This window comes from Dasypus novemcinctus, chromosome 3 (assembly GCF_030445035.2).
Source record: "Dasypus novemcinctus isolate mDasNov1 chromosome 3, mDasNov1.1.hap2, whole genome shotgun sequence".
Classification (NCBI taxonomy): Eukaryota; Metazoa; Chordata; class Mammalia; order Cingulata; family Dasypodidae; genus Dasypus; species Dasypus novemcinctus.
Genome location: NC_080675.1, coordinates 91189811 through 91261477, shown reverse-complemented (window position 1 = coordinate 91261477; position 71667 = coordinate 91189811). Strand labels below are relative to the sequence as shown.

At 43.0% G+C, this 71667-nt stretch overlaps 2 protein-coding genes and 1 pseudogene across 2 annotated transcripts; all 3 read right to left on the bottom strand.

Moving 5' to 3' along the window:
• Positions 1 to 20661: 20661 nt before the first annotated feature.
• Positions 20662 to 25680, bottom strand: LOC131277959 (granzyme B-like). The gene is made up of 5 exons (XM_058293646.2): positions 25611 to 25680; positions 22586 to 22733; positions 21971 to 22106; positions 21516 to 21773; positions 20662 to 20891 (listed from the first exon to the last, which is right to left on the bottom strand). The coding sequence occupies exons 1-5, from the start codon at positions 25663 to 25665 to the stop codon at positions 20748 to 20750; spliced, it is 741 nt and encodes a 246-aa protein (XP_058149629.1). The 5' UTR covers positions 25666 to 25680; the 3' UTR covers positions 20662 to 20747.
• Positions 25681 to 37718: 12038 nt separating this feature from the next.
• On the bottom strand, positions 37719 to 42876 carry LOC101419645 (granzyme H-like). The gene is made up of 5 exons (XM_004477469.4): positions 42641 to 42876; positions 39666 to 39813; positions 39049 to 39184; positions 38597 to 38854; positions 37719 to 37968 (listed from the first exon to the last, which is right to left on the bottom strand). Exons 1-5 carry the CDS (start codon positions 42693 to 42695, stop codon positions 37825 to 37827), a joined length of 741 nt encoding a protein of 246 aa, XP_004477526.1. The 5' UTR covers positions 42696 to 42876; the 3' UTR covers positions 37719 to 37824.
• A 5846-nt stretch (positions 42877 to 48722) lies between these two features.
• Positions 48723 to 53603, bottom strand: LOC101419211 (granzyme H-like; annotated as a pseudogene).
• Between the last annotated feature and the right edge of the window lie 18064 nt (positions 53604 to 71667).

Sequence of the window (71667 nt, the reverse complement as noted above, 5' to 3'; positions counted from 1 at the left end):
TGCAGAAATGAGTTTCACTTTGTTAAAGTCCCATTTGTCTACATTTTTTTGTTGTTGCCATATTTTTGGTGTAAGGTCTAAGAAACCATTGCCTAACATAAGGTCTTCAATTTGCTTTCCAAAAATTTTTCTAGTATTATAGTTTTGGTTTTGATATATAGGTTTGATCCATTTTGAGTTAATATTTATATATGATGTGAGGTAGGGGTCTGCCTCCATTGTCTTGCATATGGATTTCCAGTTTCCCAGCACCATTTGTTGAAGGGACTATTTTTTGTCCATTGAGTGGACTTCGTGTTCTTGTCAAGAGTCACTTGGCCATAGATGCAAGGGTTTATTTCTAAATTGTTAATTCTATTCCATTGGCCTGTCTGTCTTTGTACCAGTACCATGCTTTTTTTTTTGTCTTATTCATTTTTAAAATATTACATTAAAAAAAATGAGGTCCCCATATACCTCCCACCCCCTCACCCCACTACTCCCCCATAGCAACATTCTCCTCCATCATCATGACACATTCATTGCATTTGGTGAATACATCTGAGCATTGATGCACCTCATGGTCAATGGTCCACATCATAGCCCACACTCTCCCACGTTCCATCCAGTGGGCCATGGGAGGACCTACAATCCAGGAATTGTCCCTGCAGCACCACCCAGGACAACTTCAAGTCCCGAAAACGCCTCCACATCTCATCTCTTCCTCCCATTCACCGCACCCAGCAGTCACCATGGCCACTTTCTCCACACCAATGCCATGTTTTCTTCTATTACTAATCACAAAAGTTCATGAATAGAATATCAGTAAGTCCACTCTAATCCATATTCTACTCCTCCATCCTGTGGACCTTGGATTGGTTGTGTCCATTCCACATCTATGTCAAGAGGGGGCTTAGATTCCACATGAATGTTGGATGCAATCCTCCTGCTTTCAGGTGTAGGCACTCTTGGCTCCCTGGTGTGGTGGTTGACCTTCTTCAACTCCATGTTAGCTGAATGGGGTAAGTCCAATAAACCAGAGTATAGGAGCTGAACCTGTTGAGGCTCAGGGCCTGGCTATCATATGGTCAGTCCAGAGATTCAGATCCCCTGGGTATATATTAAACCCCAGCACCAACTACAATTCTCGTAAAGTAACAGGAAAGGCTTGTGAAAAGAGATCACATCTGAGTCCAGCTCCATCACACAGAAACACCAACTCCAAAGAAGGGCCAACTGACATGGCAGTGAACTCCATCTGCCATGACCATGGAACCTGTGGGTCTCTGTAGCCCTCAGAAGAACCAATACCTGGGGTTGTATCTACTTTATCTGTCTCTGGGACTCTGCTCAGGTGTGCATAAGGGCAACCCCTCTGATAACCTCCCAGCTCTTTTTTAGAGACTCATAGCCATATAAACTCATTTGTCCTTTCCATTTCCCCCTTGATTTAGGTCAAAAAGAACTTTTAACTCCTGTTATTATATGTAGACAGAGATATTCTGCTGGTTCGAGTTGACCCTTTTATTCAAGGTCATTTTCTAGTTACATCATCAGCTGGTACTTGGTAGTAATCCCTCAGTGCCAGGGAGGCTCATCCCCGGGAGTCATGTCCCATGCTGGGGGGAAAGTAACAAATTTACATGCTGAGTTTGGCTTCGAGACTGGCCATATTTGAGCAACACGGTGGCTCTCAGGAGGTAACTCTTAGGCACACTGCTGCTCTAGGCCTTGTTCTTATTTCAGGTGCACAGGCTCACAAGCATAGTCTTTAGTATCAGGGGCTCATTGTTGGACCTTCATTCTTTTTTGGTCTTTGCCGTTGCACTTGGGGGATTGTTGCTGTTCCTTTAGGGACTGTGATAGAGCTCCCCTGGCTAGGAACTCAGCACTCCCTCAGTTGTTGTTTTTAATTGTTTCCACTATGAAAATATCCAAACATTTTTATGTACCCTGGATATATGCCCTGTAGAACTCCCTGCCAACCATGTGTCCCCTGTCAATAAGATCCCACACCAGTATTCCTCCGCTGCCATTGTTGAACCTCTCTGTGATCCAAAACTTCCTGAAAAGTGAAGCCCAATATATTGCCAGGTTCCCTTAATAATAAAATGGAATATAGCAATGAGTTTAAAGGTTAGATATAGAATACATATAATTTGGAAAAATTCTACATCCTATCTTTTTCTTTTCTTTTTTCTAATTATTAAGCTTATCTTCACAAGAGTTTTAGATCACAGTAATTCATACATACAATATACAGTACTCCCACATATCCAACATAAAACCTTTTCCCTTCCACAGCAATAGTCTTTTAACATATTCATACCATATTTACTGAAACTGATGTACAGATATTGAGACAATAACTTTCAAACAAGGTAACATTTGTGTTTACATTGTGGTTTATATTTTAGACTATACAATTTTCTAAATTTTTAGTTATCTTATGTTTTACATTATGATTTACATTTTAACCTATCAGCCCCTATATATTTTTGTGTAATTTTACATGTCTTATATCCATCCTTGCATACTCTTGTGAAACACTTCTATTGCCCACACAGTTACATTGGTTCCATCTATTCAATACCTATTTCCCCCTTCCCTTAGGGCCCACAGTGACAGTCAAACTTCATTTCTTGAAGAGCCATGTTCAGAGGTACTTGCAACAGTGTTGAGGGCTTGACATGCTCAATTGCCCTAATGCCCTGGGAGCCACCATTTCTCTTGAGGGATACAGTTCCCTCTATTTGATGGCATCAGTCCTCCCCAGGATGTGGGTGTACCTTCACTCTCATTATATGGGTCTCTACCCAATGATATATCCCACTCTGGCAAAATGAGCACTCACATATTCCCTAGGAGTCTGTCCTGCATCAGATTATCCCCTTTAAGTATCTTAAACAGGTAACTTTCCTTATTATATTTTTGAAAAGGTTTTCTCAGCATTATACTCTCAACGAACACCTGACAATCTCCTATATTCATATGTTTCCCCACCCTCCCCCCAATTTCTTGGTCAATATTACCCATCTTCCCATCCCTAGCCCCCCTCAAGCTCGCAATGTTCCACCCAAAGGTAACCCTATGCCCCCATTTTATCCCTTCCTTGTACACATACTTACCTCCAGCTTATCATAGATTTCACCCATGTAGATGTCAGCTTACATCCTTCCTCTACCCCCCGATTTCCTGTAAGCCTATCATCCAGTCTCCAGCTCTCTGAGGCAGCTTGGTTTACTTATTTCATATCATTGAGGTCATGTAGTATTTGTCCTTCAATGCCTGGGTTGCTTCACTCAACATAAGGTTCTCAAGATTCATCCATGTTATCACATGTGTTTGTAGTTGTTCTTAAAGCCAAGTAGTATTCCATTGTATGTATATACCACATTTTATTTATCAATTCATCTGTTGATGGGCATTTGGGTTGATTCCAACTTTTGGCGATAGTGAACAATGCTGCTATGAACACTGGTGTGCATATATCGGTTTGTGTCCTTGTTTTCAGTGCTGCTGGGTATATACCCAGCAGTGGTATTGCTGGGCCACATGGCAAATCTATGGTTAGTTTTTTGAGAAACCGCCAAACTGTCCTCCAGAATGGTTGGATCCTTCTGTGTTCCCACCAGAAGTGGATGAGTGTTCCCTTTCCTCCACATCCTCTCCAGCATTTGTAGTCTTCTGTTTTTTTCATAGCTGCCAATCTTATGGGAATAAGATGGTATCTCATTGTAGTTTTGATTTGCATTTCCCTGATAGCTAGAGATTTTTGGAGCATTTTTTCATGTGCTTTTTAGCCATTTGTATTTCTTCTTTGGAGAAGTGTCTGTTTAAATCTTTTTCCCATTTTTTTAAATGGGTTATCTTTTTATTTTCAAGATATAGGAGTTCTTTATATATGCAAGATGTAAGTCTCCTATCCGATATATGGTTACCAAATATTTTCTCCCATTGTGTAGGCTCTCTTTTCACTTTCTTGATAAACTCCTTTGAGGTGCAGAAGGCTTTAATTTTGAGGAGATCCCGTTTATCTATTTGTTCTTTTGCTGCTCATGCTTTTGGTGTGAAGTTCATGAAGCCATTTCCTATTACAATGTCTTGTATATGCGTCCCCACACTGCTTTCCAAAGTCTTTATGGTCTTGGCTCTTATATTTAGGTCTTTGATCCATTTTGAGTTGATTTTTGTATAAGGTGTGAGATGGTAATCCTCTTTCATTCTTTTACATATGGCTATCCAGTTCTCCAGGCACCATTTGTTGAATAGGCCATTCTCTCCCAGTTGAGAGGGTTTGGTGGCTTTATCAAATATTATATGGCTATATATATGAGGATCTATATCAGAACTCTCAATTCGATTCCATTGGTCTTATGCCAATACCATGCTGTCTTTACTACTGTAGCTTTGTGGTATGTTTTGAAGTCAGGTTGTGTGATTCCTCCAATTTCATTTTTCTTTTTCAATATATCTTTGGCTATTCGGGTCCTCTTTCCTTTCCAAATAAATTTCATAGTTAGTTTTTCTAGTTCCTTAAAGAATGCTGTGGTTGATTTTTATTGGGATTGCATTGAATGTGTAGATCAGTTTTGGTAGGATAGACATCTTAATAATATTTAGTCTTCCTATCCATGAACAGGGAATATTCTTCCATTTATTTAGGTCTTCTTTGATTTCCTTGAACAGTCTTGTGTAGTTCTCTGTGTATAAGTTTTTTACACCTTTAGTTAAATTTATTCCTAGGTATTTGATTTTTTAATTTACTATTGTAAATGGTATGTGTTTCTTGATTTCCCCCGAGCTTGCTCATTATTGGTGTACAGAAATGCTACTGATTTTTGCGCATTGATCTTATAACCTGCAACTTTACTAAACTCATTTATGAGTTCTAGAAGCTTTGTTGTAGACCTCTCAGGGTTTTCTATGTATAGGATCATGTCATCTGCAAATAATGAAATTTTGACTTCTTCCTTTTCAATTTGAATGCCTTTTATATCTGGTTCTTGCCTCAGTGCTCAAGCAAGTACTTCCAAGACAATGTTAAATAGAAGGGGAGAGAGTGGGCATCTTTGTCTTGTTCCTGATCTTAGAGGGAAGGATTTTAGGATTTCACCATTGTAAATGATGTTGGCTGTGGGTTTTTCATGTATACTCTTCATCATGTTCAGAAAATTGCCTTGTATTCCAATCTTTTGGAGTGTTATTATCAAGAAAGGGTGCTGTATTTTGTCAAATGCTTTTTCTGCGTCTATAGATATGATCATGTGATTTTTTTCCTTCAATCTGTTTATATGGTGTATTACATTGATCGATTTTCTTATGTTGAATCATCCTTGCATACCCGGAATGAATCCCACTTGGTCATGGTGTATAATTCATTTAATGTGTTGTTGAATACAGTTAGCAAGTATTTTGTTGAGGGTTTTTGTGTCTAGGTTCATTAGAGAAATTGGTCTGTAATTTTCCTTTCTTGTGGTGTCTTTGTTTGGCTTTGGTACTAGGGTAATGTTGGCATCACAGAATGAGTTCAGTAATGTTCCTTCTGTTTCAATTTTTTGGAAGATTTCAGCAGGATTGGTGTTAGTTCTTTCCGGAATGTTTTGTAGGATTCACCTGTGAAGCCGTCTGGCCCTGGGCTCTTCTTAGTTGGGAGGTTTTTAATGACTGATTCTATCTCTTTACTTGTGATTGGTTTGTTGAGATCATCAATTTCTTCTTTCATAAATATAGGCTGCTTATGTGTTTCTAGGAATTTGTCCATTTCTTCTGAATTGTCATATTTGTTGGAATATAGTTTTTCAAAGTATCCTCTTATGATAGTCTTTATTTCTGTGGGGTCAGTGGTGATAGTTCCTTTTTCATTTCTTATTTTGTGTATTTGCATCTTCTCTCTTTTTTTCTTTGTTAGTCTCACTAAGGGTTTGTCAATTTTATTAATCTTCTCAAAGAACCAGCTCTTGGTCTTGTTTATCTTTTCAAGGGCTTTCTTATTTTCTATTTAATTTAGTTCTGATCTTATCTTTGTTCTTTCTTTCTTTCTTCTTCCTGTGGGGTTACTTTGTTGTTTTTTTACAAATTCCTCCAAATGTGCAGTTAGTTCTTCAATTTTGGCTCTTTCTTCTTTTTGGATGTATGAATTTATGGCTATAAATTTCCCTCTCAGTACTGCTTTTGCTGCATCCCATAAGTTTTGGTATGTTGTGTTATCATTATCATTAGTTTCAAGGTAGTTATTAATTTCTTTTGAGATTTCCTCTTTGACCCACTGTTTTTCTAAGAGTGTGCTGTTTAATTTCCATATCTTGGTGTGAAATCTGGGCCTCTTGCCCTTGCAGATTTCCAGCTTCACTCCACTGTGGTCAGAGATATTATTTTGTATGATTTTGATCTTTCTGAATTCATTGAACCTTTCTTGTGGCCTAGCATATGGTCTATCTTGGAGAATGATCCATGTACACTTGAGAAAAATGTATATCCTCTGTATTCGGGTGTAATAATCTGTATATGTCTATTAGATCCAGCTCCTCTAATATACTGTTCAAAGTTTTTGTTTCTTTAGTGATTCTCTTTTGAGATGTTCTGTCCAAAGTTGATTGTGGTGTATTAAAAACTCCCACTACAATTGTAGAGGCATCTATTCTCTCACTTAGTTTTTCCAGTGTTTGCCTCACGTATTTGGAGGCACCCTTGTTAGGTGCATAAATATTTATGTTTGTTCATTCTTCTTGAGAGATTGTCCCTTTCACTAATATGTAGTATCCTTCTTTGTCTCTCACAATTGTTTCACATTTAAAGTCTATTTTGTCTGATATTAATATAGCTACACCTGCTTTTTTTTGGTTATTGTTTGCTTGCAAGATTGTTTTCCAATCATTCACTTTCAGCCCCCATGAATCCCTGGGTCTAAGATGTGTTTCTTGTAGACAGCATATAGATGGGTCAAATTTCCTTATCCAATGTCCCAGTCTGAATTTTTTGATAGGTGAGTTTAATCCATTGACATTCAGTGTTATTACTTTCAAGGAATTATTGATGTTAGCCATATTTTCTTTGGATTTGTGTTTGTCATATTTTGTTTGTTTTTTTCTTCTCTTTTTGTCTTTTTTGTTGCTCTTACATTCTCCTTCAGCTCTGCCTCTTCTGTTTTTTCCTTTCTTCCTGAACTCCCTTTAGTATTTCTTGAAGGGGAGGTTTCTTGTTCACATACTCTTTAAATTTCTGTTTATCTGTGAATATTTTGAACTCTCCATCATTTTTGAATGCTAGTTTAGCTGGGTAGAGTATTCTTGGTTGGAAATTTTTTTCTTTTAGTTACTTGACTATATCACACCACTGCCTTCTTGCCTCCATGGTTTCAGATGAGAAATCAGCACTTAATCTTATGGAGCCTCCTTTGTATGTGATGGTTTTCTTTTCTCTTGCTGCTTTTAGAATTTTCTCTTTGTCTTGAGCATTGGATAATTTGACAAGTATATGTCTTGGGGTGGGCCTGTTGGGGTTTATGATGTTTGGGGTGCGTTGTGCTTCCTGGACATGTACATCCATCTCTCTCAGTAGATTTGGGAAGTTTTCAGCCATTATTTCTTGTAACACCTCTTCTGCCACCTTTCCCTTCTCTTCTCCTTCTGGGATGCCTATAATACATATGTTTGTGCGTTTTGAATTGTCATTCAGGTCCCTAAACCCTAGCTGGATTTTTTTCTATCTTTTTATTGATCAATTCTACTATGTTTGATTTCAGATGTACTGTCTTCCATGTCACTAATTCTCTCCTCTGCCTCTTTTAATCTGGTGCTATTTGCTGAGAGTGTATTTTTGATTTCTTGAACTGTGGTGTCATTCCCATCATATCTGTTATCTTTTTGCACATGTCTGCAATTTCCTCTCCAAGTGTTTTCTTCATATTGTTAAACTCTTCATTAAGTTGGTCTCTAATATATGTTTTGTGATCTTTCATTACTTGTCCGATGCTCTGCTCCCCTTCCTGGTTTTTAGTCTGTTCATTGGATTCAGCCATGTTTTCCTGATTATTGGTTTGGTTTGTAGGTTTTTGTTGCTGTCTGGTCATCATTTTATCTTGACGGGTTTAATCAGTTTCTTAGCTTCTTTGTCTAGTCTTGGGGATTGATTGGTTGTTGTTCTTGCGTAAGTGTTATGTCTTCTTTTTGTCACTTTGTTCTTCTTACTCTAATTTCTTGTTGCTGGCTACGTTCACTTTGAAGGAAAATATTAGGGCTAGGGAAAGGAAATTGTGTGAGAAAAGAAAATGTATAGAGTAGTATTGGTAATAAATATTAACAGAGCAACAATGTGAGATCTAGGAGAATGGATATTAGACTCATGTAAGTTGTGTAGAGTTATAGCAGTAAGTAGAGTACTTATAATGAGATAGTCAACTGAATATGGGGAGGAATATAGTATGAATTAAAAAGCCAGTGTTTTCATGAGAGAGGGAAAGAGAAAAGAAAGACAATAATATCAAGAGTGAATAAAAGAAAGAAAACAGAAAAACGTATTAGAAATTAAAAGTTAGACAATTTGGGGGCCAAAAAAAGGGAGGTGGAATGTAAGAGAGACAGTAGATGATGGAGGATAGCAAGATGTGGGGAAAGGGGATAGTGTAGGTGGCCAAAATCAATTCACACAGAAACGAGGAAATGGAGGATGAGGAAACACAGCAAATGTTAGCCGCTCCCTGCAGCACCTATTGTACAAATAAAATAAAATAAGAAGAAAAAGAGAGAAAAGAAAAAAACAGAAGAAAAAATGGGGGTGGGCAAAGAAAAGGGAGGGAAACAAACAAGAAAAGGAAACGAAGAAAAAAAAAAACCTAAGTAAATGAAAAAGGACCTTGGGGGATACAATGGGAGAAAAGACCAGGAGATAAGGCAATATTAGCAACCAAGGCAATTAAAAAAAAAGAGAGAGAGAAAAAGAAAAAAAAAACCCACAAACACCGAGGGCTAGATCAATCAAGGACCTCAGATGGACCTCAGGGCATGGTGGATCCAGGGATGGGAAGTCTGTGATATTGCAGACTCAAGAGGTGTGAGTCTCTGGAGTGTGGGCCACCAGGGTTTAGGGGACACAGACCTGGGGACCACACATCTGGTTAACAGGGAGCCTGGGAGCACCACAGCACAACACAGCCTTCAGGGATCCCCGCAGCTGGGTGCCAGCCCTAGGGGGAGGGGTCATGCCCACAAACTCTGACCTCTGTGTCAGAAACCCAAAATTCCACATCTTGCAAGAATCTCCTCCATCACTGTCTCACCAAATCGACTTCCAGACACCTCCCACCCTGCCAGCCCTCGAAAAGACCGCTCAGGGCTTGGGAACTCCCCAGCACAGCAAAGTCTTCAGGAATTGCCACCTCCAGGCCGCCAGCCCAAGGGGGAAGCATCCCACGTGCAGCCCCGATCTCCGTGAAAGAGACCCAAAATTCTACCTTTTACAAGAATCTTCTCTGTCACCATCCCACTAGATCGACATCCAGACACCTCCTGCCCTGCAAACACCTGAAACAGCCCGGTCCAGTAGGATTCCAACCCTACTCAGCTGCTTCTTTGCAGGAGAGATTATAAGGTGTTCTCACTCAGACGCCATCTTGCCTCTCCTCCCCATGCTGTTTTGATTACGGTATCTTTGTAAGAACTTTTAAAACCAGGAAGCATGATTCTTCCAAATTAATTATTCCTTTGCTTCTTTTTCAGGATGGCTTAACCTATTTGGGACCCCATATAAATTTGAATATAGGCTTTTCCAGTTATGCAAAGAAGGCTGTTGGAATTTTAATGGGATTGTTGAACTCTTTAAATCACTTTAGGTGGAATTGAAATCTTAACAATATTTAATCTTCCATTACATGAACACAGAATATCCTTTCCTTTATTTTACATCTTCTTTGAGTTCTTTTGGCAATATTTTGTAGTTTTTTTCATAGATGTCCTTTACATTCTTGAATAAATTTATTTCTGATACTTTATTATTTTCGATGCTACTGTAAATGTCATTTTGTCTTAATTTCCTTTTCAGGTTGTTAAATGATGGATCATAGAGCTAACTGTCCATGTGTGTTTCTATTTTTACCTTGCATTTTTGCTAATTTCATTTATTAGTTCTAATAGATTTTCTGTGGATTCTTTGAAATATTCTCCGCATAGGTATGTGATCTTTTATAAACAAAAAATAAAGTAGCAAATGTTAAATAATATGTCATACAGTTCGGGTGATTGGAAGCCAGCAGTGTATACCCCTACCAAAATGCAAACTCTCTGTTCTACTACTCTTGGAAATGATGGAAGACATAAGTAGGTAGTTCTCAGCTCAGTTATCATATCTTGGCTTTCCCATGAGCTAAGATCTCTCCCTCTCAGGAAGTATTTGAAGAAAGTTTGGTGGGCTCCTTGTCAAAGAAAGTTGGGAAGTCTTTATTAGGGAAAACATTATATGATCTCTGAGAAGCTATACAGAAGACTACTAGCATTCCCTTGGTTGGATTCTTTACCAGTCACTTAAAAATTTATTTTTGAAGGGTCATTGAGGCCCTACCTTTATTGGGTTTTAGTAAGCCTCTTTTGACCTTCACTAATAGACATGAAAATACAAAGAGGTAAGTCAGTGACTCCCACTATCCCTTGGTATCAAGCATCAGTCACCTAACTAGTATTGTATTAATAACACAATTACCTGCCTGTAGATTCCTTTCCAAGGAGTGAAGACCACCAGATGAACAGAGTCCAAGATTTTGGAGACATAAGCAAAAACTCTGACTGTGGGTTATTGGGTATAATAATGGGCATGGGCATTCCTGTTCACATGCCTTTATTTCTGGGATTCTGTCTTCTGTATATAGGAAAAACAAAGCCATATATTCATTGATGCTTTAAAGCATTTACTACATTCTGTTCGATACCATCCAGACTTCAGAGATTGTTATTTTGAGTCTGCAATAGGCCAGCTGCTTCTGAGTGATGTGGTATGTAAACCCATTTTTGTCAAAGCAAAGTAGGAAATATAATTACTCTGATGTCTACAAAGAGTCATGCTGAGAGAAGTATGGTAGTGAGTGAGAAAGGCAGATTGATATCAGTTCATGTTCCCTGAAATGAATCAACAAGATCTTGCCATTCTTTATGATCCATCCCATCAAAAAGCTAACTTGGCAGTTCTCACTCTGGCTGTGTTGGGACCTGACTCTTCCTGTTGGTCTGGAGGAAATGAGAGGTGATGGAGTGAGTATTGGTGACACAGGCAATTTTTTCTTATACTCAGTGAGGTCATCACAATATTTTATGCAAGGGAAAGATTGTTTCCTCAAACAGTGGAGGGAGAGTATTGCCACCAACAAGAAGATGTGAAGGAAGCAGCATGGTTCTGGTAGTTACCTGCTTTTGATTGCACTGCAATGTTCTTAGGAGAAGATTTCAGCTCACCAAAGAAAGGTGTTTTGAGCACTTGTTAAGAATGGCTGAAAGAGGAGCCCAGAGACTTTCTTACCGGTGAAGTCTGAGCAGAAGTTGTTCTCCTGTGCAGTGATGCCAGGAAGTCGTTACAGGGTGGTTACTCCCTTGGAGACCTGGTGAACAGGAGGTCTGGGCTCTGGTTGGGCTCTTCCTACCTCTGTGGTACCTTTAGCCAGTCACTATCTCTTCATGTTACTTCATGTTATCTCTGACAGGAGGATGTGAGCTTACAACAGTGACTTTCAAGCTTGGTTTAAACCACAGAACCATTTCCTCTAGTAAATGTAATACCTAAACTGAATACTTATGTGGTTAAACAATTTTCAGAAATATAATTTCTTTGTTTTGCTTTCTGCATTTTCCTTTTCTGTCTTTTCCAATTAAAGAACCAGGTCCTTACAATGCCTTAGATGCAGAGATTTTTTTTCCAGCCCCAAATCATAACCTGTGTGAGTTCCACTGGTCTTCTATTCTCAAAGTGTGCAAGATCATTAAGAGATTGGGTTGCAGCATGTTTTGTGGAAAGTAAGCCACGAAAGGGCCTTTCTTTTGAGGGCTTCATGGTTCCAGAGGGAGATATTTTCTCCATGTCATAAAATTGTGTAGCATTGCGCATAGTGGAGTAAGGGGTGCATTAAGCCATAAGTGGAACGTAGGATCAGCTTCCAGGCACTGCACCATAATAGTGGCAGAACCTCAGAGGGATGGCTGCTGGGTGTGTCTGAGAGACCCACATTCAGCAAAAAGTCACATTATTTTATGTGTGGCCCCCCAAGCCAAGAATATCCCAACATTGAGAGGTAAAGGCTGTATTGGGAACTTTGGATGTAACAGGAGTCCTGAGTGCCTAAAGCTAGAAGTATTTCACATTTCTCCAGACCACGTGAGTCTCCCTGATTTTGCTTTCATTGTGCACACGCATGAGCATGCAGTAATGCATAGGATTTTATGTTTCTGGCCAGTTCAATTGGACATGTGTTTATTGTCAGACTCTATTTGCTTTCAGGCAAATTAATAATGAGAGTTTTCCCTCATTTAAATCTGTTCAATGGCATTTATTCCTGCTACTTTTATTTTTAAAATTTTACATGCTCTTTTCACATTTCCTCTTACCCTACCCCATTGTAACCTCTAATATGCTTTCTTGCTCTGCCAATGTGCTATTCAGTCATCGCTTATAAGTGATATGCAATTTTTGTGCATTACGTGCCTTGTTTATTTCCACTGAGTGTAATAGGTTCAAGGTTCTCCCATGTTGCATCATCTCCCATAACTTCATTTTTTCTATGGAATATTATTATCCATTCATTTGTTGATGGACCTTTGTATTGTTTCTACTTTTTGGGTATTGTGAATAATGTTGCTTTATACATTGGTATACAAGAAGGTGTTTTCAAGTCTTTATTCCGTTTTTCTTGGTTTATATGTAAAAGTGGAATTGCCAGGTCATATGGTAATTCTAAATTTAACATTCTGAGGAATTTTCATATTGCCTTCCATAGTGGCTACACCATTTTACATTCCAACCAAGAATGTACTAGAGTTCCAATTTTTTCCCTTTTTTTTTATTGGTTTTGTAAAAATATTACATTAAAAAAAAATATGAGGTCCCATTCAACCCCACCACTCCCCCCCCCAGCAACACTCACTCCCATCATCATGACACATCCATTGCATTTGGTAAGCTCATTAGAGTTCCAATTTTTACACACCTTCTTCAACATTTGTTATTTTCCATTAATAAAAAAATTAGCTCTCCTTGTGGCTATGAAGTGGTATCCCCCTGTGTTTTTTTTTTAAAATTAACTTATTGAAGTATATCACTCATACATAAACATACATAAACAGTACGTGTAGAATAATAGTTGTGAACTTATAATATAAACATATATAATATCATATAGGACTCTCATAACGCACCCCACCACCAATAACTTGCATTGTTGTTAAACTTTTTAAATTAATGATTAAAGAACATTGTCAAAATATTACTACTAATGAAAGTATTTTCCCCAAACAACTCTATTATTATTATCTTCATATCATTTATATATGAACATATATAAACAATTAAGTGTATAGGAAAAATTGTGAACTTACAAAGCAAACATGCATAAGATCATACAGGGGTCCCATACATCAACCCTCCACCAACACCTTGCATTGTTGCTCAATATTAGTTACAACTTATGAAAGAATATTTCAAAATCTTAGTACTAATCATTGTCCTTATCTTACATTTGGTGTGTTTTTCCCCCAACCCACCCTATTATTATTTTTAAAATGTATTTTCATGACATAAGTTGTGAACTTATAAAACAATCATGCACATGTGCAGAATTCCCAAAGAATACCCCTCCATCAACATGCCACACAGTGATGGACATTTGCTACAGATAAGATAATATCTGATTGTTACCATGTCCATAGTGTACATTTGGCTCACATTTTCTATACTGCCTCATTATCAACACAAATACATCTCTCCCAAAGACGCAAGAATATTATATTATTAATGCAATCTTATATTATTACTGCTAACCACAGTCCATAGATCACTCCAGCTGTACTTTTCCCATGCTTCTCCACATTCCCAACACCCTATAGTAGTGATGTACATTTGCTCTAGCTCACAAAGGACAGTCTTGCATCTGTACCATCAACCACAATTCTCATCCACCTCTTGGTTTACTATTCTATTCAGTTCCTAGATTATTCTCTAGCATTCTGTCAATTGGCATTGACATACCTAGACTACCATTTTCAGCCACATCCCCTTTTATAAACTAGCTGTTACTCACTATGTGTTACCATACACTCTACATTTCCACACTTTTACAGTAAAGCTAATTAAAACTTCTACATACATTACACATCAGTAGTTCATCTAAGTCCTCCTCTTATCTCCTTTAAGAATCCACCACCTGCCACCAGGTCTGGAAGTTATTTTCCTACAATTTCTTCTGGAAGTTTTATGGTTCTTGCTTTTATTTTTAGGATTTTTATCCATTTTGAGTTAATTTTGGATAAGGTATGAGATAGGGCTCCTGTTTCCTTCTTTTGGCTATAGAAATCCAATTCTTTCAGCACCATTAGTTGAATGGACTGTTCTGCATGGAGATGTGTGAGTTTGACAGGCTAGTCAAAAATCACTTGCCCATGTGTGAGGGTCTGTTCTGAACCACCAGTTTGGTGCCATTGGTCTATGTGTCTGTCTTTACACCAGTACCATGCTGTTTTTACCATTATACCCAGGTAATATGATGATGGTTCACTTTTCCTTTTTATGATATTTCTGGCTATTCAGGACCCCTGACACTTCCAAATAAATTTGATGATCATGTTTTCAATTTTTTAAAAAATGGCAGTAGAATTTTTATCAGGATTGCATTGAATCTGTATATCAATTTGATTAGAACAGACATCTTAATGATATTTAGTTTTCCAGTCCATGAGCATGGAATGTTCTTCCAGTTATTTGGGCCTTTTTTGATTTCTTTTTAACCTTGAATTGCAGTTTTCTGAATACAAGTGCTTTACATCATAGGTTAAGTTTATTCCTGACTGAGTTTTATCTGTCATATTTTATTTTCCCCACTCCTTTGAAACTTTTGGTCACTTTTCTTGATATAGGCTTCATTTCTAGACACTCTTCCAGGTCTCTTTCTCCTGGCTTTTCTTTTCAGGCTCTAGCACGTTTTTAGTATTTCCTGAAAATCTGGCCTCTTGCTTAGAAATTCTCTCAGTTTCTGTTTATCTGTGAATATTCTAATCTTGCCCTCATTTCTGAAACACAATCTTGCCAGATATAAGATTCTTGGTTGGAAGTTTTTCTCTTGTAGTATCTCAAATATATCATATCACTGTCTTCTTGCCTCCATGGTTTCTGGTGAGAAATCAGCATTTAATCTTATTGCGTACCCTTATATGTTATGCATGGTTTTTCCCTTGCTGTTCTTGGAATTCTCTCTTCATCTTTGGCATTTGACATTCTGATGAGTATGTGTCTCAGAGTTGGTCTATTGGATATTTTCACATGGGAATACGTTGTGGTTCTTGGACATGAGTATCTATGTCCTTCAATAGGGTTGGGAAATGTTTTACCATTATTTCTTCAAAAATTCCTTCTGCCCCTTTTCCCTTCTCTTATCCTTCTGGGACACCCATGACATGTAAGTTTCCATGCCCTTTACTGTTATTTAGTTCCCTGAGACCTGGGTAAATTTTTTCCATTCTTTTCTTCACCTGTTCTTTTGTATGTTCACTTTCAGAGACCATTTCTTTAAGCTTGCCAATCCTTTCTTTTGGCTTCTCAAACCTGCTATTATATGATTCTGATGTTTTTTTATTTCATTTGCACCTTTCATTCCCATAAGATCTGCTATTTTTCAATGCATGCTTTCAAATTCTTCATGGTGCTCATCCATTGTCTTCTTAATATCCTTAATCTTTTCAGCCATCTCATTGAATTTATTAAAGAGATTTGTTTGAATATCTATTATTTGTTGTCTCAACTCCTTTATGTCATCTGGAGGCTTATCTTGTTCCTTTAACTGGGTGATAGCTTCCTGTTTCTTGGTGTGGATTAATAATTCTTTGTTGGAGTCTTAGCATCTGGATTACTAGAGTATTTATTCTGTGTGCAGTTTTCCTCTTTAGCTTAGGGTTTCCTTACTTTCTCCCTTGCTGACTGTACAGAAGGAGCCTAGGTTGTAATTGGTGCTATAAGCTATGAATGCTCAAGCTGCCCTCATTGCGCCAGGGAACAATGAAGCTTCTCCCAACTTTCTCCTTTGCCAGAGTTAGGACAGAGTTCCAGGTGTGTGGAATAATCCAAGTCATGCAGGCCTAGACTGCAGTTGCCCAGAGAGACTGATGAAGCTTCATGCTCCTTTCTCCCCTGTCTGGGGTGGGGATGAAGCTGCAGGTGTGGACAGTAATCTGTAGAATGTGGGCCTAAGATAACCACAGTTGCTCTGGTAGACTTCTGATTATTCAGTCTATGCCAGCCAAATGTACCTGCAATTACCTGGATAGGCTGGTGCAGGGCATGGCAACCTCCTCCCTTCCAGAGGTGGACTGAAGCGCAGTCTAGGACTGCAGGTTCCTACCATCACTGTGATTTTCAGTCACCCCAGCTTCCACTCAGGCTGGGGGTAAAGTAAAAATGGTGGCCACCAGCCTCTTTCTGATTTGGGCAGATTCATACCCCAGCTGTTTCCAGGGTAATATCTTAGCCAGCTTAACAGTTGAAATCAGCAGCCAACCATCTATTCCTCCTGTTTTTGGGAAATGGAGCTCCTAATTCCAGGCACAGAATAGTTCCTGGGGCGGTTTGTGCTGCCAGAGTAGGAAGATTACTGACCTCCACAGCTTAGGTCGTAATTTCCCAGAGAGGCTGGCGCAGGTCCCTGGAGCTTCCTCCTTGGTGGAGATGGGATGGGGCCTAGGCCTGAGCTGCGATCTGACCTGGATGGAAAGAAGTTGGTCCCCACCAGCACTGTGATTTTCAGTCTGCCCCACTTCTCCGTGTGCCAAGCGTGGAGTTAAGATGGTGGCTCTCAGCCTCTTTCTGGCTTGGACATGCTCAAACTTTAGCTGTTCTCAGCATTATACTTGAGCCCACTGAATTTACTCATCAGGAGCTGAAGCTGGTGCCCAAGTGTCTTCCTCCCCCATTTTGGGGAAGTGGAGGTTTCAATTCTATCTGCGGAACAGCTCCCGAGGCAGCTTGTGCCTCCAGTGGAGGATGGGTACCGGCCTCCGTGGTGTGGAGGGCTCTACTTACAAGTCTTCTCTGCAGGTGGGCAGTCTCCTCCTTCCATTCCTTCAAGGATGTTGCAGGATGCTCTTCTGGCCTTCTGGAGGCCCCAAACAGGTACTCTGCACTAGCTCCAGAGAGCTCTGGGTGTTTGCTAACTGCCCTGTAGCAGGAGCTGACTCTAGAAGCTCCTTACTCCGCCACCATCTTGCTGGTTCTCTCTCCCCTATGGCTTTGATTTTCATTTCTGTAGTATGCCTGCTACTTTTAAAACAAATATATACGTTTATCTTAGGTATGATACCAATGCATGAGCAACAAAAGAAAAAATATCTAAAGGTGACTTCCCAAAAATTAAAAACTTTTGTGCATCCAAGGACAATTTCAAGAAAGTGAAATGACAACTCACAGGAAGGGAGAAAATATTTGGAAATTATATATCTGATTAGGGTTTAACATAATATCCAGAATATGTAGAGAGTTTTGATAACTGAATAACAAGCAGAAAAATAATGAAATTAAAAAATATGCCAAATACTTAAATAGATATTTTTTCTAAATGGCCAATAAGTACATGAAAAGATGCTCATATCTCATGAGATCTTAGGCAAATGCAAACCGAAACACAATTAGACTCCACTTCACACTCATAAGGATGGCTATTAACAACAGGGAAAAAATGGAAAATAACAACCGTTGGTGAGGATGCAGAGAAATAGTAACCCTTGTACAATGTTCCTGGGAATGTATATTGGTACAGCCACAGTGGAAAACAGTTTAATGGATTCTCAGCAAATTAAACTTAGAATTACTATGTGGCCTGGCAATTCCACTCCTAGGTATGTACACAAAAGATTGGAAGCAGGCACTAGAACAGATATTTGTATACCAATGTTAATAGAAGCACTTTTAACAATAGCCCAAAGGTGGAAGCAAACTAAGTGTCTCTCAACAAATGAATGGATAAACAAAATGTGTTATATCAAGGCAGTGGAATATTATCCAGCCATAAAAAGGAATGAAGTTCTGATATGCTGCAACACAGATGAAGCTTGAAGACAATGTGTTGAGTGAAATCAGCCAACACAAAAGCACAAATACTGCATGATTTCAATTTTATGAAATACCTAGACTAGGCATAGAAACTGAAAGAGATTATAAATGATCAGGAGCTGGGTGGGCAGGTAGGAATGGGCAATTTTTGCTTAATGGGTCCAGCTTTTCTGTTCAGGTCTTAGAAAAGATTTGGTAAAGGGTGGTTGTGATGGGAACACAATACGGTGAAAGTAATTAATACACTGAATTGTACACATGAAAGCGGTTAATATGCTACTTTACTGGAATTGTAGTTGGTATTGGGGTTTAAGATATATTTAGGGGATTGAATCTTTTTACTGACAATATGATAGCCAGGCCCTGAGCCTCAACAGACTCCAGCTCCTACAATCTGAATTATTGGACTCACCTCACTCAGCTAAGATGGAGTTGAAGAAGGACAACCACCACACCATGGAGCCTAGAGTGCCTACAACTGAAAGCAGGAGGATTGCATCCAGTAACCATGTGGAATCTGAGCCTCCTCTTGACATAGAGGTGCAACGGACACAACCAATCCAAGGACCTCAGAGAAAAGGTGGCAATGGAGTGGGAAAAGTGGACATGGTGGCTGATGGGTGTGGGGAATGGCAGGAAGAGATGAGATGTGGAGGCGCCTTTGGGACTTGGAGTTGCCCTGGATGGTGCTTCAGGGGCAATCACCGGACATTGTAAATCCTCCCAGGGCTCACTGGACGAAATGGGGGAGAGTGTGGGCCATGATGTGGACCAATGACCATGAGGTGCAGAGATACCCAGAGATGTACTTACCAAATGCAATGGATGTGTCATGATGATGGGAGTGAGTGTTGCTGGGGGGGGGGGGAGGGGTGCGGTGGGGGTGGTGGGGTCGAATAGGACCTCATATTTTTTTAATGTAATATTTTTACAAAATCAATAAAAAAAAAGAGAGAAAAAAAATATGGAAACTTTTGCACTGTTTATGTTAACAAAATAACATTTTAAAACTAGGCTGCCCTGGTTGCCATCTTCCTCCCCACCTGCTGCCCTCTGCCCTCAGTGAAGAGGTTGTCCTAGTGTACACCCTTGGAAACTTCTCATCTAGATACTAAAGTCGTTTCCAAACACCACATGCTGCTGTTCTAGGGTCACATGTGATAATATTGATACAAACATACCACAATAAAAATAAAACACATTTTATTCTTGAGGATTTCCTTATAAATCTATTTCATGTGGATTGTCTAGAGAAGGGCAAAGGACTTAGACCATTCAGGTAGTGTCCTCAATGCTGTCATTTTCATCAGTTACAGAAGATAGAACCTGTTATGTTCACTGTAGGTCCCCAATGCCTGGCACTTAGTAGGTGCTCAGTGAGTATTTGTTGATTAATAGGAATAACTGTGCTTTCCAGTCCATTGCAGAGAGGACCGCTTTCTAACTCAAAACGCGGATACAGCCCCAGTGGTCAGCAGGGTGTCTGAGCCTGGAGGCCAGCAGTGACCAAGAGCCTCAGGCCAAATGGGGCCCAGGCTGCTGAGCGACCGGGTGGCCAGTGGTGCCTGAGCTCATGGGGACACCCGGGTCACTGTGGGGACTGAGGTGTCCCTGCCCAGGTGAAAGACGGGCCAAGGTTCTGGAGTAGACCCTGCCAGCCCGCCCTGCATGGCCCTGCTGGTGCCGGCACAGGCCTGGCCCTCTGAGGCCCCTCTCTGCCTGGGCTGGGGCTGGACCGGCAGCCCGTGGCGAGGCCCCACTGGAATCCCAGGGGCTCTGGGCAGCTTGGTGGAAGGCCCAGCTCAGATCAGTGTGGTCTGGAGTAGACAGGAGTTGGTGGAGGCTGAAACTCCCAGTGAAGCAGGAGAGAAAAGGCAGCCAGGAGGCTGGAGACTGTGCTGTATTCTGAGCTCAGAGTGCAGCTGAGCAGGGCAGGGAAGGAAACAATGCTGAGATAAGAATGAAGAAGCATATCGAGGACCCCATCCCCAAGGTGTCAGCTTCCCAGGCTGGGGAGAGTATAGCCCTGCTCATGGGATCCCCTCCCCATTGGGGTGGGCACATGAGCTTGATGGGCCCCAGAAATCCAGGACCCGTCCTGCTATCCCATTGCTCTCCAGATATCTGAAGGAAAGGGGATTAGAAGCTCACCTGGAGCCCCAGGACCAGAGAGGTGTTTGTTTTCTCCTGTGGGCTCTCAGCTTCCTGGCTCTCAGTCCTGCAGAGGGGCAGGCCCTGGAGTGGGTAAGAAGGAGGTGGGCACCAACCTCAAGGTGTAGGGAAGGTGGCTGGAGAAGGGGCAGATGGGGAAGCAGAAAGTAGAGCTGAATGGGGGCGTGGCACAGTGTGAACTTGGATCAGTGAATACACGAGAAACCAGCTCTTTCTGTTCACATAAGAGACATTTATTCAGGTGCTCGTCCCTCTCTCTGTGTAACTCAGGACTTGGCTCCAGAGGAGACGTGGGCTGGGTGTGATTGCTGCCGTTAGAGCTTCTTCATTGCTTCCTTTATCCAGGGCAGGAAACGTGAGACTTTGGTGAAGACCCATGGAGGTTTTCCATTTCCCCGCCCATAGGAGACAATGCCCTGGGCCACGTTGTTACAGACAAGGGGTCCCCCGGAGTCCCCCTGAGGACAGAAAGGGGAAGGACTGAGTCATTGTCCTCTTGGTTGTGCTGCCCCACGCCCACCCCCAGGAGCTCCCAGCTCTGGAGAAGGCCCCCCGGCTTGGTCTCCAGGGTGGGACGTGAGGTCAGGGCACACCTGTGTGGACCGCTCGGCTACAAGCTCTGACCCTGGGCTGGGCGGGCCCCTCCCCTCCACAGGGCTGAGCTTCCTCCCCCTGTGAAGGTGCTGTGGGAACTTGGATCCAGGCACTTCCTAGGGACACTAGCAGGCAAGTGGGGCTGGAACCCAGCTTGAAGGATAGGTCCATTCACCAAGGTAAGTGCTGTGCTGAGGGGCGCCTGCTTTTAATTACCCCACCCCAAGGGACCATTATGTCTAATGATTGTGCCCTGGGCAAGGATCAGATGTTGCAAATTCATCCCAAGGGGCATGTTTCACCATAGCGCCCTGTATGCTGGCAGAAGCACTAGTTGCTCCCCAGCTCTGGCTGCTCTCATCTTAGTTCCCAAGGAAAAAGTCCACAGCCTCGTGGGTGAAGAGTCCCAGCTGCCCGGGTCTCCAGGTTCCAGATCTTCCCCAACCATCCTCACCCTCGAGACAAGCAATGTGGATGGTACAACTCACCTTAAAGGAAGCCTTGTTTTCCTTTGGGTCCCCCACACAAATCTGAGTGTCCTTGTTATAAAGCCTGGGGAAGGTGAATTGGCAAACCCAATCTTCCTGCACGGTCAGCTGCACCTCTTGCAGAGTGTTGGTTGAAATACCCACTGCGACCTGCCCCCAGCCGGCCACACTGCACACCTGGCCTGGTCGCACCTGGGTCTGGCTCCTGGGCAGGCTGAGGGGGCGCACAGCTGCAGTCCATTTGGCCTTTCTCTCCAGCTGCAGGGGGAGGCAAGAAAGTCAGGAGCCTCCCTGACCAGGTGTCCCTGGAGGGGCTGCCTCTGTCTTCTCTCTGGACTCTGGGGTACTGGAATTTGATAGCCAGGAGGGAAAAGAAGGAGGGGACAGGGGTCCCAGTGGGTGGAGAAATTCTGTGGCCTCGGGGGAAGAACGACCAGCAGCCAGGTGTGCCTTACCTGCAGTAACATGATGTCATTGGAGAGTGTGCTCTCATCATAGTCTGGGTGGAGGATGGCTTTCCTCACAGGGATGTGCTGCTGGGTGTTTTCCTGCAGTCTCAAATTGTGGGCCCCCAGGGTGACATTTATTGAGCTGCAGAGAGAAGCAAATGGATGGATTGAATGATTGGAGATACCATCCAGTAGCCCTGAATGATGCAGAGCAGCCTGGGGCAGGGTGGGGTGCAGCTGAAGGATATTGAGGGGCCAGGAGGGCCCTTGGGCTGTGCCCTCTGCTCTTTGGAAGCCAAGGTGGGGTTCCAGACCTGCTGGCAACGGGCCTGTAACTTTCAGAGATGCGTTACCCCCAGGAGAACAAGTGACATAATGTTTGTTTGCACTTAGACCCTAAGATGTGTCACCAGCTCCAAATACGCTAGGGCCAGTCATTTCTCAGCAAAACCTTTGGCACTGACCTTCCCCTCTCCCAACAAAATCAGCTGTCCTCTTTCTCACCCTCCAAGCATCTGCTCTGGCCCCGCAGTGCTTAGAGTCGAGGAAGCCCCTTGGGTAAAGACAGGGATGGGGCCCCTGGAGCATCCCCAGGGGGAAGTGGCCTTTGGCTGCCCCTACCTCCCAAAGCAGTGAGCAGCCATCAGCACGAAGTTCTCTTGGATCAGGGAACCGCCACAGAATTTCATCACCCCCTTAACCCAGTACACAATATATGCCATGTAGGGGCGGGAGTGGGGCTTGGCCTCATGTCCCCCAATGATCTTCCCTGAAAGAAATGTCTGTTCTGCTTTTGCACACCTGCTGATTCCAGCAGGCAGGCATCTGCATGGTGGCTCCCAAAGGACTGGTCCTTTGGGAGCCTGGGATGGCCTGCGGCTGCAGGCTGGCAGGGCCTCTGCATCTTCCTCTGAGAAGGGAAGAGCAGCAGTTCTTGATCTGTAAATCTTTCTTCTACACATAGTTGGAGGCAAGTGTAACTGTCTTAGGAACGGAAGCACCAGAGGCTCCTTAGAATTCCTTTCTGACTTTAGAAGTGCAATTTTAAGTGAAGTTCATGTGGTTGAGGTGAGTTTCTAAGACCCCTCTGAATCTTATGATATCTAGGATGGTACTGCTTTCAAATGGCCAGGACGTAAGATTAGGGATCTCAATATTGTAGCGTCCTATTTCCTAGTGCACATAACACAGTGGGTGCCCAGTAAATGCTCAGTGGCTGCCTGAAGGCATGGCTCCCAAATAGCCTCAGGATGAGGGCTATGAGGCTAAGGCTGGTGGGAATCTGGAAAGTAGAGAAGTTGGGGTCTGCCAAAGACAGTGGTCCACCCTCACAAGAGGGAGCTGCCACGGGTGGGGAAAAAAGCAGAGTTGGATAAGTGGACCATGGTCACTCAGACAGAGCAGAGGCAAAAACACCATCATGGGGACCATGATCTCACCAATTATGGGGTCTGCTGAGCTTTGGGATTCACTCTGAAGCAGAAGGGGTAATGGTGCATCTGTCTGGTCCCAAACACAGAAGCCAGGCCTATGCTGCTCTGCATGGGATCAGTTATTTTTAAATTTTGAAATAAATTCAAACTGACCAGACACTTGCAAAATAATACAAAACAAATAGCTAGAACTCCAATATACCCCCTACCCAAATACTCATATTTTTCAATTTTTAACATTTTGCTAATTTGTTGTATCATTGTATTCCCATCCATTCATTAATCTATCTACCTATCCATCCATCCATCTATGTCTGTCTGTCTGTCTGTCTCTCTCTGTCTGTCTCTATCTATCTATCTATCTATCTATCTATCTATCTATCTATCTATCTATCTATCTATCTATCTATCTATCTATCTATCTATCTTTCTATCTTAGCCAAAGGGGTGCTGATGCAAAGTATCAGAAATCTGTTGCTTTTAAAAGGGGTATTTATTTCGGGGTAAAAGTTTATAGTTTCAAGGCCCTGAAGAGTCCATCTCACAGTTACTTCCTCACTCAACTGTTGCCACATGTTGAAACAAGATGGTAGGTGACATCTGTGAGGGTTGTTACCCTCCATGGGACAGCATCTTCTGATCTCAGCTGTAGGGTGGCATAGGGCTCAGCTGCTCTGTTCTCTTCAGCTGCAAACTATCAGGTGAATGGCTTAAATTTTCCCCTGGGCTCTAGGATCAATAGTGACAAGGTTCTCTCTCTCCTTGTCTTCTGTATCTTCTCCTGGGTGTTTTCTTGCCTGAATGTCTGTTTATATAGCTCATCAATAGGGTCGGGACTCAACTCTGACCATTCCCTAATGACATTGTTGAATTAAAGCCAAAATCTTGATTTAATCCAGTAAACTTAATACCTTTGAATTTTTCTTTTTATAAATGAAGTAGTATTTTTTTTTTTTTAAGATTTATTTACTGTCCCCCACCCCCTGCCCTGCTGCCTCTACTGGCTGTCTGTTCTCTATATCCATTTGCTGTGTATTCTTCAGGGTCTGCTTGACTTCTCTTCTCGTCTTGTCTTTAAGCGGCACTGGGAAAGTGTCCCAGGACCTTTGATATGGGAGAGAGGCACTCAGTTGCTTAAAGCACCTCAGTTCCTCAGTCTGCTGCATTTCTCACTGTCTCTCCTCTGCATCTCCCTTTGTTGTGTAATCTAGCTGTGCCAGCTCTCCACAGTGCAGGCCCTCAGCTCTCTGAAGCATGGGCCAGCTTGCCTTCACCAGGAGGCCCTCAGAAATGAACCCTGGGTCTCCCATATGGTAGGTAGGAGCCCAATTGCTTGAGCCACATCTGCTTGCTAAAACCTTTGAATTTAATAAAATCAAAGTGTATAGAGGAATAGACCAGTTTATTAACATAATCCTTATATCTTTTTTGGGGTTCATAAATAATCTCAAATTGCCACACTATCTATCTATCTGTCTACCTATCTATCTGTCTGTCTATTTATCTATCTTCTATCTATACCACCATCTATCTCTATTTCTAAACACTTGAGAATAGAATGCATACATAACACTCCTTTTTTTGTCATAATACTCCTTGAACACATAATACTTTCATGTATATTTCATCAGAACAAGGATATTTACTTATGTAACCACATTAAGTATAGTTACCAAGTTCAAGAAATTTAACGTTGATATAAAGTATACAGTTCATATTCTACTTTTTAAATCATCCTAGTACTGTCTTTTTGGACATATTCTCCTTCATTATTGGTTCCAGTCCAGAATTATGAATTGCATGTAATTATTATTATAACATTAGTCCCCCTTCTAACTCTGTTTTTAAGAATTGTGGAAACATATATACAACATAAAATTTCCCATCTCTGCCACTCTCAAGCCTATAATGTAATGTGTCCACAAAAATTTTAAGGTTTTCTCTTTCTCAGTTTCCTGCCCTCTGCAATGCAATTCCAGGAAAATCCCACTTTCAAGATGACAAGGGTAGGGCCTGGGGAAGGGATAGTACCCACAGCCTCTGCCCTGTTATTCCTGTTGATTGTCCATCCAGCATCAAACTTTGGAGTCGGGGGTGGGCCTGGAGCTGGGGTTCAGAACATTCCTGGTAGATTGATGGACCAGAGATGTGCAGAAGGGGCAGGAGATCTGTGTCTTTGTGGGATGGGATTGGCCTCTGAGGGTGTCACTCACCTGCATCTGCCCCAGGGGCCAGGAGAAAGGCCAACAGGAACAGGAGTGGCTGCATCTTCTCAGGCAGGTGGACCAGGTCAGAGCTGCTGGTGCTTCTTCTTGCTGTCTTTTATCCCTCAGGAGAGGAAGGAGCTGTTGTTGAGCTCAGAAACCTTGCATTTCCCTCTGGTTTTGTGGTCCCTTATCACTGAAGACTTTCTATGAAAACTGTCCTTGACCCCTGTCCACCACCTATGCCTGAGGACATTCTCTGGTTGGTTTTGTATGCATCACGCAAGTCACCAGGTCGGTACCCATAAATGATGAGTCAGAGCAGACAGGTTTTTCCAGCAAGGGTGGGAGCCCAAGTAGTCAAGGTGGGTACTGTAGGATGTGGCATAGCCAGTGGAAGTCCTGGAGCCCCAGAAACCAGAATGGCAATTATTGTTTTTGAGCCATTATTACTTTTCTTTCTATGCTGCTAAGTCCATCAGCAACCTAGCAGAAGTGTGGTAGCTCTTCTCCTTGCTAGAACCAAGCAAATTGAAGATGGGTGTCTTTCCTTTCAAGACATATGGTGTCTTTATGGTGAAAGAGACAGAAACAGTAACCAGATTATAGAGAGGACCATAGTGGAGGCATGCATAAGGCAGTACAGAATGAGGACACTGTCTCCTAATCCCATGTAGCACAATATTCTATTACCATCATCATCACCCATTACCAAAACACTTCTACTACCCCAAACAGAAATCCTCTACCACATTAGCATTAACTTCCATACTGAAAACCTACCCTGACCCTGTTAATCTGTATTCTAATTTCTGACTGTTTAATTTGCTTATTCTAATAATTTCATATCATATAATATTCATACAATATTTGTCCTTTTGTGCTTGGCTTATTGAACACAACATGATGGCTTTTTTCAAAGGTTCATCTGTGCTGTAGCATGTATCAGAACTTCATGCTGAATGATATTCCATTGTATATATGAGCTGGATTTTGTTGATGGAATCTTTTGTTGCAGTCACTTTTTGACTATTGTGAATAATGCCTCTACAAAAAATGGTGTGCAAATATCTGTTCAAGTCCCTGCTTTGAACTTTTTTGAGTATATACCCAGAAATCGGGTTGCTGGTTAATATGGTAATTCTATATTAACTTTCTGAGGAACTTCTAAACTGTTGCATCATTTTACATTACCATCAACAATGAATGAGTTTTCCTCTATCTCCATATCCTCTCCAACATTTATTTTCTGTTTTTTAAAAATACTATCTATTTTTGGGTGTGAAATGGTATCTCCTTGTGGTTTTGATTTACAATTTCTTGATGGCTAATGATGTTGATATATTTTCTTGTGCTTAATGTCCACTTGAATATATTCTTTGGAGAAATGTCACTTCAAATCCTTTATCCATTTTTAAATTGAGTTGTTTGTCTTTTTGTTGTTGAGTTACACGAGTTCTTTATATATTCTGGATATTAATCCTTTATTAGATATGCGGTTTTCCAAAAATGTTCTCCCATTCTGTAGGTTGTCTTTTTACTTTCATTATGAAGTCCTTGGATATACAAATGTGTTGCACTTTGTTAAAGGTTCATTTGTCTACACTTTTTTTGCCTTTGCCATATTTTTGGTGTAAGATCTAACAAACCATTACCTAAGATAAGGTCTTCAATTTGCTTTCCAAAATTTTTTCTAGTATTCTTATAGTTTTGATTTTGATATATAGGTTTGATCCCTTTTGAGTTAATATTTATATGATGTGAGGTAGGGGTCTGCCTCCATTGTTTTGCATATGGATTTCTAGTTTCCCAGCACCATTTGTTGAAGGGACTATTTTTTTCCCATTGAGTGGACTTGCTGTTCATGTCAAGAATCACCTGGCCATAGATGGAAGGGTTCATTTCTAAACTCTCAAGTCCACTACATTAGTCTAGATGTCTGTCTTTGTACCAGTACCATGATGTTTTGATTACTGTAGTTTTGTAAGAAGTTTTAAATACAGGAAGCATGATTCTTCCAACTTAATTATTCCTTTACTTCCTTTTCAGGATGTTTTTAGCTATTTGGGACCCCATATAAATTTGATGATAGGTTTTTCCAGTTATGCAAAGAAGGCTATTGGAATTTTAATGATATTGTTGGACTCTGTAAATCATTTTAGGTAGAATTGACATCTTAACAATATTTGGTCTTCCTTTACATGAACACAGAATATCCTTTCCTTTATTTTACATATCTTTGAGTTCTTTTAGCCTTATTTTGCAGTTTTTTGCATGCACATCCTTTACATTCTTGGATGAATTTATTTCTGAAACTTTATTGATTTTTGATGCTATTGTAAATGTCATTTTGTCTTAATTTCCTTTTCAGATTGTTCATTGATGGTTCATAGAAAGTTTAAGGCTTTTGTGTGTTTCTATTTTTACCTTGCATCTTTGCTGAATTCACTTATTTGTTCTAGTAGCTTTTTTGTGTATTCTTTGAAATATTCTACACATAGGTGTGTGATCTTTTATAACCAAAAAACTAAGTAACAAACGTTAAGTAGTATGTCATACAGTTAGGGTGATTGGAAGCCAGCAGTGTACACCCCTATCAAAATGCAAACTCTCTGCTCTACTACTCTTGGAAATGATGGAAGCCATAAGTAGGCAGTTCCCAGCTCAGTTATCGTATCTTGGCTTTTTGGTGAGCTCAGGGTCTCTCCCTCTCAGGAAGTATCTGAAGAAAGGTTGGTGAGCTCCTTGGCAAATAAAGATGGGAAGTCATTATGAAGGAAAGAGTTATATGATCTCTGAGAAGCTATACAGAAGACTACTCTCTCAGGCATTTCCTTGGTCAGATTCTTCACCTCATATGGTCACTCAAAACTTTATTCTTGAAGGGTCATAGTGGTCCTACCTTTCCTAGATTGCAGTAAGCCTCTATTGACCTTCACTAATAGACATGAAAATACAAAGAGGGAAGTCAGTGAATCGTACTTTTCCTTGGTAATTAGCATTAATCACCTAACTGGTATTGTGTTAACAACACACTTACTTGCCTGTTGTCCTTTCTAAGGAGTGAAGACCACCAGCCAAGCAGAGCCAAGAATGTGGAGACATAAACAAAAACTCTGACTGTGGGTTACTGGGTATAATAATGGGAGCGGGCATTCCTGTGACATGCCCTTATTTCTGGAATTCTGTATTCTATATATAGGAAAAACAAAGCCATATATTCACTGATGCTTTAAAGCATTTACTACATTCTGTAGGACACCATCCTGACCTCAGAGATCGTTATTTTGTGTCTTCAGTAAGCCAGTTACTTCTGAGTGATGTGGCATGTAAACCGATTTTGGTTAAAGCAAAGTACCCAGTCAGGAAATATAAGTTACTCTAAGTTCTACAAAGAGTGGTGCTGAGAGAAGTATGATAATGAGTGAGAAAGGCAGATTGATATCAATACTTGTTGCCTGAAATGAATCAGCAAGATCTTGCCATTCTTTATGGTCCATCCGATCCACAAGCTGACTTGGCAGTTCCCACCCTGGCTGTGCTGGGACCTGACTCTTCTTGTTGGTCTGGAGGATATGAGAGGTGATGGAATGAATACTGGTGATAAAGGCAATTCCTTCCCTATACTCAGTGAGGTCTTCACAATATTTTACCCAAGGTAATGTTTGTTTCCTCAAACAGTGGAGGAAAGGTAACAAGGAGATGTGAAGAAAGCAGCATGGTTCTGGTACTACCTGTTTTGATTCCACCACAATGTTTTTAGGAGAAGATTTCAGCTCACCAAAGAAAAGTGTTTTGAGCACTTGTTAGGAATAGCTGCCAGAGGAGCCTAGAGACTTTCTTTCCAGTGAAGTCTGAGCAGAAGTTGTTCTCCTGTGCAGTGATGCCAGGAAGTCCTCACAGGTTGGTTAGTCTCTTGCCGACCTGGTGGTCAGGAGGCCTGGCCTTCAGTTGGGCTCTTCCTACCTCTGTGATACCTTTAGCCAGTCACTTTCCCTTCATGTTACTGGTGTCCTTATCTCTTGCAGAAGGATGTGAACTTACAACAGTGCCTTTCAAAGTTGTTTTAAACCACAGAACCATTTTTTCAAGTAAATGTAATACCTAAACTGAATACTTATGTGGTTAAACAATTTTCAGAAATATAATTTCTTTGTTTTGCTTTCTGCATTTTCCTTTTCTGTCTTTTCCAATTAAGGAAACAGGTCCTTACAATGTCTTAGATGCAGAGATTTTTTCCAGCCCCAAATTATAAACTGTGTAAGTTCCATTGGTCTCCTATTGTCAAAGTGTGGAAGGTTATTAAGAGATTGGGTTGTAGCATGTATTGTGGAAAGTAAGCCACAAAAGGGCATTTCTTTTGAGGGCTTCATGGTCCCAGAGGGAGATATTTTCTCCATGTCATAAAATTGTGTAGTGTTGCATGTGGAGTAAAAGGTGCTTTAAGCCAGAGCTGGAACATAGGATCAGCTCCCAGGCAGTGCACCATAATGGTAGCAGAACCTCAGAGTGATGGGTGTTGGGTGTGTCTGTGTGATCCATATTCAGAATAAAGTCACATTATTTCATGTGTGGCCCCCAAGCCAAGAACATCCCAACAGTGAGAGGTCAAGCCTGTGTTGGGAACTTTGGATGTAACAGGAATCCTGAGGGCCTAAGGCTAGAAGTGTTTCTACATTTTTCCAGACCACATGAGTCTCCCTGATTTTGGTTTGATTGTGCCCATGCATGAGCATGCAGTAATGCCTAGGATTTTATGTTTCTGGGCAGTCCAACTGGAAATGTGTTTACTGTGAGATTCTATTTGCTTTCAGGCAAATTAATAATGAGGGTTTTCCTACAATTTAAATCTGTGCAAGGACATTCATTCCTGCTACCTTTCTTTTTAAAATTTTACATGCTCTCTTCCCATATCCTCTAGCCTATCCTGCTGTAATCTCTAATATGCTTTCTTGCTCTGTAAATTTGGTATTCTAGTCATCGCTTATAAGTGATATCATGCAATTTTTGTGCCTTATGTGCCTTGTTTATTTCCACTGAATGTAATGTGTTCAAGGTTCTCCCATGTTCCATCATCTCCCATAAATTCATTTTTCTATGGAATTTTGTCATTCATTAATTTGTTAATGGATCTTTGTATTGTTTCCATGTTTTGGGTGTTGTGAATAACGTTGCTGTAAACATTGGTATACAAGAAGGTGTTTTAGAGTCTGTATTCATTTTTTTTTTTTGGTATATATGTAAAAGTAGAATTGCCAGGTCATATGGTAATTCTAAATTTAACATTTTGAGGAATTTTCTTGTTGCTTTCCATAGTGGCTATACCATTTTACTTTCCAACCAACAACGCACTGGAGTTCAATTTTTATACATGTTCTCCAACACTTGTTATTCTTCATTAATAAAAAAAATCAGCTATCTTTGTGGCTGTGTGGCTGTGAAGTGGTATCCCCCTGTGGTTTGTTTTTAAAATTAATTTTGAAGTATATCACTCATACATTAAACATACATAAACAGTAAGTGTAGAATAATAGTTGTGAACTTACAAAACAAACATATATAACATCATACAGGACTCTCATAACTGACCCTACTACCAATAACATGCATTGTTATTAAACTTTTAAAACTAATAATTAAAGAGCTTTGTTAAAATATTACTACTAACCAAAATATTTTCCCCCCACAAACCCTATTATTATCTTCATATCATTTATATATGAACATATATAAACAATTAAATGTATAGGAAAAGTTGTGAACTTACAAAGCAAACATGCATACAATCATGCAGGGGTCCCATACATCAACCCTCCACCAACACCTTGCATTGTTGTGCAATATTTGTTACAACTTATGAAAGAATATTTCAAAATCTTAGTACTAATCATTGTCCTTATCGTACATTTGGTGTGTTTTTCCCCCAACCCACCCTATTATTATTTTTAAAATGTATTTTCATGACATAAGTTGTAAACTTATAAAACAATCATGTACATGTGCAGAATTCCCAAAGAATACCCCTCCATCAACATGCCACACAGTGATGGACATTTGCTACAGATAAGATAATATCATCTGATTGTTACCATGTCCATAGTGTACATTTGGCTCACATTTTCCATACTGCCTCATTATCAAGACAGTACATCTCTCCCAAAGATGCAAGAATACTATATTTTTACTGCAATCTTATATTACTACTGCTAACCACAGTCCATAGGTCACTCCAGCTGTACTTTTCCCATGCTTCTCCACATTCCCAACACCCTATAGTAGTGATGTACATTTGCTCTAGCTCACAAAGGACAGTCTTGCATCTGTACCATCAACCACAATTCTCATCCACCTCTTGATTTACTGTTTTATTCAGTTCCTAGATTATTCTCTAGCATTCTGTCAATTGGCATTGACATACCTAGATTACCATTTTCAGCCACATTCCCTTTTATAAACTAGCTGTTACTCACTATGTTACCATATACTCTACATTTCCACACTTTTACAGTAAAGCTAATTAAAACTTCTACATACATTACACATCAGTAGTTCATCTCAGTCCTCCTCTTATCTCCTTTAAGAATCCACCACCTGCCACCAGGTCTGGAAGTTATTTTCCTACAATTTCTTCTGGAAGTTTTATGGTTCTTGCTTTTATTTTTAGGATTTTTATCCATTTTGAGTTAATTTTTGGATAAGATATGAGATAGGGCTCCTGTTTCCTTCTTTTGGCTATAGAAATCCAATTCTTTCAGCACCATTAGTTGAATGGACTGTTCTGCACGGAGATTTGTGAGTTTGACAGGCTTGTCAAAAATCACTTGCCCATGTGTGAGGGTCTGTTCTGAATTATCAATTTAGTTCTATTGGTTTATGTGTCTGTCTTTATGCAAGTACCATGCTGTCTTTACCATTATACCCAGGTAATATGATGATGGTTCACTTTTCCTTTTTATGATGTTTCTGGCTATTCAGGACCCCTTAACCTTCCAAATAAATTTGATGATCATGTTTTCAATTAAAAAAAATGGCAGTAGAATTTTTATCAGGATTGCATTGAATCTGTATATCAATTTGATTAGAACTGACATCTTAATGATATTTAATTTTCCAATCCATGAACATGGAATGTTCTTCCAGTTATTTAGGCCTTTTTTGATTTCTTTTTAACCTTGAGTTGCAGTTTTCTGAATACAAGTGCTTTACATCATAGGTTGTTTATTCCTGACTGAGTTTTATCTGTCATATTTTATTTTCCCCACTCTTTTGAAATTTTGGTTACTTTTCTTGATATATGCTTCATTTCTAGACTCTCTTCCAGGCCTCTCTCTCCTGTCTTTTCTTTTCAGGTTCTAGCACACCCTTTAGTATTTCCTGAAAATCTGGCCTCTTGCTTGTTTAGCTGTGAATATTCTAATCTCGCCCTCATTTCTGAAACACAATCTTGCCATATATAATATTCTTGGCTGGAAGCTTTTCTCTTGTAGTATCTTAAATATATCATACTACTGTCTTCTTGTCTCCATGGTTTCTGGTGAGAAATAAGCACTTATCTTATTGGGTATCCTTGTATGTTATGCATTGCTTTTCTCTTGCTTTTCTCGGAATTCTCTCTTTGTTTTTGGCATTTGACATTCTGATGAATATGTGTCTTGGAGTTGTTCTATTTGGATATTTTCGCATGCTAGTACTTGTGCTTCTTGGACACGGATATATATGTCCTTCAGTAGGGTTGGGAAATGTTCTACTATTATTTCTTCAAAAATTCCTTCTGCCCCTTTTCTCTTCTCTTCTTCTTCTGGGATACCCATGACATGACATGTGATACCCTGAGACCTGGTTCAATTTTTCCATTCTTTTCTTCATCTGTTCTTTTTTGTATGTTCACTTTCAGAGACCATTTCTTCAAGTTCAGCAATCCTTTCTTCTGCCTCCTCAAATCTGCTATTATATGATACCAAGGTTTTTAAAATTTCATTGATTGCACCTTTTATTCCCATAAGATCTGCTATTTTTCTGTGTATGCTTTCCAATTCGTCCTTGTGCTCATCCAGTGTCTTCTTAATATCCTTAATCTCTTTAACCATCTCATTGAATTTATTAAGGAGTTTGGTTTGAATACCTATGATTAGTTGTCTCAACTCCTTTATGTCATCTGGAGGCTTATCTTGTTCCTTTAACTGGCCATAGTTTCCTGTTTCTTGGTATGGATTGTAATTCTTTGTTGGGGTCTTGGCATCTGGATTACTAGAGTATTTATTCTGGGTGCAGTTTTCCTCTTTAGCTTAGGGCTTCCTATCATTTCTCCCTTGCTGGTTGTTCAGTAGGAGCCAAGGTTGTAATTGGTGCTATTAGCTATGAAGGCTCAAGCTGCTCTCATTGTGCCAGGGAACAATGAAACTCCTTCCAATTTTCTCCTTTGCCAGGGGTAGGGACAGAGTTACATGTGTGTGGAACAATCCAAGTCATTCAGGCCTAGACTGTAGTTGCCCAGAGAGACTGATGAAGCTTCATGCCCCTTTTACCCCTACCTGGGGTGTTGATGGAGCTGTGGGTGTGGGCAGCAATCTATACAATGTGGGCCCAAGATGACCACAGTTGCTCTGGTAGACTGCTGATTATTCAGTCTATGCCAGCCAAATGTACCTGCAGTTACCTGGATAGGCTGGTGCAGGGTCTGGCAGCCTCCTCCCTGCCAGATGTGGGACTGAAGCCCAGTCTGGGGCTGCAGGCCAATTTGGGTGAAAGAAACTGGTTCCTACCATTACTGTGATTTCCAGTCAGGCCGGCTTCCCCTCACGTTAGGGGTGGAGTGCAAATGTTGCCTGCAGGCCTCTTTCTGACTTGGGGTGATTCATACCCCAGCTGTTCCCAGGCTTATACCTCGGCCAAATGAGTCTATGAATCAGTAGCCAAAATCGGCAGCCAACCATTTATTCCTCCCCTGTTTTTGGGAAATGGAGCTTCCAATTCCAGGCACAGAATAGCCCCTGGGGCGGTTCGTGCCACCAGAGTAAGATGCTCACTGGCCTCCACGGCTTGGCTGGTAAATCCTGGAGAGGCTGGTGCAGGTCCATACAGTTTGCTCCCTGCTGGAGGTGGGGTTGGGACCTAGGCCTGAGCTGCAATTTGACCTGGATGGAAAGAAGTCTGTCCCCACCAGCACTGTGATTTTCAGTCTGCCTCGCTTCCCCTCTTGCCAGTGCGGAGCTAAGATGGTGGCTACTGGCCTCTTTCTGGCTTGGACAGGCTCAAACTTCAGCTGTTCTCAGGATTATACTTGAGAGTGCTGAATTTACTCATCAGGAGCTGAAGTTCGTGCCCAACTGTCTTCCTCCCCCATTTTGGGAAGTAGAGCTTTCAACTCCAGCCGCAGAACAACTCTGGAGGCGGCTTGTGCTTCCAGTGGTGGATGGTCACCGGCCTCCGTGACGTGGAGGGCTCTACTTACAAGTCTTCTCTGTAGATGGGCAGTCTCCTCCTTCCATTCCTTCAAGGATGTTGTAGGAGGCTCTTCTGGCCTCCTGGAGGTCCCAAACAGGTACTTCAGCTAACACCAGAGAGCTCCAGGTGTTTGCTAACTGCCCTGGAGCAGGAGCTGACTCTAGGGGTTCCTTACTCTGCCACCATCTTGCTGGTTCTCTCTGCGATGTGGCTTTGATTTCCATTTCCATAGTATGCCTGCTACTTTTAAAACAAATAAATACGTCTATCTTAGATATGACACCAATGCATGAGCAACAAAAGAAAAAAATAACTAAATCTGACTTCCTCAAGTGAAAGTGAAAAGTCAACTGACAGGAAGCAAGAGTATATTTGGAAATTACATATCTGATAAGGGTTTAATATAATATCCAAAATATGTAGAGACTCCATATAACTCAATAACAAACAGAAAAATAATGCAATTAAAAATTACGCCAAGTACTTGAATAGACATTTTTTCTAAATGGCCAAAAGGTACCTGAAAAGATGCTCTATTTCATGAGCTATTAGATATATGCAAACCAAAAACACAATTAGATACCACTTCAAACTCATAAGGATGGCTATTAACAACAGAAAAAAAATGGAAAATAAAAACCGTTGATGACGATGCAGAGAAATAGTAACACTGTACAATGCTCCTGGGAATGTATATTGGTGCAGCCACAGTGGAAGACAGTTTCATGTATCCTCAGAAAGTTAAACATAGAATTACCACGTGACCTGGCAATTCCAAAGATTGGAAGCAAGAATTTGAACAGATATTTGTATACCAATGTTAATAGCTGCGTTATTAACAATAGCTAAAAGGTGGAAGCAAAGTAAGAGTCCATCAACAGATGAACAGATAAACAAAATGTGTTATATGCAGGCAGTGGAATATTATCCAGCCATAAGAAGGAATGAAGTTCTGATATATGCTGCAACACAGATGAAGCTTGAAGACAACATGTTGAGTGAAATCAGCCAGACACAAAAGGCCAAATAGTGCATGATTTCAATTATATGAAATATCTAGAATAGGCAAATTCATAGAGACTGAAAGTAGATTATAAGTTATCAGAAGCTGGGTGGGCAGGTGGAAATGGGCAATTTTTGCTTAACGGGTTCAGTTTCTGTTTGGGTCCTGGAAAAGATTTGGTAAAGGTTGTGATGGGAGTACAATACTGTGAAAGTAATTAATATACTGAATTGTACACATGAAAGTGGTTAATATGGAAACTTTTGCACTGTTTATGTTAACAAAATAACATTTTAAAACTAGGCTGCCCTGGGTGCCATCCTCCTCCTCACCTGCTGCCCTCTGCCCTCAGTGAAGAGGTTGTCCTAGTGTACACCCTTGGAAACTTCTCATCTAGATACTAAAGTCGTTTCCAAACACCATATGCTGCTGTTCTAGGGTCACATGTGATAATATTGATACAAACATAACCAGCAACAAAAATAAAACACATTTTATTCTTGAGGATTTCCTTATAAATCTATTTCATGTGGATTGTCTAGAGAAGGGCAAAGGACTTAGACAATTCAGGTAATGTCCTCAATGCTGTCATTTTCATCAGTTACAGAAGATAGAACCTGTTATGTTCACTGTAGGTCCCCAATGCCTGGCACTTAGTAGGTGCTCAGTGAGTATTTGTTGATTAATAGGAATAACTGTGCTTTCCAGCCCATTGCAGAGAGGAGCTCTTTCTAACTCAAAAGGTGAATACAGCCCCGGTGGTCAGCAGGGTGTCTGAGCCTGGAGGCCAGCAGTGACCAAGAGCGCCAGGCCAAACGGGGCCCAGGCTGCTGAGCGACCGGGTGGCCAGTGGTGCCTGAGCTCATGGGGACACTCGGCTCACTGTGGGGACTGAGGTGTCCCTGCCCAGGTGAAAGACGGGCCAAGGTTCTGGAGTAGACCCTGCCAGCCCGCCCTGCACGGCCCTGCTGGTGCCGGCACAGGCCTGGCCCTCTGAGGCCCCTCTCTGCCTGGGCTGGGGCTGGGCCGGCAGCCCGTGGCGAGGCCCCACTGGAATCCCATGGGCTCTGGGCAGCGTGGTGGAAGGCCCAGCTCAGATCAGTGTGGTCTGGAGCAGACAGGAGTTGGTGGAGGGTGAGAACTCCTAGTTAAGCAGGAGAGAAAGGGCAGCCAGGAAGCTGGAGGCTGGGCTAGACTCTGAACTCAGAGCATGGCCGAGCAGAGCAGGGAAGGAAGCAAGGCTGAGATGAGAATGAAGAAGCATATCGAGGACCCCATCCCCAAGGTGTCAGATTCCCAGGCTGGGGAGCATATAGCCCTGCTCATGGGAGCCTCTCCCCATGGGAGTGGGCAAATGTGCTTCGTGGGCCCCAAGAATCCAAGACCCATCCTGCTATCCCCCCTCTGTCAGATCCCCAGGGGAAGAGGTTGAGAAGCTTATCTGGAGCCCCAGGACCAGAGAGGTTTGTGTTTTCTCCCAAGAGTTCACAGCTTCAGACCTGGCAGAGGGGCAGGCCCTGGAGTGGGTAAGAAGGAGCTGGGCACCAACCTCGAGGTATAGGAGGTGATGGGAGAAGGGGCAGATGAGGAAGCAGAAAGCAGAGCAGAATGGTGTCACTGGCTGGCCTCCCACAGTGTGAACATGGATCAGTGAATACACAAGAGACCAGTTCTTCACATTCAGATAAGAGACATTTATTCAGGTGCTGGTCCCTTTCTCTGTGTAATTCTGGACTTGGTTCCAGAGGAGACATGGGCTGGGTGTGACTGCTGCTGTTAGAGCTTCTTCATTGCTTTCTTTATCCAGGGCAGGAAACGTGAGACTTTGGTGAAGACCCGTGGAGGTTTTCCAACTTTATTCCCATAGGACACAATGCCCTGGGCCACTTTGTTACAGACAAGGGGTCCCCCGGAGTCCCCCTGAGGACAGAAAGGGAAAGGACTGAGTCATTGTCCTCTTGGTTGTGCTGCCCCATGCCCACCCCCGGGAGCCCCCAGCTCTGGAGAAGGCCCCCCGGCTTGGTCTCCAGGGTGGGACGTGAGGTCAGGGCACACCTGTGTGGACCCCTCAGCTACAAGCTCTGACCCTGGGCTGAGCGGGCCCCTCCCCTCCACAGGGCTGAGCTTCCTCCCCCTGTGAAGGTGCTGTGGGTACTTGGTCCAGGCACTACTTAGGGACACAGAAGCAGGCAGGTGGGACTGGAACCCAGCTTGGAGGACGAGTCCACTCACCAAGGTAGGTCCTGCGCTGAGGGGGTGCCCGCTTTTAATTACTCCAGCCTGAGCGGCCATTAGGTCTAATGAATGTGCCCTGGGCAAGGGTCAGATGTTGCAAATTCATCCCCTGAGGTGCATGTTTCTCTGTATCCCCCTGTATGCTGGCAGAAGCACTAGTTGCTCCCCAGCTCTGGCTGCTCTCATCTTAGTCTCCAAGGAAAAAGTCCACAGCCTCGTGGGTGAAGAGTCCCAGCTGCCCGGGTCTCCAGGTTCCAGATCTTCCCCAACCATCCTCACCCTCGAGACAAGCAATGTGGATGGTACAACTCACCTTAAAGGAAGCCTTGTTTTTCTTTGGGTCCCCCACGCAAATCTGAGTGTCCTTGTTATAAAGCCCGGGGAAGGTGGATTGGCAAACCCGATCTTCCTGCACGGTCAGCTGCACCTCTTGCAGAGTGGTGGTTGAAATACCCACTGCTACCCACCCCCAGCCGGCCACACTGCACACCTGGCCTGGCCGCACCTGGGCCTGGCTCCTGGGCAGGCTGAGGGGGCGCACAGCTGCAGTCCATTTGGCCTTTCTCTCCAGCTGCAGGGGGAGGCAAGAAAGTCAGGAGCCTCCCTGACCAGGTGTCCCTGGAGGGGCTGCCTCTGTCTTCACTCTAGACTCTGGGTACTGGAATTGTAGAGCCAGGATTGAAAAGAAGGAGGGGACAGAGGTCCATGGGTGGAGAGATTCCCTGGACTCAGGGGAGCAATGGCCAGCAGCCAGGTGTGTCTTACCTGCAGTAACATGATGTCATTGGAGAGTGTGTTCTCATCATAGTCTGGGTGGCGGATGGCTTTCCTCACAGGAATGTGCTGCTGGGTGTTTTCCTGCACTCTTCTATTGTGGGCCCCCAGGGTGACATTTATTGAGCTGCACAGAGAAGAGAATGGACTGTGTGAGTGATGGGAGATACAGCCCAAGAGCCCGGAAGGATGCAGGCCACCCATGGGCAGGGCAGGGTGCAGCTGAGGGATATTGAGGGCCAGGAGGGCTCTTGGGCTGTGCGCTCTGCTCTTTGGAATCCCAGGTGGGATTCTGGAGCCAATGGCAACTGGCCCCATGGTTTCAAAGATGTGTTATCCCCAGGAGAACAAGTGACATAGTGTCTGTTTGCACTTAGACCCTAAGATGTGTCATCAGCTCCAAATATGCTAGGGCTAGTCTTTCTTTCTTCAGCAAAACCTAGGCACTAACCTTCCCTTCTCACCACAAAATCAGCTGTCCTCTTTCTCACCTTCCAAGCATCTGCTCTGGCCCTGCAGTGCTAAGAGTTGAGGAAGCCCCTTGGGAGAAGGCAGCGATAGGGCCCCTGGAGCATTCCCAGGGGGAAGTGGCCTTTGCCTGCTCCTACCTCCCAAAGCAGTGAGCAGCTGTCAGTACGAAGTTCTCTTGGATCAGGAAACCACCACAAAGATTCCACTTTCCCTTATTCACATACTGTATAAAAGCCATGTAGGGGCGTGAGTGGGGCTTGGCCTCATGTCCCCCGATGATCTTCCCTGAAAGAAAATTTTGTTCTGTTCATAGACACTCACTGATTCCAGCAGGCAGGCATCTGCATGGTGGTTCCAGAAGGGCTGGCCCTTTGGGAGCCTGGGATGGCCTGGGGCTGGAGGTTGGCAGGGCCTCTGCATCTTCCTCTGAGAAGGGAAGAGCAGCAGTTCTTGATCTCTAATACTTTGTTCTACATATAGTTGGAGGCAAGTGTACCTGTCTTAGGGATGGAAGCACCAGAGGCTCCTGAGAATTCCTTTTTGACTTTAGAAGTGAGATTTTAAGTGAAGTTCATTTGGTTGAAGTGAGCTTGTAAGACCCTCTGAGTCTTGTTTTGTCTAAGATGGTGCTGCTTCCTAATGGCCAAGACGGAAGTTTAGGAATCTCGATAATGTAGTGTTCTATTTCCTTGAGTGCATAACACTGTGGATGCCCAGTAAATATTCATTGGCTGCATGAAGGCATGGTTCCCAAATAGCCTCAGTTTGAGGGTTTGTGGCTAATGGTGGTAGAAATCCAGAAAGTAGAGAAGTTGGGGTCTGCCAAAGGCAGTGTTCCATCCTCACGAGAGTGACTAGCCAAGCCTGGGAAGGAAAGCAGAGTTGGAGAAGTGGACCAATGGGTCCTGGGATCTACCAGAGTCATAAACAACATCATGGGGACCATGATCCCACCAGTTATGTGGTCATATGAGCTTTGGGATTCCCTCCAAGGCAGAGGGGGTAATGGTGCACCTGTCTGGTCCCAAACACAGAAGCCAGGCCCATTGCCTCTGCATGGGATTAATTATTTTTAAATTTTGAAATAATTTCAAACTTACAAGATACTTCCAAAATGAGAGAAAACCAATAGCTAGAACTCCAATATACCCCTACCCAAATAGTCATATTTTCCAACTTTTAACATTTTGTTACTTTTGTTGTATCATTGTATCCCTATCCATCCATCATCTATCTATCTATCTATCTATCTATCTATCTATCTATCTATCTATCTATCTGTCTGTCTGTCTGTCTGTCTGTCTGTCTGTCTGTCTGTCTGTCTGTCTGTCTGTCTGTCTGTCTGTCTATCTATCTTAGTCAAAGGTGTGCTGATGCAAAATATCAGAAACCTGTTGCCTTTTATAAAGGGTATGTATTTTGGGGTAAAAGTTTATAGTTACAAGGTCCTGAAGAGTCCAACTAAAGGTTACTTCCTCATTCAATTCTGTTGCCAGCTGTTGAAGCAAGAATGTGGGTGACACATGTGAGGATTCTCACCCTCCATGGAACGGTGTCTTCTGATCTCAGCAGTAGGTTGGCATAGGTCTCCAGCTACTCTGTTCTCTTCAGCTGCGATCTATCAGGTGAATGGCTTATCTCTCTCCCATGGCTGCAGGATCAAAACTGACAAGGTTCTCTCTCTCCCTGTCTTCCACATCTTCTCCTGCGTGTTTTCTTGACTAAATGTTCCTTTATATAGCTCATCAGTGGGGTGGGGACTCAACTCTGACCATTCCCTAATGATCTGGTTGATAGAAAGATGTAACCTTGGTTTAATCAAGTAAACTTAAAACATTCGAATTATTTTTTTTATAAATGAAGTAGTTTTATTTAAAAAGATTTATTTAATTCCCCCTCCCCAACACCTGCACTTGCTGTCTGCTCTCTGTATCTGTTTACTGTGTGTTCTTCAGGTTCTGCTTGACTTCTCTTCTCGACTTCTCCTTAGGAGGCACCAGAAACTTATACCAGGACCTTTGATGTAGGAGAAGGGCACTCAGTTGCTTAAGCCACCGCAGCTCCCTGGTCTGCTGCATTTCTCACTGTCTCTTCTCTGCATCTCCCTTTTTTGTGTCATCTAGCTGTGCCAGCTCTTAACAGTGCAAGCCCTTTGCTCTCTGTGGTGTCTGCCAGCTTGCCTTGAATAGGAGGCCCTGGGAAATGAATCCTGGGCCTCCCGTATGGTATACAGGAGCCCATTCCTCAAGTCACATCTGCTTCCTAAAAGCTTTGAATTTAATACAATCCAAGTGTATCATGCCCAGAGGAATAGACAAATTTACCAACATAATCCTTATATATTTTGGGGGGCTCATAAATAATCTGAAACTGCCACTCTATCTATCGATCGATCTATTGATCTATCTATCGATCCCACCATCTGTCTCTATTTTCTAAACACTTGAGAATAGAATACTTACATCATTCCCCTTGAACACATAATACTTTCTATGTATATTTAGTCAGTACAAGAATATTTACTTATGTAACCACATTAAGTACAGTTACCAAGTTCAAGAAATTTGACATTGACATAAAATATACAGTTCATATTCTACATTTTAAATCATCCTAGTATTGTCTTTTTGGACATTTTCTCCTTCATTTTTAGATCCTGTGCAGAATCATGAATTGCATTTAATTGTCATTGTAACTTTAGTCCTCCTTCTAACTCTCTTTTTAAGAATTGTGAAACATATTCAATATAAAATTTCCCATCTCTGCCACTCCCAAGCAAACAATGTAGTGTCTCCAGGGGAATTTTAACGCTTTCTCTTTCTAAGTTTCTTGCCCTCTGTGATGCAATTCTAGGAAAATCCCACTTTCCAGATGACAATGGTAGGGCCTGGGGAAGGGATAGTACCCATTGCCTCTTCTTAGGAGAGCCCTGTGCCCTGCCTTTCCTGTCGATTGTCTATCCAGCATCACACTTGGGAGTCTGGGGTGAGCCTGGGGCTGGGTTTCAGAACATTCCTGGTAGATAGATGCACTAGAGATGTGCAGAAGGGGCAGGAGATCTTTGTCCCTTATGGGATGGGATCGACATCTGAGGGTGTGGATAGTCACTCACCTGCGTCTGCCGCAGGGGCCAGGAGAAAGGCCAACAGGAACAGGAGTGGCTGCATCTTTTCCAGCAGGTAGACCAGGTCAGAGCTGCTGGTGCTTCTTCTTGCTGTCTTTTATCCCTCAGGAGAGGAAGGAGCTGTTGTTGAGCTCAGAAACCTTGAGTTTCCCTCTGGTTTAGTGGTGCCTTATCACTGAAGGCTTTCTGTGAAAATTGTCCTTGACCCACACTCCCACCACCTATGCCTGATGACGTTCTCTGGGTGATTGTGTGAGAACCACGCAGTCACCACGTCCGTACCCATAACTGATGACTCAGAGCAGCCAGCTTGTTCCACCACAGGGAGGGGGCCCAAGTAGGATGTGGCATAGCCAGTTAGACGTCCTGGAGCCCCAGAAGCCTCCATGGCAGTTATAGTGTTTGAGCCATCAGTACTTTCATTTCTGTGCTGCTAAGTCCATCAGGAACCTAGCAGAATTGTGGTAGGCTCTTGTCCTTGCTAGGACCAAGCATATCGAAGATGGGTGTCTTTCTTTTAGAGAGTTCACCATATGGTTAAGAAGACAGAAACAGTAACCAGGTTACAATAAGGACCATGGTAGAGGCATGCATAAGGCAGTACAGAATGTGAACACTGTCTACTAATCCCATGTAGCTCAAGATTGTATTACCATCATCATCATCACCCATTACCCAAACATTTTTATTACCCCAAACAGAGATTCTCTATGAAATAAGTATTAACTCCCATTTCCTAAACCTATCCTGACCCAGGTAATCTGTTTTCTAATATCTGACTCTTTTGATTTGCTTATTCTTATAATTTCATATCAGGGAGTTCATACAATATTTTTTCTTTTGTGCCTGGCTTATTTAACTCAACATGATGGCTTTTTAATTTTTTAATTTTTATTTTTTTCTCTTTATTTATTTTTTTAATGTTATATTAAAAAATATGAGGTCCCCATATACCCCCCAACCCCCTCACCCCACTCCTCCGACGATGGCTTTTTTAGATGTTCATCTGTGCGTAGCGTGTATCAGGACTTCATGCTGAATGATATTCCATTGTATATATGTACTGGATTTTGTTGATGGACACTTTTGTTGCATTCACCTTTTGGCTAGTGTGAATAATACCTCTAAGAACGATGGTGTGCAAATATCTCTTCAGGTCCCTGCTTTCAACTCTTTTGAGTGTATACCCAGAAGTGGGATTGCTGGTTAATATGGTAATTCTATGTTAACTTTCTGAGGAACCTCTAAACTGTTTCCACAATGGTTGCATCATTTTACATTAAATGAATGTTCCTATAACTCCATATCCTCTCCAAAATTTCTTTTCTGATTAAAAAAAAATACTACCTATATTTGGGATGTGAAATGGTGTCTCCTTGTGGTTTTGATTTGCATTTTCTTGATGGCTAATGATGTTGACATATTTTCTTGTGCTTAATGTCCACTTGAATATATTCTTTGGAGATATGTCAATTCAAATGCTTTCCCCATTTTTAAATTGAATTGTTTGTCTTTTTGTTGTTGAGTTGTAGTATTTTTAAAATATATTCTAGATATCAAACCCTTGGTGGATATGTGGTTTTCAAAAATTTTCTCCTTTTCTGTAGGTTGTCTTTTTAATTTCATGATGAAGTCCTTGGATGCAGAAATGTGTTTAACTTTGTTAAAATCCCATTTATCTATGTTTTCTTTTCTTGCTCATATAGAATCAATGGATCATAGATGTAAGGGTTTATTTCTAAACTCTCAGTTCTATTCCATTTGTCTATTTGTCTGTCTGTGTACCAGTAGCATGCTGTTTTTTGATTACTGTAGCTTTGTAAGAAGTTTTAAAACCAGGAAGCATGATTCTTCCAACTTAATTATTCTTTTACTTCTTTTTCAGGATGGTTTTAGCTATTTGGGACCCCATATAAATTTGATGATAGGCTTTTCCAGTTATGCAAAGAAGGCCGTTAGAATTTTAATGGGATCGTTGGTCTATGTAAATCACTTCAGGTAGAATTGACATCTTTGACAATATTTAGTCTTCCCATTACATGAACACAGGATATTCTTTCATTTATTTTACTTCTTCTTTGAGTTCTTTTAGCAATATTATGTAGTTTTTTGCATACATGTCCATTACATTCTTGGGTAAATTTATTTCTGATGCTATATTCTTTTAGATGCTATCGTAAATGAAATTTTGTCTTAATTTCTTTTTCAGATAGTTCAATGATGGTTCGTAGAAGGCTAACTGGCATTTGTGTGTTTCTATTTTTATTTTGCGTCTTTGCTGAATTGATTTATTAGTTCTAGTAGCTTTTCTGTGGATTCTTTGAAATTTTCTACACATCGGTGGGTGATCTTTTGAAAACAAAAAGCAAAGTAACCGACATTAAATAATGTCATATGGTTAGAGTGAGTGGAAGCCAGCAGTACACACCACAACCAAAATCCAAATTTTATTCTCTACTAATCTTGGAAGGGATGGAAGACATGAGTAGGCACTTCTCAGCTCAGTATTCATGTCTTGGCTTTCTGGTGAGCCCAGGGACTCTCCTTCTCAGGCGGTATCTGAAGAATGGTTGGAGGCTCCTTAGGAAAGGAAGCTGGGAAGACTTAATGAAGGAAAGTGTATATACCTATGAGACGCTATACAGAAGACTCCTATCTCAAGCATTCCCTTTGGTGGGTCTCTTTACCTCATATGGTCACTCAAAACTTACTTTTGAAGGGACTTAGTGGCCCTACTTTATTGGTTTACAGTAAGCCTCTATTGACCTTCACTAATAGATATGAAAATACTAAGAGGGAAGTCAGTGAATCCCACTTTCCCTTGCTATCAAGCATCAATCACCTAACCTGTATTGTATTAATAACATACTTACCTGCCTGTCAATTCCTTTCCAAGGAGCAAAGACCACCAGATATGTAGAGCCCAAGATTGTGGAGACATAAGGAAAAGCTCTGACTGTGGGTTATTAGGTATAATAATGGGAGTGGGCATTCCTGCTGACATACCTTTATTTGTGGAAATCTGTTGTCTGTATATAGGAAAAACAAAGCCATATATTCACTGATGCTTTAAAGCATTTACTACATTCTGTAGGACACCATCCTGACCTCAGAGATTGTTATTTTGAGTCTTCAGTAGGCCAGGTGCTTCTGAGGGATATGGTAAGTAAGCCCATTTTGACCAAAGCAGAGTGCCAAGACAGGAAACATAACTTATTCTAATGGCTAATGTGCTGAAAGAAGTATGATAGTGAGTGAGAAGGGCAGATGGATATCAATACATGTGCCCTGAAGTGAATCAGCAAGATCCTGCCATTCTTTATGGTCCATCGCCTCCACAAGCTGACTCGGCAGTTCTCACCCTGGCTGGGCTGAGTCCTGACTCTTGTTGGTCTGGGGGAAATGAGAGGTGATGGAATGAGTATTGGTGATAGAGGCAATTCTATCCCTACTGTCAGTGAGGTCATCACAATATTTTATGCAAGGGAAGATTGTTTCCTCCAAAAGGGAGAGGGAGGATAATTTCAACAACAAGGAGATGTGAAGAAAGCAGCATGGTTCTGGTAGTACCTGTTTTTATTCCACCGCAATGTTCTTAGATTTCAGCTCAGCATAGAAAGGTGTTTTGAGCACTTGTTAAGAATGGCTGCCAGAGGAGCCCAGAGACTTTCTTTCCAGTGAAATCTGAGCAGAAGTTGTTCTCCTGTGGAGTGATGCCAGGAAGTCCTCACAGTGTGGTCGGTCTCTTGCTGACCTGGTGGTCAGGAGGCCTGGGCTCCGGTTGGGCTCTTCCTACCTCTGTGGTACCTTTAGCCAGTCACTATCTCTTCATGTTACTGGTGTCCTCATCTCTCACAGGAGGATGTGAGCTTACAACAGTGGCTTTCAAACTTATTTTAAATCACAGAACCATTTCCTCTATTAAATATTGTACCTAAATTGAATATGTATGTTTTTAAAAAACTCTCAAAAATATTATATCTTTGTTTTGCTTTCTGTATTTTCCTTTTTTGCCTTTACTAATTAAGTTACCAGATCCTTACTCTGTCTTGGATGCATAGATTTTTTTCCAGCCACAAATCAGAATCTGTGTGATAACACTGCTCTTGTATTGTCAAAGTGTGCAAGGTCATTAAGAGACTGGGTTGCAGCATGTTTTGTGGAAAGTAAGCCACGAAAGGACATTTCTTTTGAGGGCTTCATGGACCCAGAGGGAGATATTATCTCCATGTCATAAAATTGTGTAGTGTTGCACATAGTGGAGTAAGGGGTGCATTAAGCCAGACTGGAACGGAGCTTCAGGTCTCGGGGAGTGCACCATAATAGTGGCAAAACCTTGGAGGGATGTCTGCTGGGTGCGTCTGGGAGATTATATTCAGCAAAAAGTCACATTACTCCATGTGTGGAAACCTAGCCAAGAACATCCCAGCATTGAGAGGTCAAGGGTGTATTGGGATCTTTGGATGTAACAGGAAACCTGAAGGCCTAAAGCTAGAAGTGTTTTGACATTAATTAATATACTGAATTGTACACATGAAAGTGGTTCATATGGAAACTTTTGCACTGTATATATGTTAAGAAAATAAAATTTAAAACCAGCTGCCCTGGTTGCCATCTTCCTCCCCACCTGCTGCCCTCTCCCCTAGGTGAAGAGGTTGTCCTAGTGTACACCCTTGGAAACTTCTCATTTAGATACTAAAGTAATTTCCAAATACCATTTGCTGCTGTTCTAGGGTCACATGTGATAATATTGATACAAACATAACCAGCAATGAAAATAAAGCACATTTTATTCTTGAGGATTTCCTTATAAATCTAGTTCATGTGGATTATCTAGAGAAGGGCAAAGGACTTAGACAATTCAGGTAACATCCTCAATGCTGTCATTTTCATCAGTTACAGAAGATAGAACCTGTTATGTTCACTACAGGTCCCCAGTGCCTGGCACTTAGTAGGTGCTCAGTGAGTTTGTTGATTAATAGGAATAATTGTGCTTTCCAGCGCATTGCAGAGAGGAGCGCTTTCTAACTCAAAAGGCGGATACAGCCGCAGTGGTCAGCAGGGTGAATGAGGCTGGAGGCCAGCAGTGACCAAGAGCATCAGGCCAAATGGGGCCCAGGCTGCTGAGTGACCAGGTGGCCAGTGGTGCCTGAGCTTATGGGGACACGTGGCTCACTGTGGGGACTGAGGTGGCCCTGCCCAGGTGAAAGACGGGCAAAGGATCTGGTAGTCCCTGCCAGCCCGCCCTGCATGGCCCTGCTGGTGCCGGCACAGGCCTGGCCCTCTGAGGCCCCTCTCTGCCTGGGCTGGGGCTGGGCCGGCAGCCCGTGGCGAGGCCCCACTGGAATCCCACGGGCTCTGGGCAGCGTGGTGGAAGGCCCAGCTCAGATCAGTGTGGTCTGGAGCAGACAGGAGTTGATGGAGGCTGAGAACTCCTAGTTAAGCAGGAGAGAAAGGGCAGCCAGGAGGATGGAGACTGCGCTGGGCTCTGAACTCAGAGCACAGCCGAGCAGGGCAAGGAAGGAGACAAGGCTGAGATGAGAATGAAGAAGCATATCGAGGACCCCATCCCCAAGGTGTCAGCTTCCCAGGCTGGGGAGAGTATAGCCCTGCTCATGGGAGCCTCTCCCCATAGGGTTGGCACATGTGCTTCATGAGCCCCAGAAATCCATGACCCATCCTGCTATCCCCTCTTTCTGCCAGTTACCCCTGGGGAAGAGGGTGAGAAGCTCACCTGGAGCCCCAGAACCAGAGAAGTTTTTGTTTTCTCCTGCGGGTTCTCAACTTCCTTGTTCTCAGACCTGGAAGAGGGGCAGGCCCTGGAGTAGGTATGAAAGAGGTGGGCACCAACCTTGAGGTGTAGGGAAGGTGGTGGGAGAAGGGGCAGGTGAGGAAGCAGAAAGTATAGCAGAGTGTGGGCATCACACATTGTGAACAAGGATCAGTGAATACACGTGAGACCAGCTCTTTCTGTTCACATAAGAGACATTTATTCAGGTGCTGGGCCCTCTTTCTGTATAAATCTGGACTTGGCTCCAGAGGAGACGTAGGCTGGGTGTGATTGCTGCTGTTAGAGCTTCTTCATTGCTTCCTTTATCCAGGGCAGGAAACGTGACTTTGGTGAAGACTGCTGGAGGTTTCCCAATTTTATTCCCATAGGAGACAATGCCCTGGGCCACGTTGTTACAGACAAGGGGCCCCCCGGAGTCCCCCTGAGGACAGAAAGGGGAAGGACTGAGTCATTGTCCTCCTGGTTTGCTGCCCCACGCCCACCCCAGGAGCCCCCAGCTCTGGAGAAGGCCGCTCGGCTTGTTCTCCAGGGTGGGATGTGAGGTCAGGGCATACCTGTGTGGACCCCTCAGCTACAAGCTCTGACCCTGGGCTGGGTGGGCCCCTCCCCTCCACAGGGATGAGCTTCCTCCCCCTGTGAAGGTGCTGTGGGAACTTGGGTCCAGGCACTGCTGAGGGACACAGAAGCAGGGAGGTGGGGTTGGAACCCAGCTCAGAGGACGAGTCCACGCACCAAGGTAGGTGCTGCTCTGAGGGAGTGCCTGCTTTTAATTATCCCACCCTGAGGGGCCACTAGGTCTAATGACTGTACCCTGGGGAGAGGTCAGATGTTGCAAATTCATCTCCTGAGGGGCATGTTTAACCATAACCCCCTGTATGCTGGCAGAAGCACTAGTTGCTCCCCAGCTCTGGCTGCTCTCATCTTGGTTTCAAGGAAAAAGTCCACAACCTCGTGGGTGAAGAGTCCCAGCTGCCCGGGTCTCCAGATTTCAGATCTTCCCCAACCATCCTCAACCTACAGACACACATGTGGATGGTAGAACTCACCTTAAAGGAAGCCTTGTTTCTCTTTGGGTCCCCCATGCAAATCTGAGTGTCCTTGTCATAAAGCCTGGGATGCGTGGATTGGCAAACCCGATCTTCTGCACAGTTTTTAATTTGCAGTTTGTTGAATTGAAATACCCACCGTGACCCACCCCCACCGGCCACACTGCACACTTGGCCTGGCCATACCTGGGCCTGGCTCCTGGGCAGGCTGAGGGGGCACACAGCTGTAGTCCCTTTGTCTTTTCACTGCAGCTGCAGGGGGCGGGGGGGAGGCAGAAAAACAGGTGCCTCCTGGAGCAGTAGTCCCCAGAGGGGCTGCCTCTGTCTTCTTTCTAGACTCTGGGACACTGAAATTGGAGAGCTAGGATGGAAAAGAGGGAGGGGACAGGGGACTCAGTGGGTGGAGAAATTGTCTGGACTCAGGAGAGCAAGGGCCAGCAGCCAGGTATGCCTTACCTGCAGTAACATGATGTCATTGGATAATATGTCATCATCATAATCTGGGTGGGGAATGGCTTTCCTCACAGGGATGCGTTGCTGGGTCTTTTCCTGCACTCTTCTATTGTGGGCCCCCAGGGTGACATTTATTGAGCGCACAGAGAAGAGAATGGATGGTATGTGTGATGGGAGATACAGTCTAGGAGCCCTGAATGATGTAGGGCAGCCTGGGGCAGGGTGGGGTGCAGCTGAGGGATATTGAAGGCCAGGAGGGCCATTGGGCTGTGCCCTCTGCACTTTGGAAGCCCAGGTGGGATTCTGGAGCTGTTGGCAACTGGCCCCGTGGTTTTCAGAGATGCGTTACCCCAGGAGAACAAGTGACATAGTGTTTGTTTGCACTCACACCCTAAGATGTGTCACCAGCTCCAAATACGCTAGGGCCAGTCTTTTCTTCAGCAAAACCTTTGACACTGACCTTCCCTTCTCACCACAAAATCAGCTGTCCTCTTTCTCACTCTCCAAGCATCTGCTCTGGCCCTGCAGTGCTAAGAGTCAAGGAAGCCCCTTGGGTAAAGGCAGAGATGGGGCCCCTGGAGCATCCCCAGGGGGAAGTGGCCTTTGGCTGCTCCTACCTCCCAAGGCAGTGAGCAGCCATCAGCATGAAGTTCTCGCATCAGGAAACCACCACAGAATTTCCTTTGCCCCTTAACCCATATACAATATATGCTACATAGGGGTGGGAGTGGGGCTTGGCCTCGTGTCCCCCGATGAACTTCCCTGAAAGAAAAGTCTGTTCTGCTCGTGGACACCCACTGATTCCAGCAGGCAGGCATTTGCGTGGTTGCTCCAGAAGGGCTGGTCCTTTGGGAGCCTGGGATGGCATGCTGCTGGAGGCTGGCAGGGCCTCTGCATCTTCCTCTGAGAAGGGAAGAGCAGCAGTTCTTGATCTGTAAGTACTTTTTCTACACAGAGTTGGAGGCAAGTATACCTGTCTTAGGGACTGAAGCACCAGAGTCTCCTGAGAATTCCTTTTTGATCTTATAAGTGAGATTTAAGTGAAGTTCATTTGGTTGAGGTGAGTTTCTAGGGCCTCTCTGAGTCCTGTTATGTCTAAGATGGTGCTGCTTCTTAATGGTCAGGAGGTATTTTTAAGGATCTCCATATTGTAGTGTCCTATTTCCTAGAGCACATAACACAGTGGGTACCCAGTAAATGCTCAGTGGCTGCATGAAGGCATGGCTCCCAAATAGCGTCAGGATGAGGGTTGTGGGGCTAAGACTGGTGGGAATCTGGAAAGCAGAGAAGTTGGGGGCTGCCAATAACGGTGGTCCATTCTGATAAGAGGGCGCTGCCAAGCCTGGGAAGAAAATCAGAGTTGGAGAAGTGGACCAAGGGGCCCTGGAACAGAGCAAAGACAAAAACATTGTCATGGGGACCATGATCCCACCAATTATGGGGTCAGCTGAACTTTGGGATTCCCTCTGAAGCAGAGGGGGTAATGGTGCACCTGTCTGGTCCCAAACACTGAAGCCAGGCCCATGCTGCCTCTTTACGAATTAGTTATTTTTAAATTTTGAAATAAATTCAAACTTATAAGACACTTGCAAAATGATCCAAAATCAAAAGCTAGAACTCCAATATACCCCCACCCAAATACTCATATTTTCCAACTTTTAACATTTTACTACATTTGTTGTATGATTGTATCCCTATCTTCTATCCATCCCTCTATCTATCTATCTATCTATCTATCTATCTATCTATCTATCTATCTATCTATCTATCCATCTATCTATCATCTATTTATCTATCTATATGTCTGTCTATCTTAGCCAAAAGCTGATGATGCAAAGTACCAGAAATATGTTGCCTTTTCTGAAGGGTATTTATTTTGGGGTAAAAGTTTATAGTTTCAAGGCCCTGAAGAGTCCATCTCACAGTTGCATCCTCACTCAACTGTAGCCACATGTTGAAGCAAGATGGTGGGTGACATCTGTGAGGGTTGTCACCATCCATGGGACAGCATCTTCTGATCTCAGCTGTAGGCTGGCATAGGGCTCAGCTGCTCTGTTCTCTTCAGCTGCAAAGTATAAGACAAATGGCTGCTCTCTCTCCTAGGGATCCAGATCAAAACTGACAAGGTTCTCTCTCTCCTTGTCTTCTGTATCTTCTCCTGTGTGTTTTCTTGACTGAATGTCTGTTTATATAGTTCATCAATTGGGTGGGGACCCAACTCTGACCATTCCCTAATGACATGGTGGAATTAAAGCCATAAATTTTATTTAATCAAGTAAAGTTAAAACTTTTGAAAGTTTTTTAAAATAAATGAAGTCGTTAAAAAATATATTTATTTTATTTACCATTCCCCAGCCCCCGCCCTGCTGCCTGTATAGCTGTCTGCTTTCTGTATCCATTAGCTGTGTGTTCTTCTGGGTCTGCTTGACTTCTCTTCTCATCTTCTCTTTAGTAGGCACCAGGAACTTATACCAGGACTTTTGATGTAGGAGAGAGGCACTCAGTTGCTTAAGCCACCGCAGCTCCCTGGTCTGTTGCATCTCTCACTGTCTCTCATCTCCATCTCCCTTTGTTGTGTCATCTTGCTGCACCAGCTCTCAACCGTGCAAGCCCTCTGCTCTCCGTACTGTCTGCCAGCTTGCCTTCACCAGGAGGCCCTTGGAAATGAACCCTGGGCCTCTCATAGGGTTGACAGGAGCCCAATTGCTTGAGCCACATCTGCTTCCTAAAACCTTTGAATTTAATACAACCAAAGTGTATCGTGCCCAGAGGAATAGACCAGTTTACCAACATAATCCTTATATCTTTTTGGGGGATCAAAAATAAGCTCAAACTGCCACTCTATGTATGTATGTATGTATGTATGTAGCTATCATCTATCTATCTATCTATCTCTCTCTGTGTACCACCATCTATCTCTATTTTCTAAACACTTGAGAATAGAATGCATATATCATACTCCTTGAACAAATAATACTTCCATGTATATTTCATCAGAATAAGGATATTTACTTATGTAACCATGTTAAGTACAGTTACCAAGTTCAAGAAATTTGGCATTGATAAAAATTATACAGTTCATGTTCTACTTTTTAAATCATCCTAGTACTGTCTTTTTGGACATTTTCTCCTTCATTATTGGTTCCAGTCCAGAATCATGATTTGCATTTAATTGGTCAGTGTAATTTTAGTCATCTTTCTAACTCTTCTTTTTAAGAATTGTGGAAACATATATTCAACATAAAATTTCCCATCTCTGCCACTCCCAATCCTAGAATGTAGTGTCTCCAGGGGAATTTTAACATTTTCTCTTTCTCAGTTTCCTGCCCTCTGCCATGCATTTCTAAGAAAATCCCACTTTCCAGATGACAAGGGTAGGGCCTGGGGAAGGGATAGTACCCACTGCCTCTTCTCAGGAGAGTCCTCTGCCCTGCCATTCCTGCCAATTGTCCATCCAGCATCACACTTGGGAGTCTGGGGTGAGCCTGGGGCTGGGTTTCAGAACATTCCTGGTAGATAGACGCACCAGAGATGTGCAGAAGGGGCAGGAGATCTTTGTCCCTTATGGGATGGGATCGACATCTGAGGGTGTGGATAGTCGCTCACCTGTGTCTGACCCAGGGGCCAGGAGAAAGGCCAACAGAAACAGGAGTGGCTGCATCTTCCAAGGCAGGTCAGAGCTGCTGGTGCTTCTTCTTGCTGTCTGTTATCCCTCAGGAGAGGAAGGAGCTGTTATTGAGCTCAGAAACCTTGCATTTCCCGCTGGTTTTGTGGTGCATTATCACTGAAGACTTTCTATGAAAGCTGTCCTTGACCCCCATCCACCACCTATGCCTGAGGACATTCTCTGGTTGGTTGTGTGAGAACCATGTAAGTCACCATTTTGGTACCCATAACTGATGATTCAGGGCAGACAGCTTGTTCCAGGACAAGGTGGGAGCCCAAGTGTACAAAATGGCACTGTAGGATGTGGCATAGCCAGTAGAGGTCCTGGAGCTCCAGAAACCTCCGTGGTAGTTCTAGTGTTTGAGCCATCAGTATTTTCATTTCTATGCTGCTAAGTCCATCAAGAACCAACAGAGAGGTGGGGCAAGATGGTGTCTGAGTGAGTGCACCTCATAATCTCTCCTGCAAAGAAGCGGCTGAGTAGGGTTGGAGTCCTGCTGGACTGGGCTGTTTTGGGTGCTTGCAGGGCAGGAGGTGTCTGGACGTTGATTGGGTGAGGCAGTGATAGAAGAGATTCATGCAAGGGGTAGAATTTTGGGTCTCTTACACAGAGGTCAGAAGTTGTGGGTGGACTCCTGCCCCTAGGCTGGTGGCCCGGCTGTGGTGATTCCTGAAAACTTTGTTGTGCTGAGGTGTTTCCAAACCCTGAGTGGGCTGTTTCGGGGGCCTGCAGGGCAGGAGGTGTCTGGATGTTGATTTGGTGAGACAGTGATGGAGGAGATTCTTGCGAGAGGTGGAATTTTGCGTTTCTGACATGGAGGTCAGAAGTTGTGGGCAGGACCCCTCCCCTTAGGGCTGGTGGCTGGGCCGTGGTGATCCCTGAAATCTTTGTTGTGCTGCGGTGTTCCCAAACCCCGTGTTAACCAGATGCGTGGTTCCCAGCTCTGTATCCCCTAAACCCCGGTAGCCCATGCTCCAGAGACTCACACACCTTGATTCTGCAATATCACGGACTTCCTCAGACCCTGAAGTCTGTCTGAGGTCCTTGATTACCCTAGCCCTCCACTTTTTTTGTTGTTTTTTATTTTTCTCCTTGAGCTTGGAGGAGTGTGCCAGCTGACTTGGGGAGAGTCTGAGAAGAAAGGAGAGGCGAATCTGCCAAGGAAGCCCAATTTACCTAAACATCCTGGGATAGGAAACTTGGTCTGGGAGAAGGTGGAGTCAGAAAATCAATTAGACCTCCCCTAGCACAGCTAAGGGGGAAGGATTGTAGGATGTGCTATCCAATCTTCCAATAGCATATTTGGGGTTTCTGGTGAGGTGTAGGTGCTCTCACGCTGGAAATAAAGAGTCGTAGCCTTCTCTGTTGAGCTGGTTCAACAAGGACCCAATTGAATCTCCTACTGGACCTCTCAGGCAGCTTTCCTGCTGCCCTGGGAGAGAGAGAAGTGAGGAAGGGAGAAAGGGGGAAGGTCAGATCCCACCATTTTATTTAACCGCGAAGGGGATTCCTAGCTTGAAACATTGGTTCTTTTTTGTTGTTGTTGTTTTGTGGTTGCTAATATTGAATTATCTCCTGGTCTTTTCTCCCATTTTATTCCCCAAGGTCCTTTTTCATTTATTTGTTTTTTTTTCTCTTTTTCTTGCTTGTTTCCCCCCCCTTTTCTTTGCCTCCCCATTTTCTCTTCCCCTTTTTTTTCTTTTCTCTCTTTTTCTTCTTTTATATTTTATTTTCTTTGTATAATAGGTGCTGCAGGGAGCACTTCACATTTGCTGTGTTTCCTCAACCTCCATTTCCTCTTTTCTGTGTGTATTGATTTTGGCCACCTATACTATCCCCTTTCCCCTACATCTTTCTATCCTCCATCATCTACTGTTTCTCTCACATTCCACCTCCCTTTCTTTGGCCCCCAAATTGTCTGACTTTTTATTTCTAATACCTTTGTTCTGTTTTCTGTCTTTTATCCACTCTTGATATTATTGCTTTTCCTTTCTCTTTCCCTCTCTCATGAACACTGGCCTTTTAATTCATACTATATTCCTCCCCATATTCAGTTTACTGTCTCATTATAGGTACTCTACTTACTGCTCTAACTCTACACAACTTACATGAGTCTAATATCCATTCTCCTAGATCTCATATTGTTGCTCTGTTAACATTTATTACCAATACTACTTTATACATTCTCTTTTCTTACTCATTTTGCTTTCCCTGGCCCTAATATTTTCCTTCAAAGTGAACTTAGCTAGCTACAAGAAAATAGAGTAAGAAGAAAAAAGTGACAAAGAGAAGGCATAACACTTATGCACGAACAACAACTAATTAATCCCCAAGACTAGACAAAGAAGCTAAGGAACTGATTAAACCCATCAAGATAAAATGATGACCAGACAGCAACAAAAAACTACAAACCAAACCAATAATTAGGAAAACATGGCTGAATCCAATGAACAGACTAAAAACCAGGAAGGGGAGCAGAACATCGGACAAATAGTTAAAGATCTCAAAACATATATTAGAGACCAACTTAATGAAGTAAAGGAAGAGATTAACAATATGAGGAAAACACTTGGAGAGAATGCAGAAGAAATTGCAGACATACACAAAAAGATAACAGATATGATGGTGATGAACACTAGGTCAAGAAATCAAAAATACACTCTCAGCAAATAGCAGCAGATCAGAAGAGGCAGAGGAGAGAATTAGTGACATGGAAGACAGTACATCTGAAATCAAACAGATAGTATAACTGATCGATAAAAAGATAGAAAAAATCCATCTGGGACTTAGGGACCTGAATGACAATGCAAAATGCACAAACATATGTATTAAAGGCATCCCAGAAGGAGAAGAGAAGGGAAAGGGGACAGAAGGAGTGTTGGAGGAAATAATGGCTGAAAACTTCCTAAATTTACAGAGGGAGATGGATGTACATGTCCAGGAAGCATAGCACACCCCAAACACCATAAATCCTGACAGGCCTACCTCAAGACATATACTTGTCAAATTATCCAATGGTCAAGACAAAGAGAAAATTCTAAAAGCAGCAAGAGAAAAGAGAACCATCACATACAAGGGAGGCTCCATAAGATTAAGTGCTGGTTTCTCATCTGAAACCATGGAGGCAAGAAGGCAGTGGTATGATATAGTCAAGGTACTAAAAGAAAAAAATTTCCAACCAAGAATACTCTACCCAGCTAAGCTAGCATTCAAAAATGATGGAGAATGCAAAATATTCACAGATAAACAGAAATTAAAAGAGTATGCCAACAAGAGCCTGCCCTTCAAGAAATACTAAAGGGAGTTCTACAGGAAGAAAGGAAAAAACAGGAGAGGCAGAGTTGGAGGAGATTGTAAGAGCAACAAAAAAGATGAAAAGAGAAGGAAAAAAACAAAATATGACAAACACAAGTCCAAAGAAAATATGGCTAACATAAATAATTCCTTGAAAGTAATAACACTGAATGTCAATGGATTAAACTCACCCATCAAAAGATTCAGACTGGGACATTGGATAAGGAAATATGACCCATCTCTATGCTGTCTACAAGAAACACATCTTAGACCCAGGGATTCCTGGAGGCTGAAAGTGAATGGTTGGAAAACAATCTTACAAGCAAACAATAACCAAAAAAAAAAAAAAAAAAAAAAAAGGCAGGAGTAGCTATATTAATATCAGACAAAATAGACTTTAAATGTGAAACAATTGTGAGAGACAAAGAAGGATACTACATATTAGTGAAAGGGACAATCTCTCAAGAAGAACGAACAATCATAAATATTTATGCTCCTAACAAGGGTGCCTCCAAATACGTGAGGCAAACACTGGAAAAACTAAGTGAGAGAATAGATGCATCTACAATTGCAGTGGGAGTTTTTAATACAACACAATCAACTTTGGACACAACATCTCAAAAGAGAATCACTAAAGAAACAAAAACTTTGAACAGTATATTAGAGGAGCTGGATCTAATAGACATATACAGATTATTACACCCGAATACAGAGGATATACATTTTTCTCAAGTGTACATGGATCATTCTCCAAGATAGATCATATGCTAGGCCACAAGAAAGGTTCAATGAATTCAGAAAGATCAAAATCATACAAAATAATATCTCTGGCCACAGTGGAGTGAAGCTGGAAATCTGCAAGGGCCAGAGGCCCAGATTTCACACCAAGATATGGAAATTAAACAGCACACTCTTAGAAAAACAGTGGGTCAAAGAGGAAATCTCAAAAGAAATTAATAACTACCTTGAAACTAATGATAATGATAACACAACATACCAAAACTTATGGGATGCAGCAAAAGCAGTACTGAGAGGGAAATTTATAGCCATAAATTCATACATCCAAAAAGAAGAAAGAGCCAAAATTAAAGAACTAACTGCACATTTGGAGGAATTAGTAAAAAAACAACAAAGTAACCCCACAGGAAGAAGAAAGAAAGAAAGAACAAAGATAAGAGCAGAACTAAATGAAATAGAAAATAAAAAAGCACTTGAAAAGATAAACAAAACCAAGAGCTGGTTCTTTGAGAAGATTAATAAAATTGACAAACCCTTAGCAAGACTAACAAAGAAAAAAAGAGAGAAGATGCAAATACACAAAATAAGAAATGAGAAAGTGCGGTCACCCCTCGGGCTGAAGTGTGGTTTGCTGGCCTGGCAAGGGGAGCAGCCGCGGTAGGCCTAATTCCACTGCCCCCATAATAGGGTGGTTGGTCGGGCCCACCGCCACCCCTGAAGGAAGCTCGGCATGGGCGCAGAGTGCCCTCGGGTCTCCCCTTCTCGGCAGCCATGCTTCCGCGGCCGCCCCTCCTCCCGGATGGCGCCACATGATGCCTTCTGGGGCGGCACCCTTCTTCTTCTTTCTCCCTGTGCAGGCGCAGGGTGGAAAATTCCAGTCTGCCCTTTTCCCCTCCCCCGACAGCAGCAACAGCCAGGCGTGGGCGGAAAAATCCAGTCTGCCCTTTTCCCTCCCCCTGACAGCAGCAACAGCCAGGCGTGGGCGGGAAACTCAAGTCTGCCCTCCACCCCAGCGACAGCAGCCACCAATCCCTAAACCCTGCCCCTTCCCCCAGCAACAGCGACAGCCAATCCCTAACCACAACCCCTCCCCCATCCAGTACCGCCCACTGACCTTTCTCTGGCAACCAATCAGAACAGGGCGTGGCTTCGACCAATCAGCCTTCCCCAGCCCCTATAAAACTGTTGCCTCTCCCTCAATAAAGTGGACTTGCGTGTTTACCTTGTCTCCGGGGTAGTTCTTCTGCCGTGCGCCCTCCAGTCCTGAGAGCCCCCGACAAGGGCCTGGCCTCCCTTGTCCCCAGTTCGTCGCCTGCTTCTCCGGGCGACCCCTTCGTCGCCGGCTTCGCCGGGCGACCCCGTCAGCCGAACCGCGCAACCCCTGTGAGACCGATCCCTCGTCTGCTGCTGGACCGACCCCTCGTCCCAAGCTGGACCGACCCCTCGTCTGCAGCCAGACCCCACCTCTACCGACCGAGCAAACCGTCGCAAGAAAGGAGCTATCACCACTGACCCCACAGAAATAAAGACTATCATAAGAGGATACTTTGAAAAACTATACTCCAAAAAAATGACAATTCAGAGGAAATGGACAAATTCTTAGAAACACATAAGCAGCCTATATTTATGAAAGAAGAAATTGATGATCTCAACAAACCAACCACAAGTAAAGAGATAGAATCAGTCATTAAAAACCTCCCAACTAAGAAGAGCCCAGGGCCAGTCGGCTTCACAGGTGAATTCTACAAAACATTCCAGAAAGAACTAACACCAATCCTGCTGAAAATCTTCCAAAACATTGTAACAGAAGGAACATTACTGAACTCCTTCTATGATGCCAATATTACCCTAGTACCGAAGCCAAACAAAGACACCACAAAAGTAAAATTACAGATCAATTTCTCTAATGAACCTAGATGCAAAAATCCTCAACTAAAAACTTGCCAACCATATTCAACAACACATTAAATGAATTATACACCATGACCAAGTGGGATTCATTCCAGGTATGCAATGATAGTTCAACATAAGAAAATTGATCAATGTAATACACCATATAAACAGATTGAAGGAAAAAAAATCACATGATTATAGATGCAGAAAAAGCATTTGACAAAATACAGCACCCTTTCTTGATAAAAACACTCCAAAAGATCAGAATACAAGGAAATTTTCTGAACATGATAAAGAGTATATATGAAAAACCCACAGCCAACATCGTTTACAATGGTGAAATCCTAAAATCCTTCCCTCTAAGATCAGGAACAAGACAAGAATGTCCACTCTCTCCCCTTTTATTTAACATTGTCTTAGAAGTACTTGCTCAAATGTGGCCAGTCTTGAAGCTAAACTCAGCATGTAAATGCGTTGCCTTCCCCCCCGTGTGGGACATGACTCCCAGGGATGAGCCTCCCTGGCACCGAGGGATTACTACCAAGTACCAGCTGATGATGTAACTAGAAAATGACCTTGAATAAAAGGGTCAACTCGGACCAGCAGAATATCTCAGTCTACATATAATACCAGGATTTATTTATTTATTTATTTATTTTCAGTGTTTTTTTTTTGTATTTTTTTTATTGACTTTGTAATAATATTACATTAAAAAAAATATATATATGAGGTCCCATTGAACCCTACCACCCCCACCCCACCTCTCCCCCCCCAGCAACACTCCCTCCCATCATCATGACACATCCATTGCATTTGGCAAGTACATCTCTGGGCACCCCCACACCCCATGGTCAACGGTCCACACCATGGCCCACACTCTCCCCCATTCCATCCAGTGGGCCCTGTGAGGATTTACAATGTTCGGTGATTACCCCTGAAGCACCATCCAGGGCGGCTCTATGTCCCAAAGACGCCCAGGATTTAAAAATGCTTTTTGACCTGAATAAAAGGGGAAAATGGAAAGGACAAATGAGTTTATATGGCTATGAGTCTCCAAAAAGAGCCAGGAGGTGATTAGAGGGGTTGCCCTTATGCACACCTCAGCAGAATCCCAGAGACAGATAAAATAGATACAACCCCAGGTATTGGTTCTTATGAGGGTTACAGAGACCCACAGGTTCTATGGTCATGGCAGATGGAGTTCACTGCCATGTCAGTTGGCCCTTCTTTGGAGTTGGTGTTTCTGTGTGATGGAGCTGGTCTCAGATGTGATCTCTTTTCACAAGCCTTTCCTGTTACTTTACCAGAATTGTAGTTGGTGCTGGGGTTTAATATATACCCAGGGGATCTGAATCTCTGGACTGACCATATGATAGCCAGACCCTGAGCCTCAAAAGACTTTGGCTCCTACACTCTGCTTTATTGGACTTACCCCACTCAGCTAACATGGAGTTGAAGAAGGTCAACCACCACACCAGGGAGCCAAGAGTGCCTACAACTGAAAGCAGGAGAATTGCATCCAGCATTCATGTGGAGTCTAAGTCCCCTCTTGATATAGATGTGGAGTGGACACAACTATTCTAAGGTCCACAGGATGGAGGAATAGAGTATGGATTAGAGTGGACTTATTGATATTGTATTCACAAACTATTGTGATTAGTAATCAAAGAAAATGTGGCATCAGTGTGGAGAAAGTCGCTATGGTGGCTGCTGGGGGTAGGGAGTGGGAGGAAGAGATGTGATGTGGGGGCATTTTCAGGGGTTGGAGTTGTCCTGGGTGGTGCTGCAGGGACAGTTACTGGACATTGTATATCCTCCCATGGCCCACTGGGTGGACTGTGGGACGGTGTGGGCTATGGTGTGGACCATTGACCATGAGGTGCTGTGGTGCTCAGAGATGTATTCACCAAGTGCAATGAATGTCTCATGATGATGGAGGAGGTTGTTGTTATGGGGGAAGGAGTGGAGTGAGGGGGTTGGGTGGTATATGGGTACCTCATATTTTTTGACTGTAACATTAAAAAAATAAATAAAGACAAAAAATGAAGCCAACAAAATAATCAAATAAAATTATTAAGAAAATGATATAATAGTTTTAAAAATAACCAAAAAAAATTTAATTTGAAGTAAAAAAAATAGACATTGTGTCTTTCATCACTATGATCTGTTGTTTTGTATGTATAGTGGCAATTTGTTCCATATATTCCCCCAGTGTCTTATTTTTTTCATTTTTTCTTCAAAGAGGCTTTAGAGTACAGAAATGTAACATAGATTATAAGGGATTTGCACATGTCCAACATCTTCCTCTTTTCATCCTCTCCCCTGTTAAAGACATTTTACATATGGATGGTACATTTGTTACAATTGATGTACAGATATTGAAGCATTGCTATTAACAATGGTCAGTGGTTTCCATTGTGGTTTACATTTTGGATCATACACTTTTATAGGCTTTGATGAAATTTGAAGTGGCCTCTTTCCATTATTGCAGGATCGTGCGGAGAATTTCTAATGTCCGAAAAATGCTCTAAGTTCCATCTGTTCTATTCTTCCCCCACTGCCCTCAGAATCTATTGTAACCACTAAGTTTCAATTTTTGAAGAATAAGATTCATAGTTACTTCCAATAAAATCAAGGGTTTGGAAAAAAAAAAAAAAGAACCAAGAGAAGTGTAGTAGGTTCTTCTCTGTGCTGGGACCAAGCATATTGAAGATGGGTGTCTTTCCTTTAGAGAGCTCACCATATGGTGAAGGAGACAGAAACAGTAACCAGATTATAGTGAGGACCATGGTAGAGGGATGCATAATGCAGTACAGAATGTGGACACTGTCTACTAATCCCATGTAGCACAATATTGTATTACCATCATCATTACCCATTACCCAAACATTTGTACTACCCGAAACAGAAATCCTCTATGAAATGAGCTTTTACTTCCATTACCTAAATCTACCCTGACCCTGTCAATATGTATTCTAATTTCTGACTCTTTAATTTGCTTATTCTAATAATTTCATATCATATAATATTCACACAATATTTGTCCTTTTTTGCTTGGCTTATTGAACTCAACATGACAGCTTTTTTTAGATGTTCATCCATGCTGTAGCATATATTAGGACTTCATGCTGAATGATATTCCATTGTATATACATGCTGGATTTTGTTGATGGACAGTTTTGTTGTGTTTACCTTTTGGCTATTGTGAATAATGCCTCTAAGAACAATGGTGTGCAAATATCTGTTTAGGTCCCTGCTTTCAACTCTTTTGAGTATATACCCAGAAGTGGGATTGCTGGTCAATATGGTAATTCTATATTAACTTTCCAAGGAACCTCTAAACTGTTTTCCACAATGGTTGCATCATTTTACATTCCTATCAACAATGAATGAATGTTCCTATAACCCCACATCCTCTCCGACATTTATTTTCTGATTTAAAAAAATGCTACCCATTTTTGAGTGTGAAATGATATCTCCTTGTGGTTTTGATTTGCATTTTCTTGATGGCTAATGATGTTGACATACTTTTTTGTGCTTAATGTCCACTTGAATATATTCTTTGGAGAAAGGTAACTTCAAAGCCGTTATCCATTTTTAAATTGAGTTGTTTGTCTTTTTGATATGACTTGTAGGAATTCTTTATATATTATGGTAATTGCGGCTGGGGCGGCTTGCACCCCGACGCTGACGGGGGGGTTTGGAGGGGTCAGCTGGCTGCAAAGGCATCTGAGGCTGTGGCAGACAGCCTCAGAGGGGCTCTCAGGCGTGGAGGACGCGCGGCGAGGGGAGAAAGAATGCCGCGGAGACCAGGTCTGGTACGCAAGTCCGGTTTATTGCGGAAGGGGACATAGCTTTATAGGGTTAGGGACTGCGTGGAAGGATTTGATAGGTGCGGGCGGGTACTGCTTCCTGATAGGTGATTGTAAGTGGTTGCTAGGCAGAGGGCTGGCGGAGAGGTTTGGAATAGGAGAGGGGAAAGGGGGAGTGAGAGCTGGCCGGATGTTGGGCTAGGCGGGAGATAAAAAGGGGGAGGGCAGCACCAGCCAGCCGTTAGCAGCAAAGGCCTAGTCAGGCGTGGTCACCTTATCTAGGCCCAGTGGGCAGAGGCGGTATCACTTCTTGCCGCACCGTTTGCTACTGTGGCAAGCCGGGCACCCTTCCTCCCACATTTCCCCCTTTGTTTTTATTAAGCTCCTCCGAAAAGCTTGATTTGAGGAGGGAGGGGGACTGTGCCTGTCTTAGGTCGGGATTGCGCCCAGCCGGGCAATGCCCGTGCCACACAGGTGGCCAGTCTTACCCGTCATGGGGAAGCGCGGCAGCAAAAGGCCGTGTCCCTGTCTTAGGTTGACTGGCGGGCCGATCCCGTTGCCCGTCATTGGCTAACCAGTCCAGCGCCTCGATGGAATGTTGGCGGCCTTAGATAAACAGGGCGGGGGAGGGGAAAGGGTAAGGGTAAGGGGTTAGGATGGGCGGTGAGAAGGGGTAGGGGCAGGGGGGCTGGGGCTTGGGTGCGTTGAGAGGCGGCTGGCCATTTGGGGAGGACGGCAATTAATGGAGACTCTTGGTGCGTCTTCGTCGGTGGTGCGGATTCGCTGGTACCGGACCTGGATGGGCTTACTAAGGACAGAGTTAACTTGATTTTTGACAAGCCGGACAATTCGCCTGATGATCCAGGGTCCTAGGGCTAATAGGAGGACAAGGGTGAGGAGCAGGCCTAGAAAGGGGAGAAAGTAAGAAAGGATTTCATTGGGCAGCCCCCAAGAGAAAGACCATCTGGCTTCACGTTCCTGCTTTCTCTTGCGGAGGCCCTCCCTAACTTGTGCGAGGTTATCTCGAATGAGGCCAGAGTGGTTAGCATAGAAGCAGCATTTTTCTCCTAATGCTGCGCAGAGCCCCACTCTTTTAGGAGGAGGAGGTCTAGGCCCCTGTGGTTTTGGAGAACGACCTCGGACAGGGAGTTGAGAGATGTTTCAAGGTGGGCCATGGAAGTCTCAAGGCGGGCGATGTCTGCATCGACAGCTTGCCTAAGGGTTGAAAAGGAATTATCTTGGAGGCTGAGAGCTGCAGCTCCAGTGGCTGCGCCGGCAAGACCTAGAAGGGTGGCAATTGTGATGGCGGTGAAGACTTCCTGTTTCTGCTCGTGCTGCGGGGAGCTGAAGTGCTGCCGGGAGTCAAAGAATTGGTTATCAGTATGAAAGAGAACGCGGGGGGCAATGAGTATGAGCACACAGGTGTCGCTGGTGAAGTTAAGGGTTTGAACATTGAGACATGGAGTGAGGCCGGAGGAAGAACATAGCCATTTGGTGTTATTAGGGGGAATTAGGAACTTGGCGGCTGCATTAGGGGTGTGAGTTAGGCTGCAGAGGGACTGCATGGAGGGGAGAACCTTGCCGCCGATTCTTATTATACAGAGTCCAGTCTGGGAAACTGATCGGAGGGTGAGTCCTCTTTTTGTTTGGTTCCAATTGCAAGAGGTACCAGTGGAGTCTGGGGAGGTGCGATAGGCGCTGTTGGTAGCTATGGCTTCATAGAAGGGAGCCGCGGCGGAGAAGCAGAGCCAGCAACGTTGTGTAAGGTTGGGCTGGGATAAGTTTAAGGAGATAAATGATGCGTTAAGGAGGGCTACAAGAGGGTTGGGGGGTGGCAGGGTTTGGCGGTGGGGAGGATACCTAGTGATGGAAGGATTTAAGGCGGTAGCGGGAGGAGAAGGAGAAACAGAGGAAGGAGGGGGAGGCCGTGTGTGGGGAGGATTGAGAACTTGATTTGGGCCCACAGCGGCGGATTGTGTGTGGATTGAATTTTTCTTTATAATGAAAAAGGCACCGTAATCATAGTTGCTCATGTAAAGTTGGGCTCCCCAGGTGCGGCCCTGTAGCCAGCCTGCATTTTTAGGGTTTTTGACAGTGAGTGTAATGCTGCTCCAGTAGGGTTTAATGCTGCTCCTGTGACTTTTATCCTTAAAAGAAAGGGAGAGGTAGGGGTCCCTATTGGGAGCTCCCGACCATCCGTGGGCCATGGTTTTGCACCCCCAGAAGGGGCAGTAATAGTGCGCTGGGTCATAGCAGCCTCTGGCCGTGGAAGGACAAATATAGAAGCCTGAGACTTCATGATTATAGGGGCCGTCAAGGCCTGTAAGTGAGCTGTATCAACACCGGTGAGTCTTGTGTGTAACGTCTACGAGGGAACTGATGACAGGAAGGTTGGCAAGATTACATATGTGCACTGTGAAGGAGGGAGCACCTGCAGTAATGTTATTAGTGAGGAGCTTTTCCTGCTGCTAAAGAGAGAGTGTCCAGTTAAAGGGCCGATGGCTTATACTAGCCTGGTCTGTAGTGGAGGGGAGCAGAGCTAACATGAAAAGCAGGAGAGAGCGTAGATTTTTAGGTTTTTTGTTTGAAGCTAAGGCGCGGACAGCAAGCTGTACTAGCTGTCCAAGGAGGAGGGTGTCATGAGCTAGGTCTGCGGCCATATTTAGCCTCTCCATCCGATGGGCGAGTGCTCTCATCATCCGTCGTTGGAACCTGCTGCTGGCTGGTGGCGGGTTTGACGTTTCTCCCGGGGATCCAGAGTGGCTGGGAGGCATTTTCTGGAAAGACACAAGCAAACCCTCTGCCTTGGGTGAGAAGGGGACTGGGTCCCTGCCAATTGTTTGTTTCTGGGTCCTTCCAAAACACCATCGGGGCAACTGTTGGTGCGTAGGAGGGGCCCCAATGCTTATGGAGGGGGGAAAGACCATTTTTATCAAAGGAGAGGAGGTTTATGTGAATGAGGCAGGCAGTGATAATGTCCCCTGGTTGACTATGTGGGCGTAGATCCTTCTCTTATTGAATTTGCACTTTGAGCTGGCGGTGGATGCATTCTACTATAGCCTGCCCCTGGGGGTTGTATGGAATGCCGAAGTGGTGAGTAATGTTGTAGAGCTGGAGAAATGCAGCGAATGAGGAGCTGCGATACCTAGGCCTATTATTGGTTTTAACATCCCAAGGAACCCCCATGAGTAAGATGGCTTGCCGCAATGCTTTAATGCAATGCTTGGCTGTTTCTCCCGGTAAGGGGACGGCGTAGCAAAGGTGAGAAAAGGTGTCGACTGTGACATGGACATACTTGAGGCGCCCAAATGATGGCACATGGGTGACGTCTATTTGCCATTGGGAGTTTGGCTTGAGACTGCGGGGGTTGACCCCTTGTGGCTGCAACGGTCCAAGCGGCAAGAAGGGGGCGCATGTTTTACAGGCGCGCACCAAATGCTTGCATGTTTCCTTGGGGAGGCCCGGCAAAAGACGTTGAAGTGAGGCTGCTGAAAAGTGGAACTTAGAATGGAGAAGTTTGGCTTGATTGACCAAGTCTCCGACAGTGGCTATTGTATGGGTGGAGACGGCTTGGTTGGCAGCAGAATTACCCGTGGCTAGAGGCCCGGGCAGCCCTGAATGGCTGCGAATATGAGAAATGTACTATGGCTGTGTGCGGAGCTTGAGCTCTCGCTGCAAGGCACGGAGTGCTTGATCAATGGGCGTGTCACGTGGAAAGAAAACAGCATGGGCAATAACTGAACAAACTTGCAGGGCGTACTATCAGTGAAGATGTTGACGGGCTCATTGCCGTGGTGTTGGAAGGCAGTGAGGATGGCTAGTAGCTCGCCCACCTGAACCAATCCGGGATGGGTTTGGCAGTAAACGGTTGGCAAGTCACGGCTGGGAGAGTAGGCAATATAAATAAACTTGGTCTTAGAGGCGTCCGTGAAGACAGTAGTGGAGTTGGAGAGAGGCTTGGAGCCAGGGAAAGGGTGGTATAGTGGGGAGAGGGGGAGCCTTGTAAGGCCCTGGAGCAACTTGTGTGTGGGGGGGGTAATGGCAGTTAAAGGTCCCGTGGAAGATTTCTAGAAGAATTTGAGCACAGGGGTTTTCGGAGAAAAGGGCAGTGGTGTGCTTGTCAGTAAGGCATACATATTCAGAATCAGAGACAATATTCAAGGACTCTTAAAACATTTGTAAAACTTTAATGATGGCTCAAAGCTCTGTGCACTGAGCAGATGAATAAGGGAGTTGGCTAAACCTGTTCTTTTTGGAAAGTAACACATGCTGTTTTTTTTTTTTTATGCTGCATTTTCATTACTATTACTATCAGTAAATACTGTACAAGATGGTTGGGCTATGCACATAGCCTTGAAAAGCACTGCAAAGTTTATTGTTGGGTTCTTTACAGATAAAGGAATGCAGTTGGCTTGATTTGTCCAAGAAGACATTAAAGAAAGTCTTAGGAAGTTTTAAAACAAAGTGATAGCCATGTAACTGGACTTTAACTTTTTGCAACAAACTAGCAGTATTTGGGATTGCTGCATACTAGTGTTGTTACTTTAATCTATGGTAAGGGGTTGTTTTTGTGACATATACTCTTTTATAATAATTAAAACTATAATTAACCATATTGTACTGTTCTTTAATATTATGCTGAAATATTGGTAACTTTATACACTTTTAAACATTCATAGAAACCTTTTATCCATACGACTTTAATTAATAGAGGGTTTAAGGGAAGAAAAAGTTGTTAATTTTATAACACTGTAAAACACCTTTATTTAGCTTATAACATATTAAATGAACATAATTATTACTTTAATTTTTCTTTCAAGGTAAAAGAACAAATCTCTTACAATTAGTTTGGAACAAAAGGCCACTGTTCAGGATTAGGTCTTGAGAAAGCAGTTTTGAACGTTATGTTCCTTTAAGAGATAAAACTTTCTTTCTTGGAACACCGAGGAAAGGAAACAATAAGCACAAGAAACATTAGATAGACTTTCTTTGTATACTGACTGAGGATAAGAACTTTTATCAAAACAGATTAATGGTGAGAGGCCTTGAGAAAGAACAAAAATTTTCAACTTTGCATCAGCATACTACCCGACACCAAAGCCTGTAAAATTTTATAGATAGACCCATTAAATTTCATTTAACTTTAACTGTAAAAATTCTTTGTCCATTAATCTTCTGCAGTTTTAGCATTCACTCAGGTTTCGTCCTATACTCTACTTTTTCCAATAGTCAATTATTTTATTTCAGGACAAAATTATTTTCTGTTTCCTTAATAATAAAAACACATTCCATATAGCCTACATCAAAGTTATCAAGCAAACCTCTTATAACAATACTGTGAACATTAAACAAGCTTGTTGAAATAATGAACTTTTCTTTAAATACTTAGTAGCATGCAATATTGGCCATTTGTATAGAGCTCTTTTATAAATTTTTATTAATTTATATTTACCATCCGGAGGTATCAAAATATACACTGACATTGAACGAACAGACAAACACAGAACAATCACAACACAGTAACAGAAACATACAGTTTACAATTAATTCATAATTCTTAGTTTCTTAGTATAGCTGCTTTTAAATCCTCTGTTATATAGCACATTTTAGATTGTACCTTTCAAGATTTTCTCTGGAATCCATGCTGCCTGCAACACGAAAGCCTGTGCTCGGAAACATTCCTATCAGTTATCAGCAATCAGCTAAAATAACTTGAGAAGCAGTTAGGCAGACCATTAGCACACATTTTTGGATAATTACTGTAAGACTATAGTGAGACTTGAAGTTCAGGAGTAAACTATTGATTTACAACTGAAAATTCCTTTTTAAACCTTGATAAAAATTTTGTACTAATTTTAATATCTTGGTTAAAGAAGTCCAATTAGAATTAGCATGGAAATAAAACAGAACACCAATGTTGCCATGTTTTTCTCTCATACCAGTGGATTAATTATATCAGCCTTCACTAGCCCAGAGATACATTGTCATGTAGATAGTAGGGAGCCCAAAGAGTTGTGAAAGGGGGTGGGCGTTTGCTGGAACAGAGTTGATTGCTTTATAATCTTGTGTGGATTTTCCGGCTTGTGGCTGGCCTTGTTGATAGGCGGGGCCAATTTCAGGTAGGTATCAGGGCCCGAGAGATTGGCAGTGAAAGCCAGGGGTTGAAGGGGACCAGTAGATCCCAGCAAGCCTGGAGTTGATGCCCGAAACTTTGCATTGGTGGCAGGCTAGTAGGCCAGCAACCGCCCAAACTTGCGGGGCCTGCTGGCTGGAGAAAGAGACTCCCATTTAGAAGAGTAGAAAGGGGAGGGGGAGAGCAAATAGGAACGCGAGGAAAAGGACGAAAGTGACTAGAGGGCGGGAACTGCCGAAGAGGAGAGCTAGGAACAACACGCAGAGAGGTGAGAGAAGGAGACAGGGGAAAAGCTGGCTGGGGTTCATGGGTGTCTGGTCTACCAGAGTTGACATGTGGCGAGCCATGGATTAAAAGGGAGCAAGAGGTCCCAGTATTTTTGGAGCTGCCGCAGGGAAACACGGACTCCATTGGTATCGAGCAGGGCAGCAAGGGCCCTGACTTGTGGCGCCTGATGCGTTGATAAAGAGGCACCCGTGTCGGGATAGGAGTGGGACGACGGCGAGGGGTCCCTACCTGGAGAACGAGGATGGGCCGTCCGATTCACAGCAGCAGCAGCAGCAGAGAGGGGCCGGGGGAGGAGCTCCCACGTTGGGCGCCAGTTGCGGCTGGGGCGGCTTGCACCCCAACGCTGATGGGGGGGTTTGGAGGGGTCAGCTGGCTGCAAAGGCGTCTGAGGCTGCGGCAGACAGCCTCAGAGGGGCTCTCAGGCGTGGAGGACGCGCGGCGAGGGGAGAAAGAATGCCGCGGAGACCAGGTCTGGTACGCAAGTCCGGTTTATTGCGGAAGGGGACATAGCTTTATAGGGTTAGGGACTGCGTGGAAGGATTTGATAGGTGCGGGCGGGTACTGCTTCCTGATAGGTGATTGTAAGCGGTTGCTAGGCAGAGGGCTGGCAGAGAGGTTTGGAATAGGAGAGGGGAAAGGGGGAGTGAGAGCTGGCCGGATGTTGGGCTAGGCGGGAGATAAAAAGGGGGAGGGCAGCACCAGCCAGCCGTTAGCAGCAAAGGCCTAGTCAGGCGTGGTCACCTTATCTAGGCCCAGTGGGCAGAGGCGGTATCACTTCTTGCCGCACCGTTTGCTACTGTGGCAAGCCGGGCGCCCTTCCTCCCACAGGTAATTAAACCCTTGTTGGATGTGTGGTTTTCAAAAGTTGTCTCCCATTCTGCAAGTTTTCTTTTTACTTTCACGATGAAGTCCTTGGATGCAGAAATGTGTTTCACTTTCTTAAAGTCCCATTTGTCTATGTTTTTTTTTGTTGTTGCTCATATTTTTGATATAAGGTCTAAGAAACCAATGCATAACATAAGGTCTTCAAGATGGTTTCCAAATTTTTTTCTAGTTGCTTTATGTTTTGTTTTTGTTTGATCCAGCTTGAGTTAATATTTGTGTATAATATGAGGTAGAGGTCTGCCTCCATTGTTTTGCATATGGATTTCCAGTTCCGCACCATTTGTAGAAGGGCATATTTTTTGACCATTGAATGGACATGGTGTTCTTGTCAAGAATCAACTGGCCCTAGATGGAAGGGTTCATTTCCAAACTCTCAATTCTATTCCATTGGTCTATATATCTGTCTTTGTACCAGTACCATGCTGTTTTGATTACTATAGCTTTGTAAGAAGTTTTAAAACCAGGAAGCATGATTCTTTCAACTTAATTATTCTTTTACTTCTTTTTCAGGATGTTTTTAGCTATTTGGGACCCCATATAAATTTGATGATAGGCTTTTCCAGTTATGCAAAGAAGGCTGTTGGAATTATAATGGGATTGTTGTACTCTGTAAATCACGTTAGGTAGAATTGATATCCTAACAATATTTAGTCTTCCACTACATGAACACAGAATATCCTTTCATTTATTTTACATCTTCTTTGAGATCTTTTAACAATATTTTGAAGTTTTTTGCATACATGTCCTTTACATTCTTGGATAAATTTATTTCTGATACTTGTTTTAGGTGCTACTGTAAATGAAATTGTCTTAATTTTCTTTTCAGATTGTTCAATAATAGTTCATAAAAAGCTAACTGGCATTTGTGTGTTTCTATTTTTACTCTGCATATTTGCTGAATTGATTTATTAGTTCTAGTAGCTTTTCTGTGGATTCTTTTAAATTTTCTACACAGGTGTGTGATTATTTAAAAACATAAAATAAAGTAACAAACATTAAAACATTTTCAGGAATT

Excerpts from the sequence above, each read along its gene's own strand:
- LOC131277959 (XM_058293646.2), bottom strand. The coding sequence starts at position 25,665 with ATGCAGCCACTCCTGTTCCTGTTGGCCTTTCTCCTGGCCCCTGGGGCA. Across the intron at positions 22,734-25,610 it reads GGCCCCTGGGGCAGATGCAG|GGAAGATCATTGGGGGACAT; the intron begins GTGAGTGACACC and ends CATTTCTTTCAG. Across the intron at positions 22,107-22,585 it reads GCTGCTCACTGCTTTGGGAG|CTCAATAAATGTCACCCTGG; the intron begins GTAGGGGCAGCC and ends TTCTCTCTGCAG.
- LOC101419645 (XM_004477469.4), bottom strand. The coding sequence starts at position 42,695 with ATGCAGCCACTCCTGTTCCTGTTGGCCTTTCTCCTGGCCCCTGCGGCA. Across the intron at positions 39,814-42,640 it reads GGCCCCTGCGGCAGACGCAG|GGAAGATCATCGGGGGACAT; the intron begins GTGAGTGACTAT and ends ATTTTCTTTCAG. Across the intron at positions 39,185-39,665 it reads GCTGCTCACTGCTTTGGGAG|CTCAATAAATGTCACCCTGG; the intron begins GTAGGAGCAGGC and ends TTCTCTGTGCAG.